The 72,089-nt window shown below is 38.0% G+C and overlaps 1 protein-coding gene across 6 annotated transcripts; it reads right to left on the reverse strand.

Moving 5' to 3' along the window:
* Positions 1 to 297: 297 nt before the first annotated feature.
* Positions 298 to 40,332, reverse strand: PLSCR4 (phospholipid scramblase 4). Of its 6 annotated transcripts, none has more exons than XM_055321364.1 (10): positions 40,278 to 40,332; positions 19,874 to 20,110; positions 19,154 to 19,181; positions 17,964 to 18,074; positions 8,087 to 8,322; positions 6,494 to 6,536; positions 5,288 to 5,514; positions 2,859 to 3,020; positions 1,128 to 1,286; positions 298 to 422 (listed from the first exon to the last, which is right to left on the reverse strand). In XM_055321364.1, exons 3-10 carry the CDS (start codon positions 19,158 to 19,160, stop codon positions 375 to 377), a joined length of 993 nt encoding a protein of 330 aa, XP_055177339.1. In that variant the 5' UTR covers positions 19,161 to 19,181; positions 19,874 to 20,110; positions 40,278 to 40,332; the 3' UTR covers positions 298 to 374. The 6 variants fall into 6 exon arrangements, with proteins under 6 accessions (XP_055177339.1, XP_055177338.1, XP_055177341.1 ...); XM_055321363.1 differs by having other exon boundaries at positions 19,874 to 20,113; XM_055321366.1 differs by lacking the exon at positions 40,278 to 40,332 and adding an exon at positions 39,163 to 39,392.
* Between the last annotated feature and the right edge of the window lie 31,757 nt (positions 40,333 to 72,089).

Genomic DNA, 72,089 nt, shown 5'->3' on the forward strand with positions numbered 1-72,089 from the left:
CTATCTCAAAGATAACTCTAAAAAGCTCACCATTTCATGACCTATTAATGTGAGAGCTCTAGGATTCATTTTCCCTTATTTCATGGTAAAGTGTTTTGAAGCTCATTGTAATGTGTTTACTTGGTTAATGAGTCATAGCCTTTTCAAGATTAACTCCTAGTCTACCAAGTGGACAAGACAGATAATCAATCAAAACACATGTTTAGATTGTATTTTTGCCCTTACACTCTTAGCCTACCTAATAAGAATGAGAGCTAATAACCAGTAAAAATAATCTGCAAAAGCAGATATATTTGCAAATAATTGAGAGGATTCTAAGCCCAACTTTTCTAATCATTTTTAATTAACCATGATTGCTGATGTGCTGTGTCCATCTATCTTGATGAACGTCGTGTTGGAGATCTTTCAAAATACATGAAGTCCTGAAATTAGAAAAAGAATTATACATATATATATTATATATATATATATATAGAGAGAAAGAGAGACATATATATATATATATATATATAGAGAGAGAGAGAGAGAGAGAGGGAGAGAAATATATATATATATAGAGAGAGACTGTATGTATAAAGATACATACTAATTAGATGCAATGCATAAAATATTATCCTTTATAATTTATCAGGTGGTCCTCATTCTAGTTAAGAATAAATGAATCGAATGAAATCTTTACGAAGAGGACCTAATATGAACAGCAGCAATTACAAACTTGGAACTGCTGATAGCCAATAACTTTAGAGCTATTTTATTTCATTAAGAAGTCATATGATAGGCATCCTTAAGTAATGAGAAAGACAACATGCAATGATGATAATTACACCCACTGGATGCCTAATATACTCCAAGCACTCTTCTGGCCCATGTATTCATATTATAGTTAATGCTCATCACCCTAAAAAAATATAAGTATTTTTATCTCCATTTTACAGAGAATGGATAATTATCTCCATTTTAAGGAGAATGAGGCCTGGAAGTGCTAAACACTGCAAAACATGTAACTAGTAAGTGGCAGAGACAGACACTGGCCTGGGTTCAAAGGTTATTACCTTCCTATATTGCACTATACTGCATCTCATGGTGAAAATAATTCTCTCAAGACAACTCAAAAGCAAAAGGCTTACAATGAGGAAGCAAGCTCCAAAAATCATGGCTTTCATCTTCACATCCAAGTCTAATGGGAACTGAATTTCAAAGTGGTCAGCATCGCTCATTGCTGATAACAGACCATTCCATTTCCTAATAATACTGCCGGTGTCTGTTGTGCCATCAAGGGATTTGACCTACAAAGATAAGAATGTGACTTTATGATGTATGAAAAGTTTTGTTGTATATATTTCATTCTTCTACTTCTATTTTATACTGAGATAGCATAAATATAATATATAAAATTAATATAGTAATAATGTAATTTCAAATAAGGAATTATGGCCATGAAGGGTTAAGTGCCTCGCCACTGGTTCATAACTGAGTTGGGCTAACAGTTCTCAAGCCAGGGCTGTTTCTTCATCCTCAAATGAGTTATTAGGGACATATGACATGAATTGATTCAGAAATTATTTCTCATATAATAAAGGATTGGAATTGGAGGCTGGGAGGGGATCTCTACAGTCTAGAGAAACACATGAGCAAAAGGAAGCACAACTGTATGTACTTTACAGACTTCATATAATCACTCAAGTTTTTGTGGGCGAAATCCACCCTGTCTTCTTAAAGTATGCCAGCATCCCAAGGAGCCATAACTTCTAAAGGGGGAACTCAGGCACTTGCCAGAGGAAAAATAGTGAAATGCTAACCTTTGGAGATCAGAATGATCGTATACCTCCTGCCCCTAAAACTGGCTTGTCTACATTTTCCATTTCTCTACAATGGCCTTTTAATACATAAGCAATGCTTGAAGAACTAAAAAAGTTTATTCAGTGTCATAGGAAATATCTGAATGACCAACTTTAGATAATAAGCCTTGCTGAACTGCCAGGCATTCAAGGATTCTCTAAGAAATTCAAGAAAAATTTCTAGGAATCTCCTTTGTCAGATTCATAGGATAGAAAGCAATCGTTTCATAGTAACTGAGATAAAGGCAAAAGAAGAGGATTTTTTATTTTCCTGAGAAAATGTTTTCATCTATTATTTATTTTTTTTTAAATTCCTTTAGAAAGTTCCTTTATTTCTCTTTTTTTTTTTCTTAATTTATTCATTCAGGAGAGACAGAGAGGGCGAGAGAGGCAGAGACACAGGCAGAGGGAGAAGCAGGCTCCATACAGGGAGCCTGACGTGGGACTTGATCCGGGGTCTCCAGGATCACATCCTGGGCCACATGCGGCACTAAACCGCTGAGCCACCCAGGCTGCCCTGTTTTCATCTATTATGAGTTTTTTTCCATGTTATCTATATTATCCTATCTCTTAAGGGCACAGATAAATTTCTACCATGCAAATAAATAATTTGCACAATCTTGGGGTGCTTCATATGTTCTGTGATATGTTGGGCACTTTCATTACTCAGGATCTGTATCCCATTCCTGCAAATCTTTGGTAAAAATGGTTAATTAAATACAACCGAGAATAAAATGAATGGATTCAGTCGAGCTATTTACTTTCAGGTTTAGTGTTTTAAATGGGTACTTCTTACCTTTATTGAACACTGAAATAATAAAAAAAAAAGTAGCTCACATTTTGAAAAACATTCGGCAATCCACTAACCATAATTTGAAAATGATTTGATGTCAACCAATGACTATTTCCTCATTCTACTTTATCCATTCACATAAAAAAATAATCTAAAACCAAAGAATTCTAAGATGTTAGTGTGTGTAGAAAAAAAAGAGTCAAAATGTTATTTTTACATTTGTTTACCTCAAAAACAGAATCTGAACCACAGCCATAGGTTGAACATGGCCCACGCACTCTCATCACATTTTCTTTCTTCTCATTTTGGATGCTGTAAACTGCCCTGCACAAGTTCCAGTGTTCTGCAACAAAGCCAATGGTGACACCAGGAGGACTCTGCACCTCCAGCTGCAAAGAAGCAGTAACAGAGAAACGGATGCTACATACTTACCTATTACATGTACGTACCACCTGGATGTGCTCTTAAGTCATTCAAGGACGAGAAAAATCATTACTGGTAGGGAGTTTTCTATTTTAACCAGGCTATTTCTTAGGGTTGTTATGTTAGTGAACAGCCTTGAGAGATGAGATCACACTTCCCTTTGGAACAAAGTTACTGCTTCTTATAAAATGGCCAGTTCTCTAAGCTCAGTGTTGTATGCAGCCTCTGCCTGGGCTCCTCTGAGTCAACCCTGCAGAACATGAAGGCGAGGGGACCTACACCAACATGCTGCTCATGATGCTCATGCTGTTTACTGTACTGTGATAGAGTTCTTGGTCTCTGCTCTAGGTGTCTCATGTCTTCTGGCACAATCCATGAAAAAGTAACAAGGTAACTTCTTAGATTTAAATCTCAGACATGACAATTGTAATAGAAAACAGAGAGAAAAGAGGCATTCTGAAAACTGTATTGTGAAAACAACAGAATCTGTATATGAATATATAAAGCCATTCTTAAAAGTTTTAAGATTGTCCACTACCCTGTTTTAGCTATTTATCTTTATAGTATTCCTTTGTGAAGAACTAAGATCTTCATATTTAATAATAACCAGTCATAAATTAAGTTATTTAGTAAAAGCCCTGAGTTAAAGTTCTACTGGTGGTTTTCTGGTATCGTATACTTTTCTAAGAATTTTGAGTCCACTGGGCTTCATTATTTATGGTGTGAGACTGTATAGCTTCATGAACTGTCAAATCAAGACATTATTTTAAAAAGATAGGGGATCCCTGGGTGGTTCAGTGGTTTAGCGCCTGCCTTCAGCCCAGGGCATGGTCCTGGAGTCCCGGGATCGAGTCCCACATCGGGCTCCCTGCATGGAGCCTGCTTCTCCCTCTGCCTGTGTCTCTGCCTCTCTCTCTCATGAATAAATACGTAAAATCTTTAAAAAAATAAAAAAATAAAAAGATTATTGTTCATATACATAGATTGACACATATGCATATATTGACATATATGCATATAAAGCATATAAATTCAACAGCTTCCTAGGATTAAGATCTCATGTAAGTTTAGGCTTAGAGATAAAAAAAAATAAAAACTGTATACAAGTAAATTACTTGAAAAAATTCATTTGAGAAGAAAATCCAAGTCATGAATATGAAGAATTCCTAGTATAGCCAAAACAATTGAGGATTAAAGATGAAGATTCATCTCAAATATTAGACTGTTATTACAAAAACAGTAATGAGAGAGAAGTAAGATTCCTGCAAATAACAACTAACATTCTCTGAGCACTTCCTATCTGCCAGGTACTGTAACGAATAGTTAATATTTATTTACTATTTAATCCTCAACGCAATCCTGTGTGATAGGTACTATTATTATTTTCATCTTATAGGAAATCAAAACTCAGAGAAAATTATAAATAAATTAATATTTAGTAAGTGCTGGTACTTAAGTCTTTGAAATATCCCAGTAATCCTATGGAATATTATTATGAATATTTATGTAAAAGAGCAGTGAGGTTCTTAATAAATAAATTGCACAAATTTAAGTAGATGGCATATCTAGAATTCCAAATTCTTGCTGACCTCTCTCTCTCTCTCAAATCACTTCAAACAACCTTTCTAGAGTCCCACAGGTTATAGAAGAGGAACCCAGCTGTCACTCAGAACACCTGCTCCCTAGTTCTAGCATTCAGGGGAGTGTAACACCCTCATCAGGCACTTCATCTTTCTGAGCTACCTTTTCTTTATCTGTGGCAAGATAGATGGGTAGTGTAAAGTTATCCAAACTTTTCCAATCTTCATTTAATGTCTGGGATGGGTAACGCAAAGTTTTCCAAAGTCTGGGATGACTAGTGTAGTCTTCCAATCTAAAAGGATATGATGATGTCTAAGGACAGCTTATCTGGGGATATGTAGGTACATTTAGACAAATGTGTGTGACTTCTATTCTAGGTCATAGGTACATTTCTAATTCAGTAGACACAACTGACAGCACTGTGGTCACCGAATAAATAACCCTAATTTGTGCCTGACCCACCAACTAGCACCAGAAGACAAGAACCCACAAGGTGGTTTCCCTTAGGTGAGACAATCTGGCTGCCTTCTTCCCCACTCTCTTCATTCATTCTGACCAGCGGAGCCAGTGAAAATCCCATGTGTTATTCTGGAAGGAGCACAACCATTCTGTGAAGAGTTGGATCAGTTGGATTAGACTTATGTTCTCTGACCTCTTGCCTGGTGGAGGGACAACAGAAGCAACAGCAGCTGCATCTGAAAGGTCTCTGCATTGTCATGATTTCTCGGCCCATATAGTCAGTGACCCGGAGGACGAAGGGCCTTAGTGTCCGATAAGCATTTCTGGTATAATCGTCTGTGTCTTCAGTTACAACGTAAACCATCTGGTCCAGGTTGTTTTTAATATCATATCTATTATTAGTTTCAAAAGATGTCATCACTAAAAAATAAAATGAGAAAGCCACTTTAAATTAGAAGCAGTTAAAATGGGCACCAAGAAGTCTTTTAAAAGTATTTCTTAAGGGCTTAAAGCAAAATAGCTTTTTATTTTTATTTTTATTTTTTTTCAAAATAGCTTTTTAAAGTTTAAAGTGAAATATATCCAATTGATTTGGACACCAAAAAAAAAATACAAATGCCCAATAAATATTTAGTAATTTTGAAAATTTAAAACATCTTTTTAAGAGAAGGTCAGTATAAAATGATTTTAAAAACTTTTCCACATAAATGTAAAGACTGAAACTATATTCCTGGAATACCTGCATGCAGAAAACTTTAATTGTAAAACCATTTAAGTGAAATTATACATTTACCATCAATTAATCAGCTCATGAAATATACTGAAATGATTAGGGTCATTAACTAACTGCAAATACGAAAATATACCCAGGAAACTCTGAGGCTCTATGTGGTGGTCAAATGAATGTGTAGATATGACAGTAAAGTGAAGGTCAGTAATCTAGTGAGGATAAACTGAGATCAAGCATGTTTATTGCGATTTATTTTTACTTCCAAGGTAAGGGCACTGGACTAGAACGCAGCAGGTTTAGATTCTATTTCCTGCTCTACCACTGATTAGGTGACGGCGGTGTCCTTGGCTAATTCATTTAACCTCTTGGCTCCTCCTTTTCCTCTTCCAGGAAAGATGAATTGAATATCTTTCCTGGAAAGAATAAGGTGAGGGAAGTTGACCAGATAAAATGAACATCTTTTTCAAACCTAAGAACTTATGATACATAAATAGATAAAATCATACAAAATAATTCCCTTTATTACTTTCTTGAAGAAAGGGTGTAAAAGAAGATAGTCTTTTCTCTTTGAACCTTAAAAATCATCAACATAAATAAGGAACTAGATACTGGGTGATACAGATTTCTACCTGATTCAAACATTCGTGAACACGACAAAATTATACATACTTTCCAGAGGCTCGAAATGCTGAAAGACGTGTATGATGTCCAACTGTTGGGAGAGAACAAAGCAATTAGGAAAAACAGAAATAACGGAAGGAAATGAAATCAGTGTTAGAAAAGAAACGGATAAGATAGTTATGAAAATGTGCATCAACTGATACCAAAGTATCTTTCTGAAACCGAACAGAATAAAAAAAAAAATTATCAAGTGAAACTGGCCTATCTGTACCTGGTCAGCAGAGAACCTGGTCCAGATAGGGAAACCACTTTTCTTCCCTTCTACTTTAAAAGATAAAACAGTTGCCTGCTACATCAGAAAAGCATCTTCTTGCTACAGTAACGGCACCTAGAAGAAGCTGTGTTGACGCAGATTGTTTCTAGCTCAGGCCCTCCTCCCTGGTGTCACTGACATGTCACTCACAGACTGGAGTTGCTCAGAAGATGCTTTAACATGGACCAGCCACAGAGAAAGTTATTTTCTCAGTGGCTTATAGGAAGCAGGTCAGCCAGGGACCTCACACAGGAGCATTCAGTTCTCTATTATTTTCACAGGTGCCTGTGGAGGATGTTAACACACTGATTTCCATTTATTTGCACTACTAATGCCACTGCCCTCCCTAGGGGCATACTTCAAGGAGGAGAGGGTCCACAGGGCTGGAAGCCTGTGACTGGGATTAGGGCAAAGGGGAGGAAACAGTCTAGGATGCGATCTCTTGAGAAGGGATTTGGGAACACCACTACTTAAATTTCTACCTTAACTTCACTTAGGAATCACTCTAAAGACAGTGTGATGGGCTCATCACCTGATATATTTGAGAATATTCTAGCAGAAAAGAAATCTCTTTGAGGACAGAGAAATCATATTTCTATAATTTTAGATAATATAGATCATTCCCAATCCCTGAGCCCAGAATATTGCCTGAAATGTCATATTTCACCAGATATTCATTGAATACATTAACTAATAAAAAATACATGAATGTGGTATTAAAGAAAGTGAAAAATAACTAGACATAAATGTTTGGTGGTATAATTGATTACAGGATGGTATGGAGAGGATACAATCCTTCCTTTATTAAAAACTTTTTCTTGTATGAAAACACAGTCAGGTGAGGGGGTCTCAACAGGTCTTATACCAAAACTGGTCACTAAGGTGGCTAATGAAAATTATGGGTAATGAGAAAAAGGGGAGGGCTAAGGCACTCATTGATTCACTCATGGTCTTTTTGTTCTGTTGCATGTTTTTCTTGGTGTTAAAACTCTTTACTTCTATGCAAATGACACCTCAAATAGCATCTTTGATAGTTTTTCCTCTGTTCCTGTTTTTTAAACCACTTCCTACAGGACATCTTGTGTACCTTAAAATTCAACATACATCCTTTAGAAAACAGTACTGATCCCGCCAAATACATGGCTGTACTGCTCATTTCCCCTTCACATTTCTGAAATCAGGAGGACCACCACTCCTACAGTCTCACAAACTGTACCTCGGTCATCACTGACCCATCACCTTCATCCACTCTGTCCAGCTTTGTAGCTCTTCTGGTCAGGTCCCCAGTCATACTTCATAAGAAAATCATTTGGATTTGTGTGGAGTACCTGGGTTAAATATTCCAGACCAGGAGGGCAGTTTGGCATATGACCAGGCGCTGGCATCCATGTTACTGGAACAGGCTGATTTGGCATAGGATATTTGCCAGGCTGGTACTGGATAGGATGGGTACCACCAGCTGGCTGGTACAAGGGGAAGTTATGGGGCTGAGGTGGACTGTAGAGCCCCATAGGCAAGCTTCCTGCATGGCCTGCAGATGGAGGGATAGCTGGTCCAGGGGGTCCTGTATCCACAACAAATGAAAATGTTAGATACTACTAACACTATAACACGTTAGAAGTTAGAACGACCTAATTTTTTACATGGAAAAGATATGCATCATGCATTATCCACTTAATAAAACATGACTGGGACGCCTGGATGGCTCAGCGGTTGAGCGTCTGCCTTTGGCTTAGGGAATGATCCTGGAGTCCTGGAATCAAGTCCCATGCCAGGCTCCCGTGGCGAGCCTGCTTCTCTCTCTGCCTCTCTCTCTCTGTGTCTCTCATGAATAAATAAATAAAATCTTTGTATAAAAAAGAATACAACGATTCATTTTCTTAATGTGTACCATGTACCAACAATGTACTAAGGGGCTTTACATACTAACTCATTTAATCCTCTTAAACCTTGTAAGATAATTATTCCACACAGAAGTGTTGGAATAAGATTTGAAACATCAAGTAAGGGGATTCCTGGGTAGCTTGGCGGTTTGGCGCCTGCCTTTGGCCAGGGCCGTGATCCTGGAGACCCGGGATCGAGTCCTGCGTCGGGCTCCCTGCATGGAGCCTGCTTCTCCCTCTCCCTCTGCCTGTGTCTCTGCCTGTCTCTCTATCATGAATAAATAAATAAAATCTTCAAAAAAAAAAAAAAAAAGAAACATCAAGTAACATGTTGGCCTCTCTCTGTATTAGGTGCCTCCTTTGGAGATAATAATAATATGTCTACTTCCACTAGGTTATAGTGGGATGACCACAAGACCTAGCACATAATTAGCAGTGCACATCTATGCTATTATATTTATTGTTATGACTGTCTAAGGTCACAAATACAGTAACCTCGGGGGGGGGTGGTTTTAAAGATGGCTATATCATTCCAGAACAGTTTCATCACGCCAGAAAGAAAGCACATACCCATCAGCAGTCCTTCCCTAGCTTCTGCCCCAGGCCCTGGAAACCACTACCACTACAGATTTGCCTAACCTATATGATATCATATAAATGAAGTCATGCAACATACAGACATCCTGTCTGGTTTCTTTCACTTAGAATAATGTTTTCAAGGTTTGCCCATTATAGCACAGGCTAGTAGTACTTCATTCCTTTCTGTGGCCTGGCAATGCTACATTGCATGGACATTATCACATCGTTTCCACTTTTTGGCTACTATAAAGAACACTGCTGTGAAGTGAGCCTGTGAGTTTTGATGTGAACATAAGTTTTCAATTCTCAAGTATATACCTAGGAGTGGAATTAGCCTTAACTTTTTGAGGAAATGCCAAACTGTTTTCTAAAGTGGATTCACTGTTTTATACTCCCTACTGCTGAACTCATTTATTAGCGCCGTGTGTGTATATGGGTGTATTCCTTAGGATTTTTTTACGTATCTGCATATAGAGATAGTTTTGCTTTTTCCTTTCCAATCTGGATGACTTTTATTATCTTTCTTTGCCAAACTGCCCTGGCTAAAACTTCTAGTACAATGTTGAATAGAAGTAGAATGAAGAGATATCCTGTCTTGCTCTTGACTTTGGGGAGGGGGGGAGAGGATGCTTTCAGCTTTTGCTATTAAGCATGATGTTAACTAAGTTGTGGGTTTTTCATTGATGCCTTTAATTAGATTGAGGCAGTTCCCTCCTATTCCTAGTTTGTGGAATGTTTTCATCATGCAGGAGGTTTCTCATTATTTTGTCAAATGCTTTTTCTCTATTGATATAATATGATTTTTGTCCTATGTTCCATTTACATGGTACATACATTGACTGATTTTCATGTGATAAACCGACCTCGCATACTCAAGATAAACTGCATTTGGTCATAGCATATAATCCTTATTATATATTGCTGGATTTTATTACTACATTACTAGTATTTTGTGCTGTCATTTTTGGGTTCATATATTTTGAAGCACTGTTTTTTAGATATATATATATAAATGTTATATCTTCTTGATGGATTGACACTCCTAATATTGTAAAAAGTTCTTTATCTCTAATAACAATTTTTGTCTTAAGGAATATTTTGTCTAAGTATAGCTGTTTCATTAATTATCAATAATTAAGTTTGAGAAACATTGTTCTAATACAGTGTTTTACAATCTGTATGTATATTAGTGGCTGTGAAATCAATTTAATGATTCACAACTACAATTTTTTAAAATAAAATTTAGTACACTAGAAAAAATAAAATAGAAAAAAAATCAAAGTGTATTGCCCATACATTGTATACTCACTGTATTAAGAATTGCTTGGTGAAATTTTATATGTAGCATATATATACCAAATATATAAAAATAGTTATATATAAATAAAAACATATATGTATTGTTTACTGTGGGTCATAGTAGATTGTCATCAAGAATGTTTGAGGGGGACAGCCCTGGTGGCTCAGTGGTTTAGCGCCGCTTTCAGCCCAGGGTGTGATCCTGGAGACCCAGGATTGAGTCCCACGTCAGGCTCCCTATACGGAACCTGCTTCTTCCTCTACCTGTGTCTCTGCCTCTCTCTCTCTCTCTCTCAATCTCTCTTTCTCTCTGTGTGTCTCTAAAAAATAAAATAAAATAAAATAAAATAAAAATAAATAAATATGAGAAAAAAAAGAATGTTTGAGGGGGCTCCTGGCTGTCTTGGTCAGCAGAGCGTGTGGCTCTTGATCTTGGAGTTATGAGTTTGAGCCCCACACTGGGTGTAGAGATTTCTCAAAAAAAAAAAAAAAGAAACTTTTTAAAAAGAATGTTTAAAAACCAGTGATTTAAAGACCCTTTTGTTTAACCAATGTAAAGAAAGAAAGGATTCTATTGAAAAGATGGAGATATGTTGCAAAACTGTGAAGTATAATCATATGGGAGTTTGTTTTCATCATGGTTGGGAAAAGTTTTGTGGATCTGTTCCTTGAACAGAAAAAAAAAAACAAATTTTACCTAAATATAGGCAAAATTGAGCTTCTCTCTGAAAATTGCTCTGTTTTTAAAATTACTGTTTATGATGTATGTGCATATATCTATGTTTTCTTATATATCTGCTCAAAAATTATTGGGATGTTGGTCCAGAAGATAGCAAGGAGTGTTAGAAGCTAAGATTCACCTCATGTCTAAGTAAGTGTGCTAAATGGAACAAGACTGGGATAGTTGAATTTTGGGCTGTGATGTTGAAACTCCACAAATGACATCATATTTTCCAAAGTAACCCAGGCTCTGGGCACTGAAGGTCTATAGACTGGGGAATCTGGTATCTTTTTTGTAATCAAAAAGCAATGCCATAGCTGTGTAGAGCAAGGAGTGATATTTCCTGAAAAATGTGAATGGTCCACTGGTAGCTTTTTTTTTTTAAGATTTATTAATTTATTTGAGAAAGAGAGCACAGTGGGGAGAGGCAGTGGAGAGGGAGAGAGAGAATCTCAAGCAGATTCCCTACTGAGCGAGGAACCCAGCCTGGGGCTCGATCCCACAACCTTGAGCTCATGACCTGAGCCGAAATCAAGAGTCAGACACCCAACCAACTGAGACACCTTGGTACCCCTGGTAGCTATTCTTTGAAAAGACCACTCCTGCAAAATGAAAAAGATTTGAGAGAGTGGGGTAAGGTGGAGACTGTGCTCTCTCTCAGCGAACCCAAAGAACTGGGTCCTGGACACCATACATTCCAGGAGGGAACTCCTAGTAGAAGAAGCTATGTTTACTATTAAAAAAAAGATAATAGTTAATATTTACTGAGCTCTTATTATGCTTCAGGCACTGTTCTAACTACTTTACATGTATTAAATCTTGTAATCTTAGCATCAACCTGTAGTAGAGACTATTAGTATCCTTTACAGAGGAAGAAACTGAGGCATAAAGTGGCTAAGTAATTTGCTAAAGAATCAATAGTGTCAATATGTGACAGAGGCAGAATTAAAACTCAAACATTCTGATGGCAGAGGGACCCTTAATTAAATTATGCTAATATTCCCTTTAGATCGGAGTCTAGGAAAAGGGTTAGGAACATCCAAAATAGGACTCTACGGGTGGCCTAGGAACTACAGACCAGAAAAGTAACTCTAGCTGATAGGTGTATTTTTAAGTCTTAAATTTTTCATGTGCACACACGCATGAGCACACACGCACACCTACAGGATGTCACAGTATAGGAAAAAAAGCTTAGCGGGCTGAAAGCTGGTTTCAGAATGAGTAAGGGGTGACCAGCATAGAGGCAAAGCAATGGTCTAGAGTCAGCCAATGTTGAGGAAACCGTCCACCACTAAGAAGGGACATTCCCTGAGTCTTCCAGAAGTGGTTTGGGATGAGAAATAAAGACAGTACTTCCTATAAGACAGTACTTCCTATAAGATTATGAATAAGGCAAATTGGACAGAGGATCAGATCCCGGTGATTTGGTCATTAAAGGGAAGAGTCGCTTTTGAAGCTCCTGAAGTCTGGGATACTCTGGTTACTTGTAAGAATCCCACTCATGAGCATCATGAATTGTGGAACTATTTCTTCTAATACTGTCTGACAAAAAAGCCATGAAATAAATCAAACATTCCTTTATTTGGGAAACGTTCCACAGGCCCATTTCAAGGATGAGCAGCTGTGCTTGCTGTGAGAAACAGAATGATGTAGAAAGACACGTCTATTTTGCTGATTTTAGGGGAGGATCTCTCTATCTCCTGGATCTGAATGCCTGTTTCCCTCCCCAAGTTAGGGAAGTTCTCTGCTATGATTTGTTCAAATATGCTTTCTGGTCCTCTGTCCCTTTAGGTGCCCTCTGGAACCCCAAGTAAACGTAGATTTTTCCTTCTGATGCTGTCATTTATTTCCCTTAACCTATCCTCATGGTATTTTAATTGTTTTTCTCTTTTTTCCTCAGCTTCCTTCCTTGCCATCAACTTGTCTTCCATGTAACTCACTCTTTCTTCCACCTCATTAACCCTCATCGTTAGGACCTCCAGTTTGGATTGCATCTCATTTAATTGATTTTTAATCTTGGCCTGATTAGATCTAAATTCTGCAGTCATGAAGTCTCTTGAGTCCTTTATGCTTTTTTCTAGAGCCACCAGTAGCTGTAGAATAGTGCTTCTGAATTGGCTTTCTGACAGTGAATTGTATTCCAAATTCTGTAACTCTCTGGCAGAGAGGACTGTTTCTGATTCTTTCTTTTGTGGTGAGTTCTTCTTTCTAGTCATTTTGCTCAGCGCAGACTGGCTAAAAACGAGTTGTACTTGTTTGAAGCACAAACTCTTCTCTCTGTACCATTCCAGCTGTTCTCTCTTTAAATCTCAGGTTGAATTCGTAGGTTTTCAGGATGGTTTGAAAGTTATCTAGGTAAGTTGGTGGGACCAGGTGGCTTGGGGACCCTACTCCTCCACCATCTTGCCTCCCCCCACCCGCCACCGACACGTCTGTTTTGGAGGACATTCAGTTCTGCCGAAAATACACAGATTAAAAAATTAAGTGAATGGTTATCATGAAACAAGTTAACTTGTGGGATCAGAGGTAGATTCATAGTGTGTGAAGAGATTAGAGAGGAGAGGTCTAACCTAGGCAGAGGAGGTACCCTATGATGTTAGTGCTGACATGTTAGACCCAGGCAACACCTCCACAACGGGCAAAGGTTTTACAAGGAGAGTCGGTACAAAATGAACAGGTGCACAAGGGAAGCTAAGTATTACAGGGGGCAAGACTCCATCTTAATCTGGAGATTAAGCAGATAGGCTTGAAAGGAAGGTGGAGAGGGAGTGAAGATTATGAAAGACCTATACTCTGCACAAAGAACCTAAAGTATACGCCAATAAAATAGAAAGTGAGGTAATTGGACTGACATTTAGAACCAATGGAAGAGGTTCAATTAGGCAGGAGGTGCTTGCAGGAGCGCAGATGGACAGCAAGTTAGTTTGTAATGTAAGGAGTAGAAGGTGGAGGAATAATAAGCAACACAGAAGAGACAATCCTGTCTCAGTAACAGGCTGGATATGAGGAAAGATTCTCAAGTTCTGATGTGGGTCCCTGCAGCCTCCAGAGGAGGGAAAGATTGGAGGGTATGTGTTCTGGAGCAAGATGCCAAAGTTGATTTGCAGACCAGTGAGTATGAGATCCAGGGTCCTTCCAGGGGAAGCGGCTTATAGGCAGTGGGAAATGCAAGTTCAGAGCACAGGAGATTGATATGGGTGAGGCTAAGGGATTCTTAAGTGGCTAAAGACACACAAATTACCAAGATCACTCAGGAGAGTGTGTAAAAGGTTGGGTGAATGGGAAAGGTGGAACAGGGAGACAAGGCAGGGCAGGGGAGTGGACCAACTCTGGGGAATACCAGCTTTGAAGGACAGGGGACATACCGGTCTTGATAGAGACTGAGAATCAGGAGAGACTAGAGGAAAAGTAATAGTAACTAGAAACAATGTCAAATTAAAGCTACATGACAAAACAAAACAAAACTCTAGTGTCTTTAGAACAAATGGAAGAAATTACAAGTTTCATTTTGTCATGAAGAATATATCCTTTAAGAACTGTGTTTAAGAGTAATCAAATTAGACTTCCTGGAAATCAGATATCCCTACCCTCTTTTTCAAAACCATTAAAAACAACGCAACTAAAAGTCGCATAAACTATCTTAATACTGTTTTATCACTTCAGTGAGTTGCTTAATTCTTATAATATTTTCACCATGTGATTTTATTTTATTTACTTATTATGATTTTATTTTATTTTATTTATTCATGAGAGACACAGAGAGAGACAGAGAGGCAGACACACAGGCAGAGGGAGAAGCAGGTTTCATGTAGGGAGCCCAACGTGGGACTCGATCCTGGGACTCCAGGATCACGCCCCGGACTGAAGGCAGGTGTTAAACCACTAAGTCACCCAGGGATCCCCACCACCATGTTATTTTAACATAAAAGTAACCTCATGTAATAAAATTTGAGGATCAACAAATTAGAAAATTATAATTTAGATTATGGGGCTATTCTGTATAGATTATGTTTCTAAGAAAAATTAAGTACATACTTATGTAATCAAAAGATTTGTTATATGTATTATTCACAGATGTTAAGAGAACAGGAGGAAAAACATGATCCAAGTATGTATGGTAAACATCATATTATATTCCCCTTTGAACTCTGCAATTGCCATTAAAGATTCTGACTGGTTCTGTAGGGAAGCAAAGCAAAACGGTTAATTTTGTATAACTGTAATATACTATATTTATTTAAATAAAGAACTGTGTTGTGGAGCATTGTCCTATCAATACTCGTGTGAAAAATACCGCTTTATGGAATTTGTATCTTCTCAGTTATTTTGCATATTATCATCCTTTTTCATTTCAATAAATTATATCATTTCCTTTCTTTAAATAGACTACATATAAAAATGTATTAACTATTCTTTTAAACATATTCGGGACAAAGTTATTTTCAGTGGGAATACATGTCCAGTACTATAATGCAAATAGAAATTAAATAATTGAATTTAAAGAAATTAATTAAAGCCGAATACTTTTATAGTATTTCAAGTTCCTTCCTGCGAATTGCAGGGCCTTATTTTGCATCAGTCATCATAAATAAGTACAGAGTTCAGCCACTAGGTGGCGGTCACAGTGAATTTTTGTTAATTAATTTCATAACTGAAAATTCAGTTCTATGCTCTGCACCATAATGTTTTCCAACTTATCTAGTCATTTGATTTGCATGATATATCTGATGCTCTGGCTAATTTTTTTATACAGAGAGGAATACACACTTTCCCAAACGAACAGTACATGACTTATAACCAATGTTACTTAGAAATGAGAGAGCCTTTGTTCTAAACGAATCTAGGTTCTTGGATATAGTGATCTATGAATATAAGTTAGATCATGTTGACAGTCAGTGAAGTAAATTTGGAGAAATGGTCAGATATAGTGTGATTATAATTTAGGACTGTCAAGACCTTGGATTTAGCAGGAGTTGAGCCAGTAAGGAGGGGTTATATCGGACCAGATATGCATACGTATGAGGGAAAGGTGAAAAGGAAGCCCTGCTGTTTTCAGAAAACACTGAGAAAGCAGAAGTTAACTGAGCCCCATGGTCTCTCTTTTTTTAAAGTACATAGTTACCAATGATTATTTTATTTAAATTCAATTAATATATAGTGTATTATTAGTTTCAGAGGTAGAATTTAATGATTAATCAGTTGCATACTGATTAATACTTACAATATTCAGTGCTCATTTCATCAAGTGCCCCCATTAATTAAATGCCCATCACCCAGTTAACCCAACCCCCCCCCCACCTCCTTTCCAGCAACCCTCAGTTTCCGATAGTTAAGGGTCTTTTATGGTTTGTCTCTCTCTATGATTTTACCTTATTTTATTTTTCCTTCTCTTCCCCTATGACCCTCTGTTTTGTTTTAAATTCCACATGAGTGGAATCATATAATTATCTTTCTCTGATAGACTTATTTCATTTAGCATAAGATAGCTGAGTAATATTCCACTATATATATTCCATATCTTCTTTACCCATTCATCTGTTAATGGACATCTCTATCCATATTTGGCTATTGTGGACACTGCTGCTATAAACATTGGGGTGCAGGTGCCCCTTCGGATCACTATATTGGCATCCTTTGGGTAAATACCTACAGATATTATGGGTAGGGCCAAAACCATTATCCTGTGGGTCCGGTTTCTTCTCTTCTTTCACAGACTAACTCAATGGTTTATACTTCTAAATGTACACTTAAATATACATTTAGAGAAACACTGCTATACTTTATCATTTTCTAAATCATTAAAATGTATTTGTATACAATCCTGATTATTTCCTTACTTACTTCAAAAGTAAGTACATTTCTAATTTTAAAAATATCACACATTGCCAATTACTTTCTAAAAAGACTACAATAACTCAAATACCCACTAACATGATGAGTATCTATTTCACTGAGTCACCACCAGAAGTGCATTCAGACTTATAAAATTATTTATATAATTCCTTAGTCAGCACTCAAGGCCATTCACCCTCATCTCTCTTGCATTTGTCCATTGCATGTCTCATACCAAACTTTCAAGACCTTGTGCTTTTGTACATATAGTTCTTTCTGCCAGAAAGAAGTCCTTTCTTCCTTTTCTTTGAATGAGAAACTCCTTATCAAGCCAGAAAAATCTGACTTCCTCAGTTACGTCTTCTGTTAATCCCTGCTAAAATCAGTTACTGTCATCTTGGCCTTAGAACATCTTCTTCATATTTTCATAACAGAGTAGAGAGATTGCCATCAGTGTTTTATACAAATTCCTTCCTCAGGTGCCTACAAATGTATTCTAATGGACATCCCGTAAACTACTTGGCACTTTGGAGGCATGATATACTTACATAAATATATAAGAATACTTATTTATTGAATCATTCAATTACTTAATTACATTTATTTATTTATTTATTTATTTATTTATTTATTTTTAAAGATTTATTTATTCATGACAGACAGAGAGAGAGAGAGAGGCAGAGACACAGAGTGAGAAGCAGGCTCCATGCAAGGGAGCCTGATGTGGGACTCGATCCCAGGTTTCCAGGATCACACCCCGGGCTGAAGGCGGTGCTAAACCGCTAAGCCACGGGGGCTGCCCTAATTACTTAATTACTTTTAAAAGCAATCTTAACTATTAGTATGGTTTTTTGGAGAGGTGAAAAGAATCTTTCTGGTTATTTAACCCACCTGGTACCAAATGGGAATTGTAGTCAGGAGGTGCATCAGGCCTTGGATCAGGAGACTTTACTTGATTCTCTACTTCATCTGTAGGTTGCTCAGGGGCTGTGGGGACCACACCTTCGGAGAGGTAGAGGGGACATGATTTACAATGGAAGTGAAAATGTGATAAGAGAATATGTTCATTTTTCTTATCAGTGAAAGTAAATAATATGAAATATACTCATATTTTTAAAAGACATATAATTCATTATGTAAATTACATATTAACCTGTAATAACCTGTATTAACCCAAACTGATGAATTTTCAGGCTGAATATAGATTTTTTTTAAAAAAATAAAGCAATTATTCATATTGTGCTCTGACCAAAGCAACACACTTTCATGCTAGTAGTTCAGCTCACTTCATGCTGATGCCTACCTACATGAACTCCCGACACATTAGCAAAAATTCTTTTCCTCACTACATAATATGGAGAATACAGTAATATATAGAGTGAATCTTATTTTTTCCCCAATCCTTTTTGGAAAATAACTGTGTTTTAATAAATTCAAAACATCACATGATAAATACGTAATGCCTTAAAACACAGCAGTGCCACACACAACTCAGTTAGAGGTGGTTTAATATACCTCTCCAGTGAAAGTGACCTTGGTCACTGCTGCAAGAGAGGGAGTGAACTCACTTTCCATGATGCTATCTTGTGCCCTTGTTGCAATCAGAGAAATGTCTGCCTGTATTCTCTACAAGGAAAAATTCTTATTCTCTTAACTGACTGGTTTTTATCTCATGAAATACACAAATCCCATAAATGTGGTATCTGTCTCCTTCCATGGTCTCCTGCATTTGCTTGAAAATGCAGGACCTGATTCTGAGCCTTTCTCTATATGGGCAGGCTGTCATCACAGGCTTGTTATTACTGCTTCTCTTTGCAGACTTAATTTCTTACTTTGTCCTTTACTTAATGTTCCCCACATACTTTAGAGATCTTTCAGTACATATGTGCCAATATAAATCCATTTAAATCCTTTTCTGTCAAAGATAGATAGAAATGCTCATATGTATATAAAAGATGTATTCTCCAAATGCTAAACAATAATAGAAAACTTCAAGGAAATAAATTCCAATTTTTAAGGAAAATATCACATAATCCACATTTGAGAATAAAGTATATTAAAATTTATTCATAAAATCTTACCTGACATTTTGAAGAACTCCACTTAGTCCTGAAAAATGAAACATTTATTTATTTATTTATTTATTTATTTATGATTTTATTTATTCACAAGAGACACAGAGAAAAGCAGAGACACAGGCAGAGGGAGAAGTAGGCTCCCTGTGGGGAGTCTGACATGGGACTTGATCCCAGGACCCAGGGATCATAACCTGACCCTAAGGCAGACACTCAACCACTGAGTCACCCAGGTGCCCCTGCTAGTTATCTTTTATTCATTCCTTCATTAATTCAACAAACACTTGCTGAGCACCTATATGTATCAGACACTGATATAGATATTGAAAATACAGTAGTAAACCAGAAAAACAGGTACCTATCATTCTGGAAAGCATATTTTAGTGCCATGAGATTAAAAACACATTAACAAATATTTAAGACTAAATCTAGATAGTATAGTTATAAAGAAAATGAAGTCAAAAGTTTAGGAAAAACATGGATGGGAATTGGAAGAGGTTCTGGGAAAGCCTCTCTCAGGAGGGAACCTTTGAGCTGTTTGAACTAGCAAGGAGGTATTACAGTACAAAGGTAGGAAGGGGGTTCTAGGAAAACAGGAAATTTCTGCAAAGGCCTTGAGATGGCGCTGGGCTTGGGGTGCTCAAGGGTGAGAAAGAGGTCAGGTGTGTCTGGGACACAAGGACTGAAGAGAACGGACGGAAGAGATAGAGAGAAGTCTGATCATACCTGAAGACTGAGGCAAAATGTTTGGGATTTGTCGTAATTGCAGTTGGGCAGTCTTTGGAGGACTTTAATCAGTGGAGTGATGAGAGCTGGTTTATACTTTCTCCCGAGGGGGCAAGAGTGGAAGCAGGCAGTGAGGATGGCATAGCAGCAGTAATCCAGGTGGGACTGATGCTGGCTTAGACTGGGGAGGTAACCCTGTGGAGGGTGACGTGTGGTCAGGAACAGAACCTACAGGAGCTGCTGATGGACAAAGGAAAAGAGACGAGTCAAGGATGAGTGTCACTTTTCAGGCCAGGGTACAGGTGTTGATGACAATGCCATTAACTGAAGTAGAGGGGAAGATGGTGGGGAAATGGTGGCGACCGGGGAGGTAGGGATCAAAAGTTCAAAATAGGCATGTTTTGCTTAAAAGAAGCCAAAAGAAGTTTATTTTATTTAAATGAACAGTATGTATATGTAAACATTATGAGAACAGCACAAGAGAAGTAAACTAGAGGTTGAGATGAGATTTGAAACAAGGGTTGGGGAGAACCCAATCCTTCTTCATGAACCCTTGGTTCATGAATTCATTCAAGATTGAAATAAGTGATTATCAGAGAAAGGAATTTTAGGATTTCTGAGTTCTGGATGATCACAATGTACCACATCAACAAAAGCTATGATTTACTGAATGCTTATCTAATGTCAGACAAAGGGTTGAATACTTTCCATATCTTATCTTTCATTAAATTACCTCTCTCATATATTAATGGCCCACCCTTCTAAAATCAAGTACTTCTAAATTTAAAGCTGCTTTTGGATTTTCTTTTTATCCTGTTTATCAGATTATGAAAGTGGGGGTTATTTGTGTAGTTTGAGCTGAGTAGAAAGTCACTAATATTGAGTATAGATGTCAAAGATCACCATATAAAACCATAGTCAATATGGATACTGAGTTGACTCAGTGAACACCACCATCACATAAGCCAGGATACAGATTTCCAGCTCAAATGACTGTCTTGCCAAGCATGGATCGGAATCCCAACAGTCTCCTACCATATTTACTCACTTCTGGAACTGGAGCTAGTTGCTCAAAGTCCTATGCGTCTTAAAAGCTAAAAACGTATTTTGGGGCACATCAAAATGTCAGACCGAATTACAGGCCAACCAAACTGGTACCAGGAATTGATCCTATTCCTTTAATGATGCTAATCTCTGGTGTTTAGAACTGAATCTTTTTAGAATCTTAAATCCTGGACACTCCTAGGAATATACCCTCAAGTGACTCTTGTACATGTATACAGAAGATATATACAAAAATGTTGACACACTGGTCATATTAAAAGAAACTAAAAACAGTCCTAATGTCCATCAGTGGTACATTGGACAAATAAATTCTGGTACATTCATATGATGTGAGTGTATACTTTCGTGAAAACCATAGTTTTAGAGTCATACACATCAAGAGAGATGAATCTCAAAATTACAACACTAAACAAAAACATAAAAGCAAATCCCTAGAGAACACATATATGATATCATTTAAGAATTCCAAAAGCAGGAAAATGAAACAGAAGATCTTTTTCAGATACATACATGAGGAAACTTTATAAAGTTAGGGAATAACACGAAATTCAGGAAAATGGTTACATGTGGAGATGCGGTGTGGGGCAAGTGTTTCATCATGGCCCACAGGGGCTTGAAGTTCCTCCTAATGTTCTGGTTCTAACAAGGTGCTTAGAACAGGGGCCATGGGTTCTTACTAGTCTTTAAAAGGTACCTATATTTAAATCTGCATATTTATGTGCCTGACGTGATTTCACAATAAAAAAGAACTTCTTGACAGTTATACATTGAGCATAACCTTCTAACTAAATATCTGTTGTCCCTTTCTACATTAATCCTAGGATTGAAAACAATGAAGAAACCATGAGGGAAACTAGTTAGAACATATTATTCGGTGCCTTAGTGAAAGGAAGTGAATTATCCATCCATGCATCCATCATCTATTCAACCATCTATAGTGGCAAATGGCAGAGTATAATGTAATGCAGATTTTAACAATTGCTGAATTTAGGTAAAGATAGAGATTTGAATATTTTTATGTTCAAGGCAAAGCTTGAAGAAAGAAATACAGAATTCCTTTTTTAAAAATGATTTTATTTATTTATTCATAAGAGACACACAGAGAGACAGGCAGAGACACAGGCAGAGGGAGAAGCAGGCTACTCCCAGGGAGCCCCATGTGGGACTCAATCCCCAAACTCCAGGATCAGGCCCTGAGCCGAAAGCAGAGCTCAACCACTGAGCCATCCAGGCATCCCAAAATGCAGAATGCTGTACCCTAAATATGAAGTAGTACCTCTGGGGTCCAGGCCTAAAAATCTGTATTTTTTAACACAGCCCCAAGTGATCCTTGTGTTCAGGCATGTTGGAGGTTTATTTTGTGTAAAGAAAAACAACAGTTCTCAACTATGCCAGGCAGAGTGTAGAATTCAAATCTGATTTGAGAGATTGAGTAACAATTTGAAAAATATACCAATCTCTAAATTAAAAAAATATATAAGTATTTTAAAAATCAACTAACATCAAAGTAAAATCTGATTGCCTCACAAGCTGCAGGTGTTCACAGGATTTATTCACCTCCCCTCTCCTTTGAGATGTAGTTTCCTTTCCTTTTTCACCCTAAACTCTCTTCCCTCTGTTATAAAATTGTACTGTATAGTTTTATCCAAAATATTACATAAGGTAGGATAATTTCCAGTTGGTACAAGCATGAATGTTGTAACTTAATCCTCTCTTAACATCCAGTAGATTGTTTTCAGATTTCCCAATCACTCAGCAAGGACAGAAAGTGCTGTAGGTTGAAAAGAGACAGTTCTGGCTTTATGACAGATGGAATTCAGATTAGAAAACTGAACTGCGTCTCCGTAACAAGTTAGGATGATATGGTTCCAAGAGCTCTTTTTAAAAAAAAAAAATATTTTTAATTTATTTTGATTTATTTATTTATTTTTTTTAGTTCCAAGAGCTCTTAATCCCAAAGGTCTTCTGCATTTTCAGGGTTTGGCCACATACAAAGGAATCTAAGCCAACTGGAACCTAATACAGAGGGAAAGGAAACATGGGCTGGATAGGACGAGGTTGGTGAAGCCATGGTTTGCTGCTTTGGAAGGCAGACTCCACAGCGCATAGGGCATCCTTTACATGGATATCCTTGCTGCATCCAACACTGCAGCTGTGCTGCATCTTGCTCTTCAATTCCACCTTTCTAAACTGGGAGCAAAGCTCAATAAAACCACAAGCTCTAGAGCCTCACCATGGACATTTGAAACTTCAATTGCAAAACTGAGAATAATGGTCAGTTTTGCAGTTGAGAATTTGCTGGACTGTGTCCTGGCCTCTGGGCCCGGGAGCCTTTGGATCTGTGATAATCTTGCAATTCCATGGAAGTCTTGGAGATCTGCATATGGAAACTAAAACCTTGGGCTCTGTTTCCAGTGCCTTCAAAAGCAAGAGGAGAGAAAAGAAAGCAGAAGTTCACTGTTTGTACAACTCCTCTGCTTCTTAGCAAGGGCAGGAAAAATAGCTAGTTCCTGCCAAGTCCTAGTCCATCTACCACAACTGGCCAGTTGGGTGTAGCATGTAACTGCTAGATGATATCCTTTGTACAAAAGGTAGGCTACTTGGAGGAGGGCAGACTTGGCGGCTGGTAAATCATGTATGCCAGCACACTTCAGGTAGTCTAAACAGTGGTTCACACAGACAGACAGATCCCAGGTATCCCTAATGGCTATGTGACATTGAGGGACTGCTCTGAAGTTGGGTTATCTGTTGTGTCATGGGCAGGACGAAAGCAGCACCCACCTCACTTAACTGATGTGAAGATTGACATGGTACATTCAATAGCACTTTATTTTTAAAAATATTTCATTAATTTATTTGAGAGAGAGAGAGAGAGAGCAAGAGAGAATGAGAGTGTGTGCAAGCAGGCAGAGGGAGAGGGGGAAGCAGGCTCCTTGCTGAGTGGGGAGCCCAATGCAGGGCTCGATCCCAGGATCCTAGAATCATGACCCAAGCCGAAGGCAGATGATTAACTGACTGAATCACCCAGATGCCCCTCAAATAGCACTTTTAAAATAGTGCCTGGCACATAGCAAATCCTCAGCAAACATATATTAATACTAAAATTTCACTAGGTAAAATAAACCAGCTGGTGAAGAGACCAAGAATAAGTGTCTGCCTTCAAATAAAAGAGCTGTTTGCCATTCAGCCATTTGACATACATTACTGAGCATCCCTAGAGAAGACTTTATCCTGGGTTTTTCAAGGTGCCACCAATAACTCCCTAATGTCTGCAACTCTGAGTATGGTTCTAGCAGGCATGATTTTACAAGCAGTGTTGGAAATGGGTTTCAAACTGGAAAGGACTAGAAGGAAAATGGAGGCATTGCTGGAGGGCTTTTTCCTATCTGTAGCCAAATGAAAGACAAATAAGTTGGAGTACATTTTATCTGCCTATAGGATTTGCTTTTAGTTTTTAGTAGGATAGTGACATTAATTGTATTATTCAGATGAATGGATTTATCCAGCAATGAACTTTAAAAACAGCAATTACAGTTAAAGACGTCTTCTAAAAATTACACTATTCACTACACCTCCAAGATACAAAAATTGAGGTTATTTTAAAAATTATTTTGCATTATGAAAAACTGAGTATTTGCATCTGTTTTGGAGTAGTACTTCATGACATATATTCAAACGAAACAATATATGTGTAAGTGATTAGAATATTACATTTGATTTACTCGAAAGCCTTGATGAAACTCTTAATAAATGTAAACGTTGGTATTTTTCAAGCACTCACACGTTATAAACCCTATGTCACAAGAATCCAGGCTGGTAAATACAAGTACTCAATTTCAGTTGTTACATGTAACTTAGTGCTGTTGTGTATGAAAGATTTTGTCTGGCCTTTGTCCCAGGCTCTGAGGAGAAACTTCTGAAGCCTTGGAGCTTCCTGAGTGATGGAAGTGTCTAATTAATTATGGCGGGCCCTTGGATCACACCTCAGTTTATGCTAAGGAGATGGGGGCTGATCATGCTGAAGAATCACCATGTGATTAAGAGGGTGATATTTGAGCCAGGTTACATTTTACTGATCTCCTGACCTCAAGGGAGACAGGGGGACTGGAGGTTTAGTTCAACCAGTTGGCCAATGATTCAAGTACCCATGCCGACATAATGAAACCCCAATAAAAACTCTGGCCACTGAGGCTTGAGAGTTTCTGGGTGGCAAACATATCAGTATGTTGGGAGGGGATGCATTCTGACTCCACAGGAAAAGAGGCGTGACAGTTTTCAAATGTGAAACCCTACCAGACGTCTCCCAATGGGTTTCTTTATTTGGCTGGTTGGTCCTGAGTTTTACCGTTCAAAATAAAACCTGCATTGTAAATGTAGCACTTAGAATTCTGTAAGTCATTCTTGCAAATAATCACACGTGAGAGGGTGATGACAACCCCCCCAATTTATAGCCAGTTGCTCAGAGGTGTGGGTGACCTGGGGACCCCTGAACTTAGGGCTGGTATCATAAATGGTGGCAGCCTTATTGGGGACTGTACCTTTAAACTTGTGGAGTTTGTGCTAACTCTGGGTGGTCAGTGTCAGTGAACTGTGCTGAGATTTTTGGAAAAGTTGCTAACCTATTACAAATAGAAGCATACACATATATATTTCTTTTTTTTTATAAAGATTTTATTTATTTATTCACGATAGAGAGAGGGAGGCAGGGACACAGGCAGAGGGAGAAGCAGGCTCCATGCAGGGAGCCCGTTGCAGGACTTGATCCCGGGACTCCAGGATCACGCCCCGGGCCAAGGGCAGGTGCCAAACCGCTGAGCCACCCAAGGATCCCCCACATATATATTTCTGATCACAAAAGTAAAACATTATAACCTGTAAAACATCAGTAAGTATAAAGAAATGAACATAACTCTTAAAGCCACCTTCCAAAAATAACTATTCTTAAAATGTTGGTAAATATCTTGTGTGTGTGCATGTCTGTATGCATGGGGGTTTTAAAAATAAATATCATTAAAAATACTGTGCACTAACAAATATAACTACCTTAACTTTTTCTGGTATTATGACTAATGCTATAAAATTTTCATTTACCTAAACATTGGTACAAACTTCTGATTACTCCCTTATAATTAAATAATTTAAGAAGGATCTGTGTTGTATAGGTGAATGTTTTTACAACTTAGGGAACATTCTGCCAAATTATTTTCTTTCTAGCAAGGCTCCTACAGTTTACACCCAAATCATGTGAGTGACCATCTTCATGTTAATAAAGCTTGCCAATTCACTAAGTGGAAAATTTCTTTTGTATTACCATGCCATTAAACAGAATTCTTAATTCAGTATTTAAAATAATGTGTTTCCTGAGACGCCTGGGTGGCTTGGTGGTTGAGCATCTGCCTTTGGCTGAGATCGTGATTCTAGGGTCCTGGGATGGAACCTGCATCAGACTCCCCGTGGGGAGCCTGCTTCTCTCTCTGCCTGTCTCTGCATCTCTCTGTGCATCTCTCATGAGTAAATAAACTACATTTAAAAAAAATTAAATAAAACGTTCTCCTTAGGAGCCAGATTACTTTTCTAAACTCCACTGAAAACTGCCTTCTGTATCCCTGCTGCCCTTTTTCTTCTAGCCCACCATCCTCACATTGCTTTCAAATTATCCAACTCTCCCACTATTATACCTTATAATATGAAAATATGCCCTCCTACCAAGCTCCCTTTCACCTTCTATTTTGTAAGGTTTTTAGAATATATGTATAATTTAGGAAAAAATTCTGAACCCAAAGAAAAAATTCATAATAGGTCACATGTTTCAGTTCTAGGTAAGATCCAGTAAACCTATATCAGCCTGTCTCTCCCATTGAATGCAATGAATTAACTGAGACAGAATGATGCGGCAGCTATTTGAAGACTGGAAATACCAAGCAAGAGCATGGGAGAAGAAGGCCAGAATTGGAAGTACCATAAACCAGAATCAGGTTTCTAATCTTTCTCTGGTATCCCCAGCCTGATACTTTTCAAGGCAGTCTGTAACGCAGAAGTAGCACCAGGTGCAGAGAGAGCTCCAGAAGAAGCTTGAACAAGGAGAAGGGGAATTCCTAAAGTTCAGAAAGAGGTAGAAACTTTCACAACACATTTTTTTCTTTTTCTCCGCTTTCTTATGTCCCAGGTCCTGGCAATCCCACTGTGGAGAAAGGAGTGATTGTATCCAAGAAAGCTCAGAGGTACCTAGGGAAATCTTCCTTTGGATACAAGGAGGTGTGGTCCCAAGAAGATGGGGTGAAACTCCTCCCTTGGTTTCTTTTTTTTTTCTTTGACCTCCTATAACTTGGCCTTGAATACAAGTTAATTTGTGGGAAGTATACAACAGAAAAAGGTAAATAAAACTTCATTTTTTTTCTGGCTCAATCATTGAAAACTTGAGAGACTCAGAAGACTGGTAAGATTGTAGAGAGGGAGGAAGCTTGAGAAAGTGTCCCAGTAAAGTTATTTATGAATTTCTGGGTTCATCCCTGAGTGATACATGCATGGATCTGATCCTAAAAAAACCTGAGAATTGAGGGGAAATCACAGTCCAGGTCTGATTGGCCACTGGATTGCAAAAGAAATCTAAACAGCATGACAAAGACTTTGAAAATGAAAATTAACACTCAAATCACAACACAAAAGACTGGTAGAACCATGGCCTGAACCCAAATGGGTCAACTGCTTGCCAAAACTAAGAAAATCAATTTCCTGCATAGCATCTAAATAAGACTCTGAACCTTTTAACATAGTATTCAAAATACAATATCCAGGATATAGTATACATGTACAAAGAACCAGAAAAGTCTCAACTCTTAAGGGTTGAGAGCCACTACTGAAAACACTACTTATAGAGATGTAATCCAGAACCACAATAATGAGTTAAATACTAAAAAAAGATTCAACTAATGCTAAAAAAAAAAAAAAAAAGGACAGGAAATGAGACATAGGAGAATGAAAAAGGAAACAAGCAGGTATAAATTTAAATATATTAATAGTTACATTAAATGTAATATACTAAACCTATCAATGAAGAGATAGACATTATCCAAATAGATAAATGATATTTTTTAATGACTCAATTACATGTTCTCTAAAAGAAACTCATTTCAAACATGATAAAGTAGACTAAAGAGGAAAAAATAGAAAATATATGCCAAGTAATCATGTGAAAGAAAGATGGAATGCTAAGACAAATTGAAAACAAGTAGCAGCTGAGTGCCAATCAATAGATGAATGTATAGAGATGTCACACACACACACACACACACACACACACACACACACACACACACACTGGAATATTATGTAGCCATAAAAAATGAGATCTTGCCATTCACAATAACATGGAATGACCTAGAAGGTATAATGCTAAATGAAATAAGTCAGCCTAAGAAAGACAAATACCATATGGTTTCACTCATATGTGGAATCTAAAAAACAATAGAGACCTATAAATTCAGACCTATAAATACAGAACATTCTTCAAGATAGATCATGCAATATTCCATGAAACAAACCTCAATAAACCTTAAAAGACTAAAATCATAGAAAATGATCTCTGGAAACAATGGAATTAAATTTAGAAATGGAAAATATAACAAAATTTGGGAAATTCACAATATGTAGAAATTAAACAATACACTTCTAAGTAAGCAATAAATTAGCAAAAAAATCACAAGGAAAATTAGAAAATGCTTTGAGATGAATGAAAGGACAAAATGTCAGAAACTTATTAAATGCAGCTAGCATCATGCGTAGACACAAATTTATAGCAGTCAAAGCACATGTTTTTACAAAGATGTCTCTCAAATAAAAAACTCAATTTTCCACCTTAAGAAAATAAAAAAAAAACAATAGCAGATTAAAACAAAAGCAGAAGGAAAGAAATAGTAAAGATTAAGGTAGAAAGAAAATAGAAAGTAGTAAAAAAGGAAAAGAACAAAACCAAGTTTTTGCTTTGACAAGACCAACAAAACTGACAAAAACCTTTAGCTGAACTAATGAATCAAAAAAGAGAGAAGACTCAATTACTAGAGTCATGAACAAAAGGAGCCATAATGCTATGAATCTTACAGTGAAAAAAAGAATTATAAAGAAATAACAAGAACTACCATATATCAAAAACTTAGATACAACAGATAAAACTATTAGAAAGATATAACCTACTAAAACTGAGCTAGAAAAAGAAAACTTGAATAGAATCAAGAGACTGAATTAGTAATCAAAAACTTCCCACAGAAAACTCAGCACAGATGATTTCTTTGCTGAATTCTATCAAGTGCTTAATCCTTCATAAACTCTTCTAAAAAATAAGTGAACATATCCCTCCTCATTCTGTGAGTCACTATGACCATGATATCAAAATGAAACACATCACCCTTATGAATATAGATACAAAATCCCCAACTCTAGGAAACTGAATCTAGCAACAAATAAAAAAAGGTTCATACACCATGACCAAGTGAGATTTATAAAGTAATAAGACACTGGTTTAATATACAACAATCAAGGAATGATTTAATAATAAAAAAATAAAAATTCAATCAGCTCAATAGATGCAGAAAAGTATTTGACAGAATTCAATACTTTTTCATGATTTTTAAAAAAAACAGTTGACAACCTAGAAATGTTATGAAACTTGTTCAATCTGATAAAAAGCATATATAAAGTGCCCGACTGTTAGTATTATACCCAATGGAGAAAGACTGAATATCTTCCCCTAAGACCAGAGAACAAGACTAGAACATCCAATGTCACCACTTTTATTCAGTTATACTGGAACTTTTAGCCAAGGCAATTAGGTTAGAAAAAAATAACAAAAGGCACCCATCCAGATTGGGAATGAAGAAATGTGACAGATCTTGGACACAGACTAAGGAATCCACTAAAAACTATTACAACTAATAAAGAAGCTCAACAATGTGGCTGGACATAAAATCAATACACAAAAATCAAATGTCTTCTATACACTGGCAATGAACAATTTAAAAAATTCCACTTATAATAGTATCAAGTAACATATGTAGGAATTAATTTAATAAACAAGTGTAACACTTGTGCATTGAAAACTAAAAAATGATGTTGAAATGAATCAAATACGATATAAATAAAAGTACATATATCCCAAGTTCATGGATCAGACAACTTAATATTGTTAAGATGGCAATACTCCGTAAATTGCTCTATATATTTAACATAATTTTTTAGAGGGATGTCTGGGTGGCTCAGCGGTTGAGCGTCTGTCTTCAGCTCAGGGTGTGATCCCGGGGTCCTGGGATCGAGTCCCACATCAGGATTCATGCATGGAGCCTGCTTCTCTCTCTACCTATGTCCCTGCCTCTCTCTCTGTGTATCTCATGAATAAGAAAATAAAATCTTTAAAAAAAAACCCGTAATTTTTTTAATAATAAATTTATTTTTTATTGGTGTTCAATTTGCCAACATACAGAGTAACACCCAGTGCTCATCCCGTCAAGTGCCCCCCTCAATGCCCGTCACCCATTCACCCCCACCCTCCGCCCTCCTCCCCTTCCACCACCCCTAGTTCGTTTCCCAGAGTTAGGAGGCTTTATGTTCTGTCTCCCTTTCTGATATTTCCCACACATTTCTTCTCCCTTCCCTTATATTCCCTTTCACTATTATTTATATTCCCCAAATGAATGAGAACATATAATGTTTGTCCTTCTCCGAGTAACTTATTTCACTCAGCATAATACCCTCCAGTTCCACCCATGTTGAAGCAAATGGTGAAAAACCCATAATTTTTTAGAAACTGACAAGCTAAACATAAAATTCATATAGAAACGAAAAGAAAATTGCAACAGCTAAAATAATCTTGAAGACAAAGAACAAAGGTGGAAGACTCATACTTCTTGATTTTAAAACTTACTCCAGTTTTTCCAAAGAGAAATCCAGATGTTCAACACACAAGTAAAAAAAATTGCTCAACATCACTCATCATTGGGGAAATACAAATCAAAACCACAATGAGATATCAACTCACAGCTGTCAGAATGGCTAAAATGAACACAGGAAGCAACACATATTGGTGAGGATACAGAGAAAGGAAAGCCCTCTTACACTGTGCATTCCCAACGGTGGTGGGAATGCAAACTGGTGCAGCCACTCTGGAAAACAGTACAGAGGTTCCTCAAAAAGTTAAAAATAGAACACCCTATGATCCAGTAATTGCACTACTAAGTATTTACCCAAAAGATACAAAAATACTGATTCAAAGGGGCACATGCACCCCAATGTTTACGGAAGCATTATCAACACTAGCCAAATTATGAAAGAGCCCAAATATCCACTGACTGATGAATGAAGAGGTGGTATATGTACACAATGGAATATTACTCAGCTATCAAAAAGAATGAAATCTTGCCATTTCCAATGATGTGGATGGAGCTAGACTGTATTATACTAAGCAAAATAAGTCAGAGAAAGACAATATACCAGAATGATTTCACTCACATGTGGAATTTAAGAAACAAAACAGGGAGCATATAGGAGAGAGAAAAAAACAGAGAGGGAAACAAACCATAAGAGACTCCTAACTACAGAGAATAAATAGGGTTGATGGAGGGGAAATGGGCAGGGGATGGGCTAAATGGGTAATGGGCATTGAGGGCACTTGTATTGGGCACTGGTGTTATATGTAAGTGATGAACCACTAAATTCAACTTCTGAAATCAATATTAACTATATGTTACTAACTAGAATTTAAATAAGAATTTGAAAAAAAATGAAAATAAGTAAATTTTTAAAAACTTACTACAAAACTACAGTAATCTGAATAGTATGGTACTGGCCTATGACAGACAAATATACCAATTTGGGTGCCAAGACCATTCAATGAAGAACAAATAGTCTTTTCCACAAATAGTATTGGGGAAACTGTATATACATATACAAAAGAATGAATTTGGATCCCTACAACATACCATACAAAATAAGTCAAAAAGGACCATAAACCTTAGGTAAAACTAAGAAATTTTAAAAGAAAAATAGGAATAAATCATCATCACTTTGGGTTTGGAAATGGTTTCACAAATATGACACCAACAGCATAACAACAGAAAAGAAATAAATTAGACTTTATCATGTTTTATTAAGTTTGTGGTTCAAAAATACCATTGAGAAAATTAAAAAAAAAAGAGGTCCACAGAATGAGATAAAATATTTATGTATCATATATCTGGTAAGGGAGTTTTTTTCTGGAACACAGAACACTCAGAATTCAGTAATAAAGACAACCTAACTGAAAAATAGCCAAAAGAATTTGGATACTTTTCTAAGGAAGATATATGAACGCCAATGAGGACATAAAACGATTCTCAACATCATCAGTCATCAAAGGCATGCAGATCAAAACTACAATGAACTCTTCACATCTACTAAGATAGCTATAATCAAAAAGGCAGACGATAACAAGTGTTAGCAAATATGAGGAGATACTGGAAACCCTCATTCACTGCTTATGGAAATGTAAAATGGTGCAGCTGTTCTAGAAAACAGTGTGAAAGATTAAACATAAACACATGACCCGGCAATTCTATTTGTAGGTACATACTCAAGAGAAAGAAAAACATTTTCACAAAAACATGTACATAGCACCATTATTCAAAGTAGCCAAGAAAGAAACAACTCATATGTCTACCAACAGATGAATAGTTAAACTCTGAAAACTGATATATCCCTATAATGGGATATTGTTCAGTCATAAATGGTAATAAAGTATAATACATAGTACAACTTGAATAAACCTTGAAAACATTAACTGAGTGAAAGAAGTCAGTCACAAGAGACCACATACTGTATGATTCCTTTTATAGCAACTATCCAAAATACACAGCCTAGAAAGATACAGTATTTTTTAGAATGTTTCAAAAGTAAATAAATGCTATTCAATTTCTACATAGAAATTTTTTTTTAATTTTTATTTATTTATGATAGTCACAGAGAGAGAAAGAGAGAGAGGTAGAGACACAGGCAGAGGGAGAAGCAGGCTCCATGCACCGGGAGCCCGATATGGGATTCGATCCCGGGTCTCCAGGATCGCGCCCTGGGCCAAAGGCAGGCGCCAAACCGCTGCGCCACCCAGGGATCCCCCTACATAGAAATTTTTAAAAGATTAACAAGATATGTAACTTTCCTATAAAAATTTTCCAGAAATTAACTCACCATTTGATGTTAACATTTAGAAAATAAATGTAGACATTTCTTTGCCTTAATTCAACATTAAGAATATTTAAGAAAGTCAAATTTGCTGAATATGTTATTTTTTTGTATATTTTTTACTGGAGTTCGATTTTTTTGTAATTTTTTTTATTGGAGTTCGATTTGCCAACATATAGCATAACACCCAGTGCTCATCCCGTCAAGTGCCCCCCACTGCTGAATACGTAATTAAATACTATGGTCCATTTTGTTATTGTGACTGTAAAAATTCCAAAATTTTCGTCACACTGAAATTGAAAAAAAAAAACTATGCAAATATTTCATAAAGAGAGCTTCTTTTTTTTAAATTTTTTTATTTATTTATGATAGTCACAGAGAGAGAGAGAGAGGCAAAGACACAGGCAGAGGGAGAAGCAGGCTCCATGCACCGGGAGCCCGATGTGGGATTCGATCCCGGGTCTCCAGGATCGCGCCCTGGGCCAAAGACAGGCACCAAACCGCTGCGCCACCCAGGGATCCCATAAAGAGAGCTTCTTGAACACATACAGACAAGTATGTGTTAGGCCTAAAGACATGAAAGTCTGAACAAATCGATTTCAAAATTCCTTTCTACAAAAATTCTATACCTCAGCAATCAAATACAGTAATTCTCAAGGAAGGAGCAGGTGTATAAAAGAAATTTGTAACTATTCCAAATATGCCACAGAACGTATGAGACTAGGTGATGCTGACACTGCTGATTTAGGATCACACTTTGAGAAACGCAAATCTAGGGCACTTCTTTCTCTAAGTGTATGAGGTTTGAAACTATTTCCCAGGTGATTCTGATATACCTCTCAACACACACACACACACACACACACACCATCCACAATTACAGATCTACAACACCCGTTTCCAAGTAAAAATCCATCTTTGAAAGGACTCATATCTTAATAAACTCAATTAAATCTTCAATTCACTAATGCAATATTTATCCAAAATTTTCCTCAAATCTTATCTGTAAACCCAAATAAATTTTTTCTGAAGTTCAAAAGAAATCCAAAATATGCTGCAAAAGTTTTAAGTGATACATTCTCATTCTCGTAGAAGGAATATAATCGAATAGATTTTATAACCTGAATTGAAAAAAAATAAAATTGAACAATATATTCTCTATAGTGTGTCTGTAACTAGTTAGATCTCAAGTTCACCAAAGATGAAATGTTTTATACACACTTCCAAGTACAATTCTCTTTATAGACTTTAAGCCAAAATCTTGGCTCCTGGAAGTATATGTAATTGTGTTGATTAGTTTTATGGGTTTCTTGATTATGAGGAAACTGGAGAGTGGACCCAATATGAATGGATTTGAAGTTCAATGACTGTGAAGAATTCAGTCACTTCCTGTTCCACACCTTGGCAACTTAATAGGTTGCTGGCACATAGCAAGAATTAAGAAACTGTCCTATTCAAAAAGCAATTACAGAGGCTTGCACTAACAAGATAAACCTAGGCTTGTTACTTTGTGATGAAATAAGTAGTAGAAATGTCCCAAAGACGCACAGAGTCTCTCATTAAGAATATTTGTAGAACATCTATTTACTTAATTATATCTTTACATGAAATCGGCCCTACGAAAAACTTCATAGAAACTGTGATTTTCACTAGGAACAAATAAACACGTTGGCAAACTCTAACCAATTTATGTTTTCATAACATATAAACATATTTATCTTAGTCACACCATGATTCCTTCTAAACCATTCCTTCTTCTTTTTAGCAGAGAAGAATCTTAGAGGTTGGTGATTTAGCTTTCTTTTCAAATGAATGAATGAGATTAAATGGAAGCAAAGTGATAGCCACAGTTCATAAATAGCTTTTATTAAACAAATTAAATTGTTTAAAAGGAGTATTAGGCCTTTCCATTCTAGCTTTAAAGGGGGAAATGTTGGGGTGCCTGGGTGGCTCAGTGGTTGAGTGTCTGGCTTTGGCTCAGGTCGCGATCTTGGGGTCCTGGGATCGAGTCCCGCATTAGGCTCCCTGCATGGAGCCTGCTTCTCCCTCTGCCTGTCTCTGCCTCTCTCTGTGTGTCTCTTCATGAATAAGTAAATAAAATCTTTAAAAAAGCGTGTGTGGGGGGAGTATTTTTGTTACTTGGAGTACAAAAAATATCAGAAGAGTATTATTATCACAGTATTTATACCATACATTTAAGGAACCATTATCATGACAATTATGATACCTGGGAGATTACAGGAAAATGCCTTATTTCATCATTTTCTGGCTAGTCTTCTAGTATCAAAAACTACAACAGATCAGGCTGGCATACGGACCTACAATTAAATCATTTCAATAAGAAACCTTACATTTATAAGAATGGATTTTAAAATAGGCATTATCTGCAAACAAACAGTAGAATTAGTCAAGCAGCCAATGAGTACATATATCCATACCCATGAAAAGTAAAAATCCCTCCTATCTAGATCCCATTTCCCATTTCAAAAGGCAACCATAGGTAGAATTTTTATCTTCTAAGAGATTTTCTAATTATATACTAATACATATGCCTTTTAATACAAATGACAATCTTCTATGAACTTTTCTGTATTTTGTTTCTTCATTTGCTAAAATGTATGGATGTTGACTACAATTCATATAACCTTACTCTTTTGAACGGCTGTACCAGTTTATTTAACTGGCCTATTTTTTTTAAAGCTTTTACTTAAATTCCAGTTAGTTAACATCCACTATCACATTAGTTTCAGGTATACAATATATTGATTGAACGCTTCCATACAACACCCTGTGCTCATCACAAATGCACTCCTTAATCCCCATCACCTTTTTCATCCCCCCATTCAACTGTCAGTTTTAATTGGCCTATTAATGATGAAAATTTAAACTGTTTCCTAATACATGCAATTAAAAACTTACCAAAATAGACTTACATATACTTAAACATATTTTGTGTACCTCTGTATTAAATTACTGGGGGGAGAACTGCTGTATCAAGCTTTTGTGCATTTGTATTCCGACATAATTATCAAACTACTCCAAAGAATTTAAATAGATTCATGTGAGACAAAAATGTCTTAGGGATCCCTGGGTGGCGCAGTGGTTTGGCACCTGCCTTTGGCCCAGGGCACGGTCCTGGAGGCCCGGGATCGAATCCCACGTCGGGCTCCCGGTGCATGGAGCCTGCTTCTCCCTCTGCCTGTGTCTCTGCCTCTCTCTCTCTCTCTCTCTGTGACTATCATAAATAAATAAAAACTAAAAAAAAAATTTAAAAAATGTCTTAGATTACTAATATGTTTATCAACATTTTTGTAACTAACAATCTGAAAGGTACATTTTTATGTTCCATATCTTATTAGGGAGTTGAGTTTTTATTATGTTTAAAATAATTTGTTGGGGCACCTGGGTGGCTCAGTCCATTAAGCGGCTGCCTTCCACTCAAGTCAGAGTGCCTGGGATTGAGCCCCCAGGTGGGCTCTCTGCCCATCTGCTTGCTCATCAGGGAATCTACTTCTCCCTTTTCCTCTGCTCCGTCCCCCTCCCCCCCCCCAACCGGGGCTGACATTTGCATCTCCATTTCTGTGAACTATCATTTGTCCATTTTTCTGTTTGTCTATTTTTTGAGATTTTCTTTTTGTTATTTATACAAATACTATTAGAATTTAAGAATTTCCCCCCAAACTTGCCATTTATTTTTTCTGCATTTTTGCCATACATACATTCTTTTTTGCTTTTGTAGTCTAATTGTATTTTTCTTTTTTAAGCATCGCTCTCTCATTCTGAAGTACTGTAAAGGTTAATTTTAATTTAAGTACAATGCTGCTGAAATACATAAAGAGCATGAACATTCCTGCATTTTTTTGTTTATAAAAGTGTTAACAGGCTGTGAAATCCCTCAGGCAAAAGTTCAGTTGTGTGCCTCTAAGAAACATCCTAGCTCTAATATTAAGAAAGCAAGTAAAGGAAGGGATTTTCAAAGGAAGAAGCTGAAAGAGAACATTCAAAACCAAAGTAAATGAAGAGAACATGGAAAGCTGTATGAAAGAAAATGTCTTTCTACATTAAATGATAACTAATATGCCCAGATAGAAGTTACTCTATATAAATTACTAGTTACACTTTCAAGTTATTATTTTTCCTATTATAAAAACATCACTTTTTCCTTAAACAGTTATACATTATACAACTAAGAGAACATGAACACACATAATTCAGTCTATGTTCAAAACTATTTACAAAAATGTTACTGTATATATATATATTATATATATATAATATATATATATTATATATATATATATATATATATACTGTGTTTCAACTTGTTTTTTGTGTTCTTATACTTTGGACACATTTCCACTTTACAACATCTAGAGCTATCAAATGTTTTAAACTTTACATTATCCCCCCCCCCCCCCGGACGTACCATAAATTATGTAACCAAATCCCAATCAATGGTTATGAAACCATTTCCAAGTTTTCTGTATTACAAACAGTACTACTGTGAATATCTTCGACAGAGATTTTTATTTGCACGCTTAGGAGAATGACAAATTCCAGTAAGTGAATGAAATTCGAAAAATGTAATAGCTTGATATCACCATAAAAAAGTTTTACCAATACATTTTTACAAAGAGTTTGTTATACCGTATTTCTCTCATCACATTATCAACAATACTGAGTATTATCCGACTTTCAAAATTAGTAAAACATGCAAAAACTCTTACTTTAATTGCATTTTTCAGATAATTAGCCTGGCTGAGTCTTCTTCTCATTTGCATTTCTCTTGCTTTGAATGGACTCTTTGTATCCTCAAATTGGATTGCTGATTTTAAAAGTCATTAATAAGAGTTCTAGGCATATTATTATAATTAGCTCTTTTCCTGTTAACCATTCCTCTCTTTGTATGTTTTCTGCATACAAATGTTAGTAGGAGTCCTGTGCTTAAATAAATAGGCTGTAGTTTTTTGTATCAATTTTCAAAAACGCTTTACCCACAGGCCATGCTCACAAACTCTTCCAGGTTTTCTTCTTTACTTTTAGGTTTCTTACATTTAGATTTAAATTAATAAGTCATCTAGATCACATTCATGTGCTAAGAGTGAGAGAGAGTTCCAGTTTTATTATTAGTTTTCCAAAATAAATACCTGATTATTTAAGCATGATCAATTACATGTAATTTCTTCCCCACTACCTGATTTAAAATGCACGTTTACAAAAAAAGGCAGCATTCCTTTTATTCTAAAATCTGTCTCTTTAATTTCATTGATTTGCCTGGTCTATTCCGTATTCCACTGTCTTTTAATCACTATAGCTTGATATACCTATTTATTATGTAGTAAAATATATATACTGTCTTTCTACGTAAGCTAAACAAACAGCTGACTTAGATACAAAAAAATTAAGTTAGAAAGCAATTAAATATATATAGTATCTTAGAGAAATTATATCTTTAGGAAAATGTTATGCATTTTATTGCATTTTTACCTGTACATTCAATGTATTCTCACATCTGTAAGAGGTTAACTTTTTAATAGGTTTTTCAGTTACATGTTATTCCATGCTAAATTGAATGGTTTATTATGTTCCATTTTTTTTAATGTACAGAACATCCATTGATATATCTATTAGTTATGGTTGGATGCAATTGGACACTTAAAATTTTTTTCTGATATTTCCAGTTGTTTCCTATAGACATTCAAAACACACAATCACATCATATGTAAAGAAAAAATAATTTTGTGTCTTTTTCCTAATCAGAAAGTTAATGTGCTCTCTTGCCTAAGGTCACTGGCCCATGGAATTCACAATAACTTCACTGAGTGTCTTGATGAGCATCCTTGGCTTTCCCAAGTCTAATGGAAACCAGGCTGGTCTTTCAAGATTAACCAAGACAACTGGGTAAAATATTAAATCTATACTCTTTTAAGTAGTTGGGAAATCAACCTTAATGCCTAATATCTTCATCTGTACTTTTTTTGGTAGCTATATTTCAAACATGCAATAAAAAGTTAAAAACTCACCTGAATTGGGACGCCTGGGTGGCTCAGTGGTTGAGCGTCTGCCTTCAGCTCAGGGCGTGATCCCGGGATCCAGGATCCAGTCCGACGTCGGGCTCCCTGCGTGGGGCCTGCTTCTTTCTATGCCTGTGTCTCTGCCTCTCTCTCTCTCTCTCTCCCTCTCTCTCTGTGTCTCTCATGTATAAATAAATAAAATCTCAGGTGTAAAATCTTATACACCTGAATTGTATATCCTAGGATAAAAAGACGAGAAAATAAATGAAAGAAAAATCTGTCTTGACACATAAACGTTTTATTTATTTTTTATTTTTGAAGATTTTATTTATTTATTCGAGAGAGAGAGAGAGAGAGAAGCAGAGGCACAGGCAGGGGGAGAAGCAGGCTCCATGCAGGGAGCCCGACGCGGGACTCGATCCCAGGACCCCAGGATCACGCCCTGGGCTGAAGGCAGGCTCTAAAGCACTGAGCCACCCAGGGATCCCCAAACGTTTTACATTTTAAACTTTTACGTATCTAGATATTCATGAGAGACAGAGAGAGAGAGACAGAGAGAGTGAGAGGCAGAGACCCAGGCAGAGGGAGAAGCAGGCTCCAGGCAGGAGCCCGCGCGGGCCTCGATCCCGGGTCTCCAGGGTCACGCCCCGGGCTGCAGGCGGCGAGCCCCGCCGCGCCCCCGGGCTGCCCGAGGGCAGTTACCTCCCCGGTCGCCCGCCCTCCTCTGCAGAGTTAAGTCTCCTCTTTCCCCGCCCGCCGCCGACAGGAGCGCTGAGAAGTCGGCGCAAACCCTTCTCCCCGCGGATCCCGAGCCGACGGCGAGCGCGGCGCCCGCGGAGGCCTGCGAGGCCGGGGCGGGTGGGGGGGGGGGCGAGAGCTAGGACCCGGGCTGCGCGACCGAGACCCGCGCGGCGACAGCGGCCCGCGGCGCCCGGAGGCCCCAGGAGGCGCCCGGAGGCCCCGGGGTGGGGGGGGGAGCGGCCGCCGTCCCAGAGCGCCCCCTCCGGCCCGGGCCCCCGCGTCCCCCGCAGCCCCGCCTCGCGCCCCGAGGCCCCGCAGCCCCGACGGCGCCGCGCGCACTCCCAGCCCGGGCCGCCGCCGCCCCCGCGCCCGGCCCCGCTCACCGCAGCCCGCAGCCCGCGGCCCGCCGTCCGCTGCTCGCCCGCGACTCCCCGCCCGGGGTCCGGGTCCCGGCGGCGCGGTGAGAGGGGGCGGGGCAGGGGGCGGGGCAAGGCGGGCGGAGGCGGGCCTCCCGCAGGCACGGCCAATCCTCGCCAGGAGGGGCGGGGCATCGCCGGCCCGGGGGCGTGTCCTGGGCCTCGGGCCCCGCCCCCCGCGCCTGGCGCTCGGCGGTCCCGGGGGCGGGGCGCGGGGCTGCGGGCCTGGGCGGCAGGGGCCGGGGTGCGGGGGCCGAGGTGCCGCGGTGAGGGGTGCACGGGGGAGGCGTCCAGCTGCCGGAGATGCCTGAGCGGGAAGGACCGGGAGAAACCGCCCTTGTGCAGGAGCCAGGTTCAGTTGCCTCTGCGCCGCCCCCCACCCCCTGACCCTTGTCTTGGAGAACTGGCCTCGGCCGTGCAAGGGCAGCGGGCAACAGGCGCGAGCCCAGGCCCATTGGGTGCCCCCGCCCCGCTGGTCGCTGGAGGCCACTGGGATGCGGGCGGGAGGGAGCCCAGGAGAGCGGGGCGGAGAGCGGGGGGTGCCCAGGTCGCTGACCTCGGGACAGGAAAGGTCATTTGCTAATTACCATTGTTAGGCACCAATGCTTTTTCCAAGCTCCTGGGGTTCAGGTCTCTGGTGGGCCCTGGGGAGCAGCTCAATCCCCTGACTGGAGCTCGGGGCGTCTAAAGGCCCCCGACGGTATAAAAAAAAATCAGACACTGGACCGAAGTAAATTAGGTTAAGCTCTGAAGAGTACTTGGCGGCGCTCCAGCATGGGGGAAGTTTGGACCAGGGAAGGCATATGGGAGTTCTGGAATTTCCCATTTTCCTTTGTATGCAACTTGTTAATATGCATGTGAGAGTAGATTTAAAAAAAAATTCGTCTTGTATTTCTCAGTAATAATTGCACAAGACGTTACAGAAACACAGAAGTAAATTTATATGGAAAGCACAAAACACACTGGTGCCAAAACTACAGCAAAACAGAATACTATTCATTAGCTTTGTTCTAAATTCTTGACAGTGATGAGAAATTGAGCAATGGCCATCCCCAATGGCCACATGAAAAAGTTCAAAAGCAAAATATGTTTTGTGAAAAAAAAAAAAAAACACACTCCTTTGATGGTGGGAGGGGGTAGTGGTAAAAAAAAAAATAATTGGAAGTGTGTCTTATGCCCAAATCAGAAATTTTGAAGGGAATAAAAAGGATTCAAACCCATGTCTTTCTAAAATTCCTGATCTGATGACATTTCTACTTGAATACTTCAAGGGATAGTAAGTTCATTATTTTTTGTATTGATTCTATTTTAGTTGCCCTGCTTCCCCGCTACACTTTGTATTATTTTCTTTTTACTAGTTGTTCTTACCTTACCACAGTCTGCTTAAAGTTAATATTGTACTTCGTCATTTTAATAAGATTAAGAAATTCCCAACAGGACTTTTTGGTTCCTGAATGCTATGGGCCATTGCTCTTTAGGCTTTACATACACACAAATTATAAACTACTTAATAAAATGTTTTCTTTTGATAAAGCAGTTGGTTGTCTTTTACAGATATTGAGAGAAGAAAAAGATAACTTTTATATTTATCCACATACAGATAACTTTTGCTTTTCATTTTTTCTTGTAAAGACTTACCTCACTTTCCTTTAGGCTGGAGAATTTCCTTTGGTATTTCTTGTAGTTCAGAACAGCTACAAACAAATTCTCTCACCTTTTTTAATCTAAAAATGTTTTTATCTCATATGCATCTTAATGGTATCTTCACTGAGTATAGAATTTTGAGTGACCAGATTTTTTTTTCCCTTCTCCTACAGTTTTAACTTCCATTTTTATCGGCTAGGGTTCATATTTATTGTTTTGAGCTGAAATTGTTTAGTTTTAGTTTTCTACAGTTTATGATATGTGGTTTTCCTTGCATTTATCCTACTTAGTGTCCTCTCAGTGTCATAGATATGTAGATTGATAATGGTAAACTTTCAACCATTATTTCTTTAAATTACTTTCCTAACCCATTGTTGCTCTTTCCTTTCCCTCTGTGAATTCAATTATGTTAGACCACTTAATGTTGCCTCATAGGTCACCAAGACATTTACTTTTTTTCTAATTTTTTTTTCTCCTTAAATTGAATAACTTCTATGGATAACTCTTCATAATATTCTGGCCTTATTTCAATCTGCTGTTAAGCCTATTATGGATATTACACTTTTCAGTTCTAGTATTTCTGTTTGGTTCTTTTTCACAGTTTCTGTGTACCTAGTGAGACTGCATACCTGTTCCTTCATTTTGACCATTATTTTCTTTAAATTATTAAACATATTTATAATACCTGTTCACTATCCCAATATGTGATTCACCTTGGGATCTGTTTCTATAAGTTGCTTTTTATTTTTTATTTTTTTTTGACAGAGCCACAATTTTCTGTTTCTTGGGATGTATACGAATATTTTATGGTGTATAGGATATTATAGATAATGTAGTACTTTTGATTTTTGTCTTCTTCCTCTGAAAAGAATTAATTATTCTCTGACATGCAATTGAAGGTAAATCATCTTTAACTTCTGGAGCATTTGGTTTATACTATATTAAGGCCAGTCTATCAAATGCCTGAAAGTATTACCAAGATACTCTATGCCCTTAGCAGTACTCATATTCTAAACTCTATTTCCTTGCAGTGAACAGCAACTGAAATCTCTATTCAGTCCTTTTGGCTGCTACTTTCTGTTGCCATCCCTGGAGTCTCTCCAGCACATGTAAAGTTTAGCAGTCAGCCAAGGATTTTAGGACTTTTTATGAGCAGATATTAATGTTCTTCCCTCTGTGTCACCTTACTCTCTTATATTACTCTCAATGTGGAGCCTGAGATCTCTTCACTGACATCACAAGTCACTAAACCTGAAGCATTCTACTGGTGTTCTAGATGCCCTGCACCTGAAGACTGGGAAATGTCTGCAGGGAAAAGGCTGTATAAACATAGATCTCACTTAGTTCTATAATACCCTCTTTTACTGGTCAAATCCCCTACAGTTTTGGTCTGCTTTTGACAGCTCTCCATGTCTTCAAATAGTTGTTTTTAAAGTCTTTCAGGTTTATTATCATTATCAATGGGAGAGTTATCCCTGTACAAGCTAACTTATTATTATTGAAACTTTAACTCTCAAAAATTCATAACATTTTCAAGCAGTTTATTGGTAGATAAACCAAACTGTTAGAAAACTCTTTTATTTTTTAAAGATTTTCTCTGTTTATTTGAGAGACAGCAGATAGAGAGAGAGAGAGAGAGAGAGAGGGAGCATGTGAGAGGAGGGGCAGAGGGAGAGGGTAAAGCCAACTCCCCACTGATTAGGGAGCCTGATGAAGGACTCTATCCCAGGACTCTGGGATCAGACACCTGAGCTGAAGGCAGGTGCTTAACCGACTGAGCCACCCAGGCACCCCAGAAAGCTCTTTTTATTAAACAAAGTCTATATCCACAAGACATTCTTTGTTTTTTCTTGATTCTATTTTTTGTTCCAAAAGAGAATATGTTTCTTACTTTAATTCAGTAGCCTTTTAAGTGATTAAGTTGCTATACACTTTTCCTTAAATATTTTCTTCCTAAGATTGAACAGCTTTCTTTTTGCTATTTCTATTTGTCATGATTGCAGATTCCTTACATTGAGATTACTTTCCTTAGAGTTATTAATTGTTTTCTAGTAATTGGTCTGATACTTACGTAAAACAGTGAAATATCAGTAGAGCTCTATTAGTGAGGTCCAATTACATTAGCTTTATTGGCATATTAACCATTTCTAGTATATTTGTGGTGATTAAACCCCAACATTAATTACCCTGGAGTCTGTCTTTTCATTGTATACTAGAGAAATTTTACTTATTAGTATCTGGTAGATGACCTTGTATTTCCTGACCTCAGTTCTTTAGTCCAATTAGGTCTGTATATAAGGAATAAGGGAAATGGAACCCAAATAATTTTGATGAAAGAGGAAACAAAGATAACAAGAAATGAGAGGAGACTGAAGTTGGGGGTGGAGGGAGATGAGCATGGTGGGAGGAGGGTTCTTCCTAGCAATTAAAGTAATAGCTTGATGGTTTTGTCAGCAAACAATATATGGCAGATTGCCCAGTTCTCAATGATAATCCTCCTTGCTGCTCTCAACATTTTTGGAGTCCAAAGTACCTCATGGCTCCCAGTGTTCATACATTATAACATTGACCAGGAAAATAAACTTTCCTTCCAACTAATCAGTGCAAGGAGAGTATTTGGACAATGGGAAATATTTCCATTTTATGCAGCATTAGGTATGAACAGGATGCCTGTAACAATAGGAGTATTGGACAATGGGAAATCTTTCTATTTCATGCAGCATGATGTGATGTGAGCAGGATGCCAGCAACAATGTGCTTTGGGGGTAAAGTTTCCCATTGTCAGATTTCTCCTTATGGATGGACTTGACACAAATGTGTTTCAAGCTGACTTCTCTGGCACGTTAACCAGGAAAAGTCAGTCAAAACAGAAATCCTTGTAATGAAATGGTTTCTCTCCAGAGCACATGCAATGGAAGGTTTTTTTTTTTTTTTTTCTCTCTCTCTCTCTTACCTGCTGACTTAGGGCTCATTTAGGGAGGCCTCACCCTGAAACTCATTTAATGGTAATTAAAGAAACATAATCTGGTTTGCCATTTATAGGGGATATCATCAAACTAGCTCTTTAAGGCTATAGATACTGTGTCTACATGAGCAAACTGACTTTTTATTTTAGAAACAGAAACTCCTATTTTGCCTATATAATTTGATCTTCTTCATTCAATCCATTTTGTGGATTTAAGCTCCTCAGCCTCATGACGGAAATTAGATGTAGCCTATGGAGGTTAATTTGAATCTGTATTCTGTTAACATATCATGTTAGCTTTTTCTTAGGTTTTGTCATATAAATTTGACTCTTTTATGTCCACTTTTTTATGTCTACATTCATATCATTGATACAAATGCTGGAATAAATAATCTGTTAAGTCACTATTAGAGGCTGATCTCAGGATGACAGAAATTCAGTGACAATACTTTCTATAATTATTTTACCAGCTAAAAATCCACTTAGACTATCCTGTTATGTAATCCCCCTTTTTTTCTTGCCCAAAGCAATTAAAATGAAGATTTCTGCTACATGTATATTGGAAACAATGTTAATCATGGTGCTCTCATGATCTTTCTATAGTGACAAGCAGGAAAGAAAATGTGTCCATTTTATGAGTTTTGATATTTGAGAACAGAGAATTGTTAATGTTGTTCACCACTCGTTTTGCTAAGTGCTCCCATACTATTATTCAAAAAAAGCCCCATAAATTTGCCTAAAATTGACATTGCAGTGTATTGTGGGTTGAATTGCATCCCTCTAAAAGATTAGTTAGTACCCTAACCCTTGGTACCTGTACATGTGATCTTATTTGGACATAGGGTCTTTACAGATGTAATCAAATTAAGATGAGACCATACTAAATTGGGCTGGTCCTAATCCAAAGATTAGTGTCTTATAAGAAGAGAGAAATTAGAAACAAAGACAGATGAAGGAGAGTACCATGTGCAATGCAGGCATGGATTGGAATGATGTTTCTCTAAAGCCAAGGAGCACCAAGAATTACTAGCAACCACCAGAAACTAGGAGAGAGGCATAGAAGTGATTCTTCCTCTGAGTCCACAATAATGAGTCAATCCTGATAACACCTTCTCTTCAGATTTCTAGCCTCCAGAATTGTTACAGAATAGAATTGTTATTTGTGGTAATTTTTTTAAAAGAACCATGAAAAAATAAAATAGGATGTGTGTGTGTATGTGCGTGTGTATTAGCTCTACAAGTCAATATTGCTTTTTTCTCTATGGAAATTGAGTTTACCTTTCACTAGTTTTCTGAATCTTCACACATTCTATGATGTTGAAAATATAATTGGAGTGGTTTCAAAGATACATTTTTATGTTATTCTGTGCCCATGGATGTAGTTTATATGATTTTAAAAGCTTAAACTCACTTATACCATCTGGATCAAATTGTCTCTGATGCATGAAGTGGAAAGTGTGTTGAATCTCCAAAAATGTAGCAATGAAGAATGGAAAAGAGTGACCGAGGGTTTGGAAAACACATGGAACCCTAATCAAAATGATTTCAATATCATCTCGAGGAGGCACAAATAGAAACGACTGACCAAGAAGAAAAAGAGAATGTAATTCTTTTGGAAGTAAAATTATACTAAAAAACATGAGGTGATTTTTTGCTAAAAAGATACTTCATATACATGCATACATATGGACAAGAATATATACACCATGCATTGATGTATGTACACCCTAGATGTGCTCAGATATGATTTATGAGCATGGAGAAAAAATGGAAGGACAACAAATTGTTATAAGCATAGGCTGTCTGGGGCACCTGGATGGCTCAGCGGTTGAGCGTCTGCCTGCGGCTTAGGTCATGATCCCAGGGTCCTGAGATCGAGTTCTGCATCAAGCTCCCATAGGGAGCCTGCTTCTCCCTCTGCCTATGTCTCTGCCTCTCTCTGTGTGTCTCTCATGAATAAATAAATAAAATCTTTTAAAAAACAAAAACAGGCTAACTAGGATTTGGCATTGGTGGAAAGATGGAAAGAGTGAGAAAACTGTGGCTTAGGGAGGCCCAGCAGATAATGGGATTGAGATCTGAACCAAAGTCTATTGAATTTTAAGACAATTGTCATAAGGTTTGATCTAAATGGTATGATATTCACTTCGATGCAGAAAGGGACAATGGAATAATCTTTTTTAAAAAGGTGTGTTCTGCAGATGCTTGGGTGGCTCAGCTGGTTAAGCTTCTGCCTTCTGCTCAGGTCATGACCCCAGGGTCCTGGGATCCAGGCCTGCATAAGCTCTCTGCTCAGGAGGGAGTCTGCTCCATCTCCCTCTGTCCCTCCCCACTACTTGTGCTTTCTCTCCTTGCTCTGTTCTCTCTCTCAGTAAAATAAATAAAATCTTTTTTAAAAAAGGTGTATTCTGTTCTTGAAATTTAATTACATTACATTTTCTTATTTTTCCTTTCATAGAACATATTAAATAACTTTTCTGTCCATTCACATGGGTATATTTAAAATTTACTCTTACTTTTTTATCTAATTTTATTTATTTATTTATTTTTTAAAAGATTTTATTTATTTATTCATGAAAGACAGAGAGAGAGAGAGAGAGAGACAGGCAGAGGGAGAAGCAGGCTCCATGCAGGGAGTCCGACGTGGGACTCCATCTCGGGTCTCCAGGATCAGGCCCTGGACTGAAGGCGGCGCTAAACCACTAGCCACCTGGGCTGCCCTAATAATTTTTTTAAATCTTAGGTTCACTTCAGACTGATTCCTATGTATATGTGTGTCTCTATGAAATATATACAAATATTTTAAATTAAAGTATACTTTCTTAGACACTTATCAACTAGGCCATGTGATCATATTTATGCATGTTTGCAAAATCCAAAATGCCCAAAGCACTTCAAGAAAAATGTAAGGAACTAGGAAATTTCAGAAGTCAGCATTCCCAAAAGCAAAAAGGATAAAAGGGAATATTTCTTGAAGTCAGGCAAATACTTAACTATACGTGAGTGAGAAGGGTATTTCAAATTCAGTTTTTACACATGGCAATCTCAAATGTCACAATCTGCAGTTATGACATCAAGGTTTTAGACTCAATGAAATGAGTGTTTATGTTGTGACTAAAGACCTAATAATTGGCCATTGTCCTTACATGTAGATAATTCATTAACTTACTAACAGAGCATCTTTTTTTTTGTATAGTATTTGTATGCAAAATGAACTATTCACTGATTTTTTTTATTTACTGATTTAAACATTTTTTGCTGAATCAAAGATACTGACATTTTACAAATACATTCAGAAATGTGAATTCTTAGGGTAAGGCACAGACATTTTTTGAAAAATAAGACTTTTTTTTTTAAAAAAAAAGCAGTGTAAGGTAAGGTTTATAACAAAATTGAGAGGGAGGGACAGAGATTTCCCATAGTTCCTCTGAGCCCACATGTGTGTAGCCTCCCCATTGTCAATGTCACTCACCAGATTGATACATTTCTTTTTACCAAGGATAAATGTACATTGACATATTATAATTACCCAAATTCATGGTTTCCTTTAGGGTCACTCTTGGTGTACCTTCTATTCAGTTTGGACAAACGTATATTGACACGTGTCCATCATCATAGAGTATTGTTGCTGCTCTAAAGACTCCTCTGTACTCTGCTTATTCTCATCTTGCCCCAGACCCTGCCCCAGGCCACCACTGATGTTTCTACACTCTCCAGAGTTTTGCCTTTTCCAGAATGTTACAGAGTTAAAATCCTGCAGTATGTAGCTTTTTCAGATTGGCTTCTTTCACTTACTAATAGGCATTTAGGATTTCTCCCTGTCTTTTCATGGCCTGACAGCTCATTTCTTTTTCTCATTGAATAATTGCATTGTCTGGATGTATCACAGTTTGTCTACTTACTGAAGGACATCTTGGTTGCTTTCAAGTTTTGGCAATTATGAGTAAAGCTGCTATAAACATCTGGGTGCAGGTTGTTTTACAGGCATAATTTTTCAACTCATTTGTGTAAACATCAAGGAGCCCACCTGATGAGTCCTAAGAGTATGTTTAGTTTTGTAAGAAACCACGGACTGTTTTTCCAAAGTGCCTGTACTATTTTCCATTCCCACTAGCAATGTATAAGAGCTTCTGTTGCTCTTCATCATTGTCAAAAATTTTTGTGTCCTGGTGTTTGGCCATTATAGTAAGTGTGTAGTGGTATCTTAAAAGTGGTATCTTTTTAAATTTGCATTTCTCATGGCATATGACGCAAATCTTTTCATGTGTTCATTTGCCATCTGTCTATCTTTTTTTGGTGAGGTACCTGTAAAGGTCTTTGGCCCATTTTTTGCTTTTTTTAAAAATTATTATTGAATTTTAAGAGTTCTTTGTATATTTTACATAACAGTCCTTTATCAGCCTTCTTTTTCAAAGATTTTCTCCCAGTCTGTAGCTTGTCTCCTCATTCTCTTGACATTATCTTTCACAGAGCAGAAGTTTTTCATGTAATGAAGCTAGGCTTATCAATGATTTCTTCATGGATTATGTTTTAATCTTGTATCTAAAAAGACATCAACTGGGCAGCCTGGGTGGCTCAGTGGTTTAGCGCTGCCTTCAGCCCAGGGCCTGGTCTTGGAGACCTGGGATCGAGTCCCGCATCGGGCTCCCTGCATGGAGCCTGCTTCTCCCTCTGCCTGTGTCTCTGCTCTCTCTCTCTCTCTCTCTCTCTGTCTCTCATGAATGAATAAATAAAATCTTTAAATATATATATATATATATATATATATATATATATATAAATAAAAAGAAATCAATTTGTTTAGGTTTTTTTCCTATGTTTCTTCCTATGTCTTCTAGGAGTTTATTAGTGTTTTCCATTTACATATGGGTCTGTGCTTCCTGTTTAGCATAGAACAAATTATCAACATTAGAATTCTAAAAATGATACTATATTCTGCATTTCTTTTATAATTATGGTCTATAGATGTGAATATGTGATGTTTTATACTTGTTACATATTTCAATCAGATGTAGTCTAAAATGTTATCTTTTTTACACATAGCAGTGCACATGATACAATTATAAAATATGCCATAATTCCAACTGAGTCTGCAGGGTGTTTTGCAAGAAGGAAGAATCTAGAACCAGAAAACTAAAAATTTTGCAGAAGATTTGAAGTTGAATTTATATGAGGAATATAAACCTATATTCATAGATGATTTGCAAAGCTAATAAATTCAGCCTTTAGAGCTCTAATGAAACAAGAGAGTTGGAGCACACATCAAATTGTTATTCTGTTATCATTTCATTCAACAGATATTTTAAAAGTATCTATCCCAGAGCCATCTGTTTGGATTCCTTGGGTATCAAGGTAAGGGACAAATGGAATAATGCCTCCACTTAAAGCACCAAACTTAAGAAAAGAAAAATTTTTGAATGTATAGCAAAACAGGAATAACAAAACTGATTCAGAAACGTGATCTCTGTCTTACGTCTGGGAAGGCATGGGTAAAAAAGACTCTACATTGGGTACAGTTGATAGAAATTCACCTCGTGACTCTAATAATGCAATAATTACTGCCTGCTTCCCAAGTAGCCACCACCTGCTCCCATTATACTTCTGTATTATGAGATGCTATTTACTCTCGTTATCAGTTCCTAGTTTCACATCTCTTCCGTATTAATACTTTTCCACCGCTCTACCAAGCTTCAGGGATTAGGTGAACATGCCATATCTACAAATAAAAAGAATAAAAAAAGAAATCCTTGACTTGTGAAAGGAAAAAAAATAAAGAAATTACTGAGATTACTGTTATCTTTCATTTTCAACAATATCTCAATCTTACTATACTTTCTGGTAGAGAAGGTCAAAGGGTAGGGAACCGAGAAGCAATGGCACACAAGATAGGCTAAATAATGTCTGTCCCACAGTATATAGTTGTAAAGTGTCTACAGGGCCCATGTTTCAATAAAATTGAAAACCTGCAATACAATTTGAAGGAAGCAAGTCTCATGAAATTAGTACATTGATGTGTTCTTTGGATTGTATCGGAAAGACTTTGGAAGGAGTAGTCCATAATTTTACAGTGGAGGGGAGATAATCCATGCATATTGGGACTAAGAATCAAGATTTCCTAATGCATGAGAAGTACGTTGAAGAACACCACAAAAGAAGGAACACCATACCTTCATAAAAGTAGATCCAACAGATCTCATGACTTTCAGTTTAATTTGTATGGAGTATACCTGTCAGATATACCAAAAAATGAAAACAAGTTCAAAAGTTTTAGTGGAAAGAACATGCAACTGGGCTGCGGAAAATCTGTACTGATTCTTTCATTAATTTGGAAGAAGTCTGAGCAAAACCAAGCATAGTGCCTGACATATAACTAGCACTAAATTATTCACAGGACAAAGGAATGAATCCATCTATGGAAGTAAGGAAGAGTACCCATAGCTAAAATGTATGTTGCTTGCTTAGGGAAGGGTTTATGGAATAAGCAACCAAATTCTATTCATTTAAACTGTAAATTATTCAAGCTAAAAAGAGCAGAATCTAAATAGTATCAGTTAAAAATGTTCCTTTCCTGCTTTAAATTTTATTTACTGTCTTGATAATAGTTTTTTTTTAATTAGAACAAAATTACATTATTATATTTGAGGGGGGGAACACCAAAAAAGGCATGTGGATATTTACATTTCAGTTTGATCTGTGACAAGCCATTAAATCTTTATTCTTATTTATTATTGGCATAATAATGCCAACCCTCCTATATCAAAGAATCTTTCAGTGATTTAAAGAGATAAGACAGCAGGTCTGTTAGCACAGTTTCTTCTGAATCTCCAAGAATTAATACAGCCCTGGCACAGTAGCCAATTAATAAGTACTTGCTGAACATTTCACAATCAAATAGTAATTCAGTGGGACTTTTTAGCAACACTGCTTGCCAGTTGGATTAATTCTGTGTTTTACTCTTTCAGATTACCTGGCCATCATTTCTGAGCTGATAGAATAAATCATGTCTGCCAAATTTACAAAACAATATTTCTTCCCAGTGGGAGAGTACATTAAGACATTCCTTGCTATATACTTTGGGTATGTTCCTCTCCTAGGCTGTTTGGAAATTAAACAATGAAAGGTTTGCAGATAACCCTAAATTTTTTACTCATTGAATGGCACCAAAAGAGAAGTTTCAGCCAATGGAAGAGCAAGACATAGTTAAGAGAGAGGGAAGAGAAAATGTGAACAATTCTGGGGTAGGAACAATTAGGATGCGTGATAACAAAAGCAAAAGGCAGGTATGCTAAAAGAACGTTTTGGTGAAAGGAGTAAAATTTGGTATGAGCCTACTTGTTGAGTTCTAAAAAAAATCTTGAGAACTTAGTGAACAAATTTTGATTGTTTTATTGTAAGGCCGATTTCAGGGAATTGAAATAGACTGTACAATAACAACTACCAATCAAACAAACGAATACAACGTGCAAAAGCAATACTTCAGGCAGAGAACCACCAACTGATGGAAACCACTCTGACTCCTAGGGAATGTTGGTCAGCCATGAGGATGGCCAGATACACGGTCACAGTGGGCCTTGAAGGAACTAAGGTAACGCATCCCTGTATATGAACATGAGAAAAACAAACACGGTGATTTGTTTTTTATTGTTTGCATTAAAGAAAAATGTTTGGATTCACAATACTTATGTTACCTTTATGACTAAGCAAATTGCTGGGCATTAAAGGCAGAATCTAAATTATGTGAAGATGCTTTTTACAAACATAAATCTATTATCTCCCTCAGCAATAGATTAAGAAAAACTGGTTACCTTACTTCCTTCGAGGCCCACTGTGACCGTGTATCTGGCCATCCGCATGGCTTACCAACATTCCCTAGGAGTCAGAGTGGTTTCCATCAGTTAGTTGTTCTCTGCCTGAAGTATTGCTTTTGTATATTAGTTTGATTGGTTAGCTGTTTTTGTATAGTAAGGTAACAAAGCTGAGTGATGCAAACATTGCCTCTTCTTAATTTGGATATGGAGAATTAGGTACCAAGTTAAAGAGGAGAAGTTTATAGAAATGAAATTAAATCAAAATTGTGTCCAAACCAGATTGAATCTTCCAGCAAATGAAGTGTATATCAAGAATCTAGAGCAAACACCAGAAGAAATATGTCAAAAGCTCATCAAAGAATGAGAAAAGTGATAAAAATTTGGCTCAAGGCTTGAAAGGGGGAAAACAGAGGTCCGAAGAAGTTTTTAAGAAAATCTGACAAAGTCAATACTTTGAGGGTTGTACTTTTCATGTAAAAAACACAAAATTAATTTCTGGTCCTCTTCTTTTTTTTCTGGTCTTTTTTTCTATAGAGAAACATGTTTCCTACTTAAAAGGCAGATAGAGATGGTGGAAACATTATTTTCATGAACATCTGCAAAAGTTGATAACACTTAAGAAGTAACTGTCAGCATTTATCTCAGTGTTGAAAGGCATGAAAGGGAGAATCCTACTAAACCAATATAATAAGATATATTTTGTTTTTAACACTGAAACTGTAGGCCTTCACTTTCTTTTTAAACCTCCAGTCAAAGGAATAGCAATTCAGAAATGTGCTATACATTTCTCTTTGATCCAACTGATCAAAATGTAACATAGCATTAAAATGTATTTTAATGAAATAAGGCACCGATGATGTATTTTTAAATTCTGGTGAAGTACATTAACTAAGAATTGTTTATCGAACAGATACTGGGATGTCTTTCAAGCGTCACACCGTAGATACATTTGGGCCTCAGCAACTGTGCAGAACCATAGTTCTCAAAGCTGGCTGCCCCATAGACTAACCTAGTAAGATTTGTGAAAATACCAGGGTTTGGGTTCTCTACCCACAAAGATTCTGATTAAAGTGTATAGTGTGGAGCCCAGAAACTAAGAGCAACATATAGCTCTAATATTTTGTGGGAAACAAGTAAACTCTCTCTCCCTCTCTTGCCTCTCTATGCTACATTTTTTTATTGTTGTTCATTTTGTTGTTGTTGGTGGTGTTGTTTTATATTAAGGTCTGTCTTTCTCTGCTTCTAAGTTCATGTGACAGAAAATAGTCCCTGAATCAATCATCTATGATAGAAAGGGTGGTCATCTTATGAAAGCATGAGTACTTTACCAGTAAGTATAGATAAAGCTGCAGAGTATGGTGGGTGACCAGCTTAATTAAAAAAAAAAAAAAGCCTAAAGCAGGTAATATAAGACTGTCCAGTTATAGAGAAATTATCTTGGATCTATAACTCTTCTTCCTATGTTGACATGTGAAATGGACATTCCAACAAAACTTCTGTAACTAAATCTTATAACATTTTGAAAAAAAAGTATTTCCAAATTCATAAGTAAAATGAATTTTTGTTAATAAAATAATTATGTTTCCTTTAAGTGAAATTCCTTTTAAAAATATTTATTTATTTATTTGAGAGAAAGAGAGAGAGCATGTAGAAGCAGAGGGAGAGGCAGAGGGAGAGAGACAAGCAGACTCCCTGTTGAGCATGGAGCCCAGTGTGAGGCTGGATCTCAGTACTTTGAGATCATGACCTGAGCTGAATCAACTGAGCCACCCAAGTGCCCCAGTGAAATTCTCTTTATTAGTTTTCATGAATAGACTTGTTTCTTCTGCTGTGCAAATACAAGCTACCACTCAGTGGCAGCCATCATGTTCCTGGATTTCAGATTGCTCGTTAGCCTTACGGAGGGGTAGTGAGAGGGAGAAGGAATGGGAAATAAGGAATGTGAGAATGTTAGGTGATAATGAAGGAACATGAGTTTTCTTTTTTGACTACCTCATAGAAATAAACCCAAAGCTTTTCTAAGGTCTAAGAGTCAATCTGCTAATCTTTAAGCAAGAGTTTTGTCATCTTCGTTATCCTTGACGCCTCTCAGACCAAAATATAATCCCCTCCTGCATTATGTTCCTGAAGCTAGCCCTTCCTTACTTTGTAATCTACCATCAGAAGAGCATTTGTTTGGCATTTCAAGGCTTCTGAAACTATAGCTTGTCCAGTTAGAGTGAAACATAATCTGGTTTTCTTTACTACCATGAGTACTTTAGCCTACACATCTGCCTTTATTCCTCTGCGAATGGGCTATGGCAAAGCATGGAGGGGTTTGGCAGTGTCCTTGACACAATCACAGCCTTCCATGAACTTTAGAAAAGTACTCATCTTGGCTTCATTTTGGCCTGTGCCAAGCCATAGCAGTAGCCATCGTATCACAGATTAGCCCCCCCAACAAGTCCCTACATGGGAGTTGTTCTCAAAACAACTTGGTTTTGCTATGATAAGCAATATGCACTGGTAAGAAGAACTGCAGCCCTTTGAAGACAACTGCACAGACCTTAAGGGAGTCTGAATTCTCTGACTGTGTAGTCCAATAATTATAATTTGAAGCAACTGGTTCAAACTAAGAGCTTTGCCCATTCTTCCCTCTCCCCATCTTTGCCTAAGGAACATTAACTGATCTTGAAGCATTTCTGTTTAAAAAGTCAGGCACTCATCTTTCCCCCAAATCAGGATAATTGTACTCTTCCCCAACTGAGATTGAAATAAATGATATCATGACAGTTTGCAAAAACTTGATAAACAAAACACCAGTTACTTCTCAGTACAGTCCAACTGTTTTGTATATCTTTAATATAATTGCTAACACTATCTCTTGTCAAAAGTCTTTAGCAATGAAATGGTTGGGCATAAATCACATGATGGAATCAAAAGGGATTAATGAGAAGGCTCTGATTTTAAGTTTTAAAAAAGCAATACTCAATGATCACACATGTCTTTACAGATCTCTTTGCATACTTTATCAAGCTCAATTTAAATATGAAAAACAAATGGAAAGGGAAAATGATAATAAATTGTTGAGTCTGTTATATGTTATTGAATGAGTTCATGAATGTTGTTGCAGGGATTCAGTCTAAATACTCTGACTTCAAGTCCAGCGCCCTTGTTACTATATCATGTGACCTCAATTTAAAAACAAACAAAACCCTAATTAGTAAGCCACCAACATTCATGCAAAATAAACAAAAATCTAAATGATTAAGTAGACTCTGCTCAGTATGATTCAGTCATCTCAAGTGGGTGGACGAGAACTTGATCTACATTAGCAGATATCCAGTGTCCAAGTTTAAAAAAAAAAAAATCACACAGAGTTTTACTGTCCTCTGCAATGTGAAGAACGGGTCTGAAATCTCATTTAGCTCCTGGAGCCTCATCTCAAATAGACTTACAGAATTGAAAGTGTCTTAAAGAGTCAGCAGAGTGAGAGTGCATCTGCATATAGCTTCAATTGAAAAGCAGAAAAAACTGGAAATATTTAGTACAGAAAAATAAAGATTTAGGAAGAAGGAAGAGTGGGCCACTTGTTCTGAAGTATTTGAACAACACTGAAGTAACTTTGCAAAAAAAAAAAAGTAACTTTACATCTCAATGGGTTTGAGCTAAGAACAAGGAATAGAATTTTCAAAGAAGGACAAATGATTTTTACTTAATGTATCACTTCCTAGTCATTACAGCTCTCCAGAAGCTCTAAAGGACCACCTCATGGGCAGTTACAAAGGGAGCCTGGCCAGTCCATTGTACAGAAGATTCCAGACCTGCATGGCTTCCACCCAGTCCCAAGCAGTTTAACCTGAGAAGAAAAGACTAAGAGAGGCTCACTTCTTAGTGCAAGAGATCATACCCAACACTTCCACCATGGAAAGAATTTGTCAACAAATACAATGATAATTATAATGATGCAGCTGCTGCTGATATTGATGATAGTAAATTATACCAATCATGCTTTTTTCATTTTTGAGAAGCTGATTATAACACATTTACTCACTCGCTCTTTATCATCATTCTTTTTTTTTTTTTTTTTCAAAGTAATACCCCTTGATGTTCAGGAGACAGACTGAAAAGCAGAGGCTCAATTAATGCCCTCAATTTAGGACTCCATCTCCAAGAGAGAGAGTGCCCTCGAGCTAAAAATGTAATTCGTGGCCTGCAGTATGCTGGCAGGGATTAGAGCAGACAGCTTGCTCCTCCTGCACACTGCTCTCTGTTGAAAGCTGTGTGATGCTCACTAGAACAAGTCTTGAACTGCTCTGCTTCGCTGTCTCAACAGGTCAGCTGGAACTGAGGATTTCGTAATAAAGCTTGACGTCTTTGCAAATGTTCTGTGTCCCTTAAGTTTGAGTACTTCCATCCTTTCGGGTAGTTTTGTAAACAGTGAATAGATGTTAGGTTCCCTGGATTTGAAGTCAGACAAGATCAATTCTGCTACTTGACATGTGTGTGCCTCTATACATGTCCTTCCTTGTAACAGCAAAATATCAGTAGTGCTTACCACACTGGCTTGTTTGGAGGATCGAGGTAATCATATGCATAAAGGATTTAGCATAATATATAACAGATAATAAATACTGAAAAGATATTAGTTATGTTAATTATATTTATACTCATTGTTCCAAGCAAGCATGATTCCAGTCATGGATAGTTCTGTGAAGAGTCCAACTACAGCTTTGTTGTACATAGCTAAGACTTTTTGCCTGTTGCTTACAATAAAGTAGGATTTGTTGAATTATAACATCTGTTATACAAAAGACAATGTAAAAAATCTAACAAATACTTAAAATAGGGATGCCCGGGTGGCTTAGTTGTTGAGTGTCTGCCTTTGGCTCAGGTCATGATCCTGGCTGGGGTCCTGGGATGGAGTCCCATAGCAGGTTCCCCATGGGGAACTCCCTCATGGGAAGCCTGCTTCTCCCTCTGCCTATGTCTCTGCCTCTCTCTCTGTGTCTCTCATGAATAAATAAATAAAATCTTAAAAAATACTTATAATAAATGCTATGTATCAGGATACACAAATAGATCCATGTTAAAATGTAGTTTTTAATTTTATTACTTTCTTTGAAATATGGGAAGGTGAGAATGAAGAGACAATGTGGCATTGGGCCAAGATAAATACAGTTTTGGGTTCTGAAGCAGGTGATTCCGGGAAGATCATGACTGAAAATGAGCTCCCTGCCCTCTACCATCAAATCCTCCATGTCAAATTCTTCCTGAGTCACATGGATGCTAATGTCTACGTGAGTCTATGTGCCAGTGAAGCGTTGTGCTCCACGGTGGCCATGGTGTGGACGGCTAAGGCACAACCATGAACTCTTGCACTGGAGAAGTCCATGAAGCCAGGATTTATATAATAAAGCCAAAAAGAAACTGAATCCTGCTTTTTGTGGAGAATAGGAATAGAATAGGTCATCGAGAGGTATTCTTGAGGTGCTTCAGTAAAGAGAGGTTGGCTTGCTTGCTTTTATTTTACCAGTCTTCTCAGAGTAGAAGCCACAGACCTCAAAATGACCCATGTGATCCAGCAATTCTGGTCTCATCTCCCTTTCATCTCTCACTCACTTGCTTTCACCTCAGTCATACTAGCTTCTTTTGACCCTTAAATGTCAGAGTCACACTCTCAACCCAGAATCTTTGCAATTATTACACACTCCGTCTTAACTACTACGTAATATATTTATTTTAAATTATTATATTTAGGAATGCATTTATTAAATTTATTTTCTGCTTCTCCCAAGCCATATTATCTTTATCAGTCCTAGAAAAGGAAAGAATAAAAAAATAAATAAAATTCCATGCACAATAAAGACAACTCTGGAATCTGACAATAAAGTTAACAAGACACATAGAGCCTTCATGAAGAGGAAGACTGAAATCTCAGTGATTATTATAAAATATAGGAAATGTAAGCAATTCTTTTGAATGAGAAGACTCAAGGATTTAAAAATCAATAATTCAGAATTAATATATCAATTTAACACAAAAAACTCCTAACCTTTAAAAAATTGACTAAAATGATCTTCAATTATATGAGAAATTGCTAAATGCCCAAGAATAGCCAGGGAAAATGTTGGAAATGTAATTTAATAGTTTACAGTGATAGAGCTATTGAATATTTTTTACAATGATTCAACAAAATGTTATTTTATAAACCATGTCTTTTAGCTTTCAAAATCAAATTTCTAAAAATAAAACCCAAAAAAACAAAATCAAATTTCTTTGTAAGCAACTCAATTATATATACTCATAAATATATGACAATTATTAAAAGTTTGTTAATCTATTTCTTACTCTGCTCTTGCTCAGTCCTCATAATATATTTCTTCCTATCATAATTATACTGTGATGAGTTTTAAATCTGGGGGACATAAGAATATCAGACATAAAACTACAAACTACCAGGTTTGTTTATGGGCTTTAAAAATAAATAATGCAAAAATAATAGAGCATTTAATGTTACAAAAAAATGTCTGGTTATTTCCAGTGAATATGTAGAATTTGTTTGCTGTCAATGTTTCTATATATTTTTCCTGTTTAAGTGGATTTAATGACTTCCAAGTTAATATTACAAGAAAGAAACTGTCCATTTCCCACCTACTGAATTTAGTCAGATGTTTTTCTTCAACTTCTATGTCTCCAGTCCATTGATTCTTATTAGGTTCATAATGGAAATATTTTCAATATTTTTCTTATTGTGAAAATGACCCATACATATTATAATGATTGAAACAACACAGAAAAGACAGCTGGTCTGAGATGAAAAGACACATTCAAAGACACATGAGTGCAGGACAGAAGAGAGATTCAAGTCATTCTTAATTTCGAGGATGTATTTACTACATACAAAACAAATAAGTTCAGACTGGAGATATGTGAAATTCAGATGTGGCAGCCTGGTCTAGTTGACTCCATTTCAATTAACCCACCTGTACCAATATATATGTCGACCTCTGGACCCTGGGCCTATAGATATTTCTTTTTTGGATTAAGAACATGCAACAGACACCATCTATTTTCCTCTTATCTTTCTTCTCTTCTTTCCACTCCTAGCACCTTTGAAATGAAAGAAGCATAAATAACTTCTTTATTTTTTCTTTCTGCTGCTTAGCCAAAATTTAGGCTCATCCCTCTGATCCAAAAAAAAAAAAAAAAAAAAAAAAAGTCATCTCTTGTTTCCAGTTCTCCCTATACACCATAGAAATGCTTCTCTCCTCCTCCTAACTGAAAAGCATTTCTATCTTATTTTCCATTTATTTGTCAACTGCTTGCAATCTGGACTGCTTTCTTAATTCTCCATGGAAATGATTTTGGCATAGTTCACCAGTGACCTCTGTATTTCTAAATTCAATGGAAACAATTAAGTCTTTATTTACTGACCCTTCATGCCTCTCTGCTCCCTGACATCACACCCTCCTGGTTCTCATACTTTTGCAGTTCTTTGCCTCTTTCACAACTTTTTTCCCCACATAACCCCTAAATGTCCATGTTCTCTAGGATACATTACTTGAAAAATCCTTATTGGATAATCTCATTTTAAAAAATAACTTTGACGAATATCCAGGTATTGAAATTCCCAAACCTCTTGATCCCATAGAGAGTTCTGTCCTCAGCTATAGATTCACATATCCAACTGTTTACTGGACATTTCTATCTGGACCTGACAATAGCATTCCATATTTTTTAAAAGATTTTATTTATTTATTCATGAGAGACACAGATTGAGAGAGGCAGAGACACGGGCAGAGCAAGAAATAGGCTCCACGCAGGGAGCCTGATGTGGGACTCTATCCCGGATTCCGGGGATCACATCCTGGGCCAAAGGCAGACGCTCAACTGCTGAGCCATCCAGGCGTCCCAGCATTCCATGTTTAACAGATTCAAAATAAAATTGATTTTATCCCAGGCATGCTTTTTGTACATTCCCTGCTTTGACTGATGGTACTATAATGTACTTGGCTAGAAATCAAGAGTTTTCCTTGAAACTTCTTTATCTTGTGCTAACTCACTTCTAATTCTTCTTCTTCTTCTTCTTTTTAGATTTCATTTATTTATTTTGAGAGCTCAAGAGTGGGAGGGGCAGAGGGAGAGAAAGACTCTCAAGTAGACTCCATGCACAGTGTGGAAGCCTGATGTGGGGCTCAATCCCACAACCCTGAAATCATGAACTGAGCCAAAATCAAGAGTTGGACGCTCAACCGACTGAGCCACTCAGACATCCCAACTAACTCACTTCTAATCAACTGCTCTATGTGGCAGATCTTGCCTCTCAAATGCTTTTTCTCTTTTTCTTTTTAATACCATAAGGGTATTCAAACTATCTCCATTCTGTACATAGTCCTAATGATGCAAACAAAACGCAGTTCAAACCACATTAGTCCCCTATTTAAACCCTTCAGTGCATCATTGACACATGTAGAATAAAGCCCAACCTCCTCTTAGAACGTATACGTGGCTCCTCTGCCTCTCTGTCATCTCCTCTCCCATCACTTCTCAATGCTTTGTTAATCAGAACCCAGTTGCTAGCAAAATCCCCATATATTATGCTATTTGTCATTCCTGTTCCTCTTTTCATATCAGCCCCTTGTTCTGGATCTTCTACTCATCCATCTTCTCTTTCTTCCCTTTACCTGGGTAACTCCTATATAAGACTTGGCTCAGGTCTTACTCCCAAAAGCTGTTTAACTCTTTTCTTTGCTATTCTTCCTTCATTCCATTGGATTAAATACTCTTTTTATGGATTCTACGGTGCCTCCCTTTATGACTATCCTCACACAGTATGTACAATTAGGTTTGTAGGTATATGGGCAGACTGTCCAAGTTGGCACTTGTATAATTCCAGTTCTTAGTACAGTGATTGGCACATGGATACAATACATATCTTGAATGGACAAATACATGATTTCTTGAATAGTCACTTAGTGAGTGCCAACTAAATGGAAAGTAGCATAGGCATTGTGGCCAAGGACATACTCTTTGTTCCATTTTTCTGATTTTCACCTCTTTTCAATTATACTGAGATCTAAGAACATTTGAAAATGTTCTGAAAACCAATTAACAATACACTGAAAGTGAATTAACAATACACTGAGTACATATTTGTTAAATTAAATGTTTGTATGTCAGTTGGAGTGGTAATTTTTCCTTCATTACTTTGGTACAAATCCAAAGAAGAGGATAAAACTATTCTTTTTTTTTAAAACTATTGTTTTATTTAACCATGTTTATGCATTCTTGTTGCTTTACCTTGCAGAGGTTTTCAACAAACTTAGAATGTTCTTGGACATATAACTATGATACAATGTACCACAAAATTAGCTATGAGCTGGACATTATTTAATAATGTCCATTATATGTTTATTTTAATTTTAATATTTATCTGTGCTCTGCTAGACCTGAGCCAAGTCTGAAATAAGTTGCTTAAATGATTGGCTTGAGTAAGTTATGACTGAGTTTCACATGGGTAAGGAAAAAAAAATGGAAACATGCATCTCAATGTCTTTAAAAATACATCTACATCTCAAATGTCTTTAAAAATAATCGTAGAACAAAAATGTTCTAGATGATGATTTAAAGAAATAATTTTATATAAATCCTATCATTAAATTAAGAAAAATATGATTTTTGGAAGATGTTTTTGATATTCCTGATAACTCTGAATACCTCGGACTAGAAAATAAACTCCTCACTTTCTTATTCTGGTGGGCATTAACATGCTTTTCAGGTCAAGAAAACTAATGTAATCCCTCTACTGTTTTCTTGGATCTGTGGTGTCTTGATAATATCATGATTTGTGACTATGCTGGAAGCCATGGCTGGGAGATTCAATTTCACTTTCAGTTCTGTATATCTACATAAATACTGTGTTAACACCTAAGGATTTCAGGATTACTATATACACAGGTTCCTGCCACAGTCCTTGATTTTTTTTTTCTATCCCAATATACATTTTTTAAAAAACAGACTTATTTAGGTAGGTTTTACGCTTTCCAAAGTGTATTATTCAGTGGTTTTTGGTATAGTCAGAGAGTTGTGCAACCATCACCACTGAGCAGTAATAATAAGCTCCAAACACACAACATTCTGGCTGTCATCCCAGACCATCCCTCTTGGCTTACTAACTCTTAAATTCCATCGCCATCTGTTTCCTGACCTTTGATCCTTTTTCTCATTTAACACTTGCTTCTGCCCTGGAGACTTGGCATTTGTATTTTGTCTCTGATTTCTGACAGTCATTAAGGACTTTAACTTAGAATTGCGTCCAGCTCTCTCTCACCAGTTACTCCTGGGAGTTCTCCTGCCTTACCTGTTCCATAAAAATCTATCCATGCATACAACCCACCCCAACCACTCCAGACAGTTAACTGTTTCTCATAAGATGGTCATTCAAACATATTGCTTCCAAATTTTGTTTCTTGAGATTTAGCCCTTGATGAAGCTATGACAACATGAATGAGCTTGGGATCTCTCATACATGGCTTGTGAATCAAGAGGTGAAGGAAAAATAGGGATCTTGTTTAGGAGAAATTTAGAGCGTATCTTCAGAAGTGGGAATTGTTTCACAACCAAGCACATAAAGATATGAGGTATACCTAAGTGAGGCAGAGGTAAATTGCCTGTGGGTCTTAATTTTAGATTATCCCTCAAGGCTGATGACTCTTAGCACAAAATGAATGAATCATGTCTCAGAGTTCATATTGGAAATAGGGAGGGGGCATTTCAGGAGCATTCATGGTTGTCATTTTGATAGGAACATTGAAAGGACAGGGGCAGAAATGCCAGACCTCCTACAATGCATAGGGCAGTCCTGCGCAGAGAATGTTTGTTGGTAGGGTACCTGGGTGGCTCAGTTAGTTAAGCATCTGACTCTTGGTTTTGGCTCAGGTCATGGTCTCATAGGTTGTGAGATGGAGCCCTGCGTCAGGCTTTGCACTCAGAAGGAAGTCCACTTGAAGATTCTCTCACTTTGCTCCTCCCCCAACTCACACACACGCACACGCACACACACACACTCTCTCTCTCTAAAATAAGAAAGTAAATCTTTTTTAAAAAACTAATTATTTATTTATTTATGATAGTCACAGAGAGAGAGAGAGAGAGAGAGAGAGAGAGAGAGAGAGAGAGGCAGAGACACAGGCAGAGGGAGAAGCAGGCTCCATGCACCGGGAGCCTGACGTAGGACTCCATCCCGGGTCTCCAGGATCGCGCCCTGGGCCAAAGGCAGGCGCTAAACTGCTGCGCCACCCAGGGATCCTCCCCCCCTTTTTTAAAGATTTTATTTATTCATTAATGAGAGACACAGAAAGAGGCAGAATCATAGGGAGGGAGAAGCAGGTGCCCTGCGGGGAGCCCGATGCAGGAATTGATCCCACAACCCCAGGATCACATCCTGAGCTGAAGGCAGATACTCAACCACTGAGCCACCCAGGCACTCCCTAAAAAGTAACTCTTAAAAAAAAGAAGAATGTTCGTTGCTGTCCTGAATGACTTCAAATGCCTAATGGCGGACATAAAAAATATGTTTTTAATTATCAAATGAATCAAATGTGTTAAAAAATATGTGTTTAATTATCAAGTGAATCAAATGTTGAATTAGTCAGGTAGATTGGAGAACTCTGACTTATCCCATTAGCTCTTTGCAATTCTACTGCCTTTGGCCTCATACATTGTCCTAACCAGTGACTTGGGCCATAGACGCTGCCCTGCCTTCTTGGAGATGCCCTAAAGATCAACCTGAGTCCTGATGGGGAGATCCTCTTTACCTTTCCCTCAGAATAAACTGGTTATGTAGCCTAGAAATATCTTTGGAGCATCCCCCTGAGCTAGCAAGTGACTTTAAGTACAGCTAGAGAGTAAGAGCATGGACTCTGGACCCAGACCACCTAGGTCTGAACTCCAGCTTTGCAACTTACTAACAGTGAGACCTCGAGGAAATCACAAAACATCCTCTTGCCTCAGTTTCTTCCTCATAAAAAATGGGTAAAATTGGTACCTATCCTAGAGATATGTTATAGGATTAAATGTGTCAATAAATACAAACTGCTGGGGACACCTGAGTGGCTCAGCGGTTGAGCGTCTGCCTTTGGCTCAGGGTATGATCCTGGATTCCAGGAATCAAGTCTCACATTGGGCTCCTTGCATGGAGCCTGCTTCTCCTCTCTCTGCCTGTGTCTCTGCCTCTCTTTCTGTGTCTCTCATGAATAAATAAATAAAACATTAAAAAAAGTAAATACAAATTGCTTGTGAGAGGATCCAGTACAAAGTAATATGTTAACTGTTGTTATTCAGGAGCCTGTGTCACTGATGAGTTATCCTAGAATAGGAAGGCGAAATGCCACATCAATTATGATTATTAGATTTGTGACTTTGGGCATCTCAATTCATCCTTCTGACTTTGTGTTTCTCATTGGTAAAATGAGGTGAATAATTCATGCCCCTGTAATCCAACAATGAATTAAGGGTTATCTTATAAAGTCTGGGGGCACACAGCAGCGAGTATGACATAATGCATGTGGGAATTCACAGAGTGTCAGCAGGAGCCTAGTCTTCCAATTTTGGAATTTCCTAAAGAGGTAGGCTTGGATGGTAGGGCTGGGTACTGGAAGAGGTACTCCAACTTCTGCTTCTCTCTCTTTTTAATGGAGAGAACATAACAGTGATCTTGCTCAGAAAGTAGATACTTTGAGTCTTGGTACCAATTTTTTAATGATGTGCCATAAGATCCAGCTTTCTAGTACTTGGAGACAATGAAGGAATTGCCATGCTACCAGAGAGAGAGGTTCACAGGCAGGAACTAGTACTATTTTTCTATACAGGATTGATAGATAAAAGTAAGTAAATGAGTTTTTAGAATTGTTAAGCCCTATGTACATTAAATTAATTTATCTTTGAATACCAAAAAGTAATGGTGTAAGATTACTATGAAGAATACAATATGTGGAATATGCAATATCCATGACATTATGTTTTTTTAGTCTTAAATATATAACCTTTATTTAAGTAATAAATATTTCTGATCTTAAAATGATCTTTATGGTTAATCAAACTCGTGACTGGCAGCTCACAACTGGGATGAGAAATGAAACTGATGTTTAAGAAAGAGGAAAAATTTTTTAAAAAGCAAAAAATTGTTTTGATTAGTGTAATTCTTGTTCTAAAGCTTAAAGCAAGATTTACAAATCACTAATTTTATAATTCTTATTTAGTAAGTAATACATGCAGTTATTTGTAAATTCACCAGAATAAAATTCATACATGTAATTCACGTGATGTGATACTGGGACTTGCAACGGAAGTTTAATTTGCATGGCTACATTTCAATGAAGAAACTGAAAATAACTTGCCCCAGATCTAAAAGTTGATAAACAGTGAAGCCAGGACTCAGATCTGCACTTATTACATTCTGAAGCTTGTGATCTTCTATATGAGACAGAAATGGGAAATACTTAGCTTGATTCAGTATTTAAAGTGATAGCTGCCCTCTGGCCAGGACTGGCTTCCGGGGCCCTAGAGTAAGTATAATTGCACAGGGTATCACATATGACTTAATGTCTGCTGTTACCTCCTTGAAATTCTTAATAGTTTTTTAACATGGGACTTAGCACTTCTGGTTTGCCCTGGGCCCAGAATTATGTAGCTGGTCCTGCTTCTGGAAAAGTTCTGCACAGTTTTTAAAAAGAGTCTTCATGTTTGTAATGAATATCTTAAAATCTAGACTTACCAACTACAATATTGTTCCTGGACGTCTTTGGAACTGGTTCATTTCTTTTCATTTTGGTAAAACAGCTTCACCTCTCAGACATCAGTTTTTTCTCCTTCTGAGAATGGTACTTACTCACTGACCCTGAATATGCTCATTTGTTGCTGGAGTGTTTTCCACCGATGAGGATACTTTTGGAATTCTCCAAAGGAAGGTACCCTCCACTCCTTGTTCCTTCTATAGTTACCTACAATGGCCTTCTTTGGGCTTGAGCAAACCACAGGACTTGGGTCAAATGTAATGTCCTGTAGTTTTCTGAGGGGGTATTTTTACCCTTCTCAGCAGTTATTCTTCAAAATACAACAGTTGAGAGATGGGAAGAGAGCAAATCTATAACAGTTTTGGGGCTTTTACCTAGAAAAAGTATATTGATCTCTCATTGTGTTCCTATAGCACCTGATATAAACCTTATTAATTACTGTTAGGGTGGTCAGTGATGAGGGCGGCAAAGAGCAACAAGCAGGACAGTTTATGCACTGTCCAAGAGAGGAGAGGGGGCAGACATTCTAGAGAAATGTTGCCCTGAGTTTCTGTTAGGTGGGGCATTTTGAGGGGTTTTGAAGGTTGAGAGGGTTGCTGGTGCACCCATGGTGGTGGGGTGCTTGTGAGGATGAGGTGGGCTCTTGGCCAGGTAGAACAGGAGATGGCAGGTTTTTCCAAGGGCTCTGCTGGGATGTGGGTTGTGGTCAGGCTAAGAGAAGAACATGTGTTGTAGTTGTGGTCTATTTTCTTTCTTTTTTAATTTATTTATGATAGTCACAGAGAGAGAGAGGCAGAGACACAGGCAGAGGGAGAAGCAGGCTCCATGCACCGGGAGCCCGACGTGGGATTCGATCCCGGGTCTCCAGGATTGTGCCCTGGGCCAAAGGCAGGCGCTAAACTGCTGCGCCACCCAGGGATCCCTGTGGTCTATTTTCTGAGAATGTAGAGCCCTGTGACCTAGGAAAACAGACAGTTAGGGCCAAGTGCAGACACCTGTAAGTTTTTGATCTATAAGCTTGCCTGGGTGGGGTGATGGGGAGTGGGGAGAAGAGGGGGCTTTGAATAGATCCCTTTCATTTCCTCCTCCCTTGATTTAAAATTAATTTTGATTGGGGAAAATGGGAGAAGGTCATTCTTTTGTAACTACTTCCTGCTGAATAGAGGAATAGAGCTATCCCTATGGAGCTACGAGAGTGATGAGAGTGAGGGAGATGTTTGTAGAGGACTGTTATGAAAGCATGGGCTTGAGTGTGAGCTTGTTGTAGAGAACCACCAAGAGCTGAGATTCAGTCCTAGCTGAAAGAGATTAGATATTTTAGGACACAGGGCTCAAATATAAGGGCTAGTCCAATAACTACCAAAGGTTCCAGGAAAGGAGTGAGCTATGAGAACCAAGACTAGATATCTAGTTTCCAGAAAAACCAATCAGCCCCCTGGTTTTCTTTTCCTGATTGTCTCTAGCTGTTTTGATGATTTTATCAAGGTTGTCTTAAGACCTGGCCTGACTCATTTACATAGAAGCAACAGTTTTCCTGTAGTAAAGCATAAATCATCTCCCAACCTCCCATTAGTAGTCAGCAGGTCTAAAGCCTAACAATTTTGAAGAACTTACCTGCCAGGAAATTAATCTGTCTCTGCATTGCATGGAGTATGGAAGCCAAGTGTCAGCTACTTGCTGACTCAAGGAAAGAGAGAGTTCCCATGTATGGAAAGAACAAGCTATTTCTCCTGTGCCTAACCCAATTCCTGTAAGGATATCGAGGACGATGCAGATAGATGTTGACTTAGTTCTGTGGGGGTGGGATAAGAAAGACCAATTTTTACTTGAGTGCCTAATACAGTCTGTGTCAGGGGTATGAGGACTGGTGAGCTGCAGGAAGTGTAGGTCAAGAATTATATATGAATGCACAGGTGGGGAGTAAGCAGAGGAAGGCCTGTGTTGCACAGAGAAAATAGGTGTGAGAGTTGGGCTCTATGCAGGGTGATATGGTGAGTTATCCCAGTGTAAACAAAAATCCTAGGTTCATGACAGATTGTTGATTAAACTGGGCTTTGGAGAGGGAGACTCTATAACCTTTGTTTTTTAGGAAGGTGAGGAGAGTGATGGTGTCAGAATAGAAGTGGGCCAAGAAGGGCTACAGAGGAAAAGGTCATCTACGTATTGTATAAGGGTACTAACTAGAAGGGAGAGTTTAGAGATCTGATGACAAGGCTTGACCAAAGAAGTGGGGGGTTATCCCTAAAGCCCTATCAGAGAATTGTCCAATATATTTTTATTTTTTTAAAGAGTTATTTATTTATTCATTCAGAGAGAGCGAGAGAGAGGCAGAGACACAGGCAAAGGGAGAAGCAGGCCCCATGCAGGAAGCCCGATGTGGGACTCGATCCCAGGTCTCCAGGATCACACCCCAGGCTGAAGGCGGCGCTAAACCACTGAGCCACCGGGGCTGCCCGAGAATTGTCCAATTTAACTGTTGGGGGTATCAGTATTGGGGTCAGTCTGGGTGGGTGAGGGCAGAAAGATCTTGGGATTTGGGAGTCAGAAATAGTAAAAAACATGTCCTTAAGATCTAAGACAGTGAAATACATTGTGGAGGGTGGAATGGTGGAGAGAAGGGTGTATGTATGGATTGAGCATGATTGGGTGGGTGGGGACAACTGCTTCATTGGTAATTCTGAGGTCCTGAATTAGTCCATAAGAAACATTTGGCTTTTTGACTGGAAGGATTAGAGTATTATAAGGTTAGTAGGTTTTAATATATTTGAGGAAAGGAATTTGGAAATCAGGGACTGTATGCCTTCGGAGTCCTCAGGTTTGAGAAGATATTTGGGTTTTGAAGGGAAAAAAAGTAGGATCCTTGAGGCATATGGTAATGGAGGTGAGGTGAGTAGTCTTAACTGGTTGGCAGGTGTGTTCCATACAGATGAGGGAACTGAAGTCATAGCTGGAGAGAGTGAAGTGGGAGCAGGTTGTGTAGGTTCAGTAACAAGTCCCAAGAACTGAGATTGGAGGTGTATGGGATGCAGATGAAGGCAAGTCCCTGGTTTGGTCATGGTGTTTTGTCTTAGGAGGGGGACAGGACAGAATGGCAGAACAAGAAAGGAATGGCTAAAGATTTGATCTCTCAGGGTGCAGGACAAGAGCCAGGTAGCTAAAGGGTGAGAAAGAATGCCATCAACCCTCACAACAGACAGAGCTGATGGAGGAAGAGGATCCTCAAAATTCGGGGAAAGTGCTATAGGTTGCTCCCATGTATAGAAGAAATGAAATGTCCTTACCACTTATGGAGAGGGTTATTATCCTGGGCTTCGCTGTGGAGAGGACCTGCATAGGAGCCTTTGCCAATCTGGGATGTGTCAGTATGTCTTGAAGAAGTCCCAAGAGATCCACCACTGGAGATATGGCTAATTCCTCCCATTTGGGCCCAAAGATAGGTTTGGGGAGGTGCCCCTCACCTTTGAGGGTGGAGAAGTTACTCTTCCATTAGTCAACCTGCTTACAGGCAGGGCAAGGGGTTTTGGTTGGTGGGTTGTTTTGTAATGTTTGTTTGCTTGCTTTTTGTTTGATTGGCACACTGTTTTGACCAATGGCCAGGCTTACTAAGGGTGTAACAAGACTTTTCCAGAATAGCTCCAGTAAGGGCAGTAGCCAGGAGCTGATAAGCCTTAGATTGTTTTTTATCTCTTTGTCTTCTTTCCTTTTTAATTTCCTTCTCTTTGTTGTTGAATACCTTGACAGCCGGGTCTAGTAGTTCAGATTGAGGGGTTTCAGGGTTTTTATCAAGTTTTTAAAGTTTCTTTCTAATGTCTGGGGCTGACTGGGAGATGGAATGCATAGCCAGGTTTGATTTCCCACTGTGAGAAGTAGGATCAAGGTTGGTGAATTTTTTGAGAGCCTCAGTCAGGGGAGTGAGAAAAAGGGCAGGGTTTTCATTTGATCTCTGGGTGATCTCCCTTAACCTCTCATGATTGACCTGTTGAGAAGCTGCCAGCTTTATGCCTTCTACAAGGTAGGTAACCATGTGGTGGCATTTGACCTTGTCTCCAGGGAAAAGTTGGTAATTCCAACTGGGCTTGACTAAAGGAAGTGCTGCATTGCTAGGAACATACCGAGCAGGCTGTCTGGGATTTAAATTAGCATAGTTAGTAGCCTTGAACCAAATTCTGGTCTTTTCCTCTGGGGTGGTACAGGTTCAGAGAATAACATATAGGTCACTCCAGGAAAAATCATAGGAAAGGGTGAGATATTAAAGTTCCTTAGGGAACTGGGAGGGATCAGTTGAGAAAGAGCCACACTTAGATTTTATATGAGAAAGCTCTGGCATGGAGTAGGGAATGTGGATGCAAATAATGCCCTCTGTTCTAGCCACTTTGTGAAGAGGGAATTGGGTGGCAGGAGAATTGGGAGGTTGGTAAGGGTGGACGGAACAAATGTGCATGGGAGAAGGATTGGGATATAGAGGCAAGAGCTGAAGGGAACGTAGGGATGCTGGCTAGTCTTGAGGGGAAGGAGGGGAAGGGTGGTTGTGGAGGTGCCAACGGAAGATTGACTGCAGGTTAGTGGAAAGGTGGAAGGCTGAGTTGGGAGAATTGGGGAGAGGGAGCAGGGCCTTTGGGGAGATAGGAGCATATGGCAAGTAGTGTGAAGGTCAGGATGATGAGCAAGTATAAAGCAAGCTTTGACATAAGGAACCTCACATCATTTACCCAGGTGATGACAATATAAACTCAAGTGGAGAAAAATACTGTGGCTAAGAGAGCCGTTCCCTTGCCAGACCTCCTGGTCATCTAATTTATATTGGGGTCAAGTTGTATTATAGGAGAAAATAAGACATTTAGGACAAATGTCTTGTTCCAACTGGAAGTTTTTGACATTTGTAAGTAGGCATCCCAGAAGGGAGTCCTTGGGAGGGCTAGACAATGTATTGCCCAATCAGAAATCTAGGAAAAGGAGAAGGGAGACTGAGGGCTGTGAGCAAAGGGAAAAATGGTGAGGGGAGACATCTTGACTCAGCATCCTGAGAAGAAGATGAAATCCTGACCAGTGCAGAGCCCAAGAGAAAGAAACACCCCTCAAACTTAAGGGTCCATGTAAGGGGAAGGGATTGAGGATCCCCAAACTGCAGAAAGGCACAGAGGAGGTGTCTTTCCAGTGGTTAATCCACTGATTGTTGACCAGGCCCAGTACTGGGGCTTGAGCCTTGCTATGGGGAATGGGCCAACACCTGGTAATTGTTCCCAGTGCTCAAGATCTAGAAAAACCCTCCTGAAAAAGGAATATTTTAACCTACCCAAGATTAATTGACAAGGAGATCTAGTTGAGATAAATCCTTCTCAGCAGGTGATAGTCCCCATAGGTAGGGTCCCCAAAATGTTAGGGTGGCCTGTGATGCCAGAGGCAAAGAATTGCACAAAGAGTGGAGCAATAAACAGGACAGAGTTTGTTCAACTCTCCAAGGGAGGAGAGGGGCCAGATATTCTAGAGAAATGTTGCTCTGAGTTTCTGTTAGGCTGGGCCATTTAAGGGGTTTTTGAAGGATGTGAGAGGGTTGCTGTTGTGTCCATGGTGGAGGGGGCCTTGGGAG

This window comes from Nyctereutes procyonoides, unplaced genomic scaffold (genome assembly GCF_905146905.1).
Source record: "Nyctereutes procyonoides isolate TBG_1078 unplaced genomic scaffold, NYPRO_anot_genome, whole genome shotgun sequence".
Classification (NCBI taxonomy): Eukaryota; Metazoa; Chordata; class Mammalia; order Carnivora; family Canidae; genus Nyctereutes; species Nyctereutes procyonoides.

Coding starts and splice junctions, on each gene's coding strand:
- PLSCR4 (XM_055321364.1), bottom strand. Junction 1,287..2,858: donor GTTCAGATTCTGTTTTTGAG/GTAAACAAATGT, acceptor TTATCTTTGTAG/GTCAAATCCCTTGATGGCAC. Junction 423..1,127: donor TTGGAGCTTGCTTCCTCATT/GTAAGCCTTTTG, acceptor TTCTAATTTCAG/GACTTCATGTATTTTGAAAG.